Here is a 72,089-nt window from a genome sequence, read left to right on the forward strand (position 1 = left end):
AAAGGTAGCACTCAAGCAATTTACTTTGGAGTGGCGGAGAAATACCATGTAGTAGGCAGGTATGGTGGACACAAATGGCATAGTGGTTGGCTCAAGTATTTTGGATGCATGAGAAGTATTCCCTCTCGATACAAGGATTAGGCTAGCAAGGCTTATTTGAAACAAACTCAAGGATGAAGCGGTGCAGCAAAACTCACATAAAAGACATATTGTAAACATTATAAGACTCTACACTGTCTTCCTTGTTGTTCAAACTCAATACTAGAAATTATCTAGACCTTAGAGAGACCAAATATGCAAACCAAATTTTAGCATGCTCTATGTATTTCTTCATTAATAGGTGCAAAGTATATGATGCAAGAGCTTAAACATGAGCACAACAATTGCCAAGTATCACATTATCCAAGACATTATAGCAATTACTACATGTATCATTTTCCAATTCCAACCATATAACAATTTAATGAAGAAGAAACTTCGCCATGAATACTATGAGTAAAGCCTAAGGACATATTTGTCCATATGTAACAGCGGAGCGTGTCTCTCTCCCACACAATGAATGCTAGGATCCATTTTATTCAAACAAAACAAAAACAAACCGACGCTCCAAGCAAAGCACATAAGATGTGATGGAATAAAAATATAGTTTCAGGGGAGGAACCTGATAATGTTGTCGATGAAGAAGGGGATGCCTTGGGCATCCCCAACCTTAGACGCTTGAGTCTTCTTGATATATGCAGGGGTGAACCACCGGGGCATCCCCAAGCTTAGAGCTTTCACTCTCCTTGATCATGTTGTATCATCTCCCTCTCTTGATCCTTGAAAACTTCCTCCACACCAAACTCAAAACAACTCATTAGAGAGTTAGTGCACAATCAAAATATACATGTTCAGAGGTGACATAATCATTCTTAACACTTCTGGACATTGCACAAAGCTACTGAAAGTCAATGGAATCAAAAAATCCATCGAACATATCAAAACAGGCAATGCGAAATAAAATGCAGAATCTGTCAAAACAGAACAGTTCGTAAAGACGAATTTTATTGAGGCACCAGACTTGCTCAAATGAAAATGCTCGAATTGAATGAAAGTTGCGTACATATCTGAGGATCACTCACGTAAATTGGCATAATTTTCTGAGTTACCTACAGAGAATTTGGCCCAGATTCGTGACAGCAAAGAAATCTGTTTCTGCGCAGTAATCCAAATCTAGTATGAACCTTACTATCAACGACTTTACTTGGCACAACAATGCACAAAACTAAGATAAGGAGAGGTTTCTACAGTAGTAAACAACTTCCAAGACTCAAATATAAAACAAAGGTACTGTAGCAAAATAAACACATGGGTTATTTCCCAAGAAGTTCTTTCTTTATAGCCATTAAGATGGGCTCAGCAGTTTTAATGATGCACTCGCAAGAAATAGTATTTGAAGCAAAAGAGAGCATCAAGAGGCAAATTCAAAACACATTTAAGTCTAACATGCTTCCTATGAAAAGGAATCTTGTAAATAAACAAGTTCATGAAGAGCAAAGCAACAAGATCAGGAAGATAAAACAAGTGTAGCTTCAAAAATTTCAGCATATAGAGAGGCATTTTAGTAACATGAAAATTTCTACAACCATATTTTCCTCTCTCATAATAACTTTCAGTAGTATCATGAGCAAACTCAACAATATAACTATCACATAAAGCATTCTTATCATGAGTCTCATGCATAAAATTATTACTCTCCACATAAGCATAATCAATTTTAGTAGTTGTAGTGGGAGCAAATTCAACAAAGTGGCTATCATCATATATAGGAGGCATATTATAATCATAAAAGAAAATTTTCTCCTCAATGCTTGGGGGACTAAAAAGATCATGCTCATCAGAGCCAGCTTCCCCAAGCTTAGAATTTTCCATAGCATTAGCAACAATGGTGTTCAAAGCATTCATAGTAATAACATTCCCATTAGCATGCATATAAAGTTCCATGGGTTTTTTAATTCTCTCTTCAAACACATAATGTCCTAATTCATAATAAAGTTCATAAAGATCTCTCATATTTTTGTTGTTTTCCATTATGCTTAACTAGTGAAATAAAAACATGCATGATATTAAGTAAAGTAAAACAAGTAACTAAATTTTTTTGTGTGTTTTTAATATGGAAAACAAGATAGTAAATAAAGTAAAACTAGCAACTAATTTTTTTGTATTTTGATTTAGTGCAGCAAACAAAGTAGTAAATAAAGTAAAGCAAGACAAAAACAAAGTAAAGAGATTGCGATGTGGAGACTCCCCTTGCAGCATGTCTTGATCTCCCCGGCAACGGCGCCAGAAAAAGAGCTTGATACGCGTACAACATGCGTCCGTTGGGAACCCCAAGAGGAAGGTGTGATGCGTACAGCGGCAAGTTTCCCCTCAGTAAGAAACCAAGGTTTATCGAACCAGTAGGAGCTAAGAAACACGTTGAAGGTTGATGGCGGCGAGATGTAGTGCGGCGCAACACCAGGGATTCCGGCGCCAATGTGGAATCTGCACAACACAACCAAAATACTTTGCCCCAACGAAACAGTGAGGTTGTCAATCTCACCGGCTTGCTGTAACAAAGGATTAGATGTATAGTGTGGATGATGATTGTTTGCAGAGAACAGTAGAACAATTGCAGTAGATTGTATTCGATATAAAGAATAGGACCGGGGTCCACAGTTCACTAGAGGTGTCTCTCCCATAAGATAAATAGCATGTTGGGTGAACAAATTACAGTTGGGCAATTGACAAATAGAGAGGGCATGACCATGCACATACATGATATGATGAGTATTGTGAGATTTAATTGGGCATTACGACAAAGTACATAGACCGCTATCCAGCATGCATCTATGCCTAAAAAGTCCACCTTCAGGTTATCATCCGAACCCCTTCCAGTATTAAGTTGAAAACAACAGACAATTGCATTAAGTATGGTGTGTAATGTAATCAATAACTACATCCTCGGACATAGCATCAATGTTTTATCCCTAGTGGCAACAGTACATCCATAACCTTAGAGGTTTCTGTCACTCCCCCAGATTCACGGAGACATGAACCCACTATCGAGCATAAATACCCCCTCTTGGAGTTACTAGCAAAAACTTGGCCAGAGCCTCTACTAATAACGGAGAGCATGCAAGATCATAAACAACACATAGATATAAATTGATAATCAACATAACATAGTATTCTCTATTCATCGGATCCCAACAAACACAACATATAGCATTACAGATAGATGATCTTGATCATGTTCGGCAGCTCACAAGATCCGACAATGAAGCACATAAGGAGAAGACAACCATCTAGCTACTGCTATGGACCCATAGTCCAGGGGTAGACTACTCACTCATCACTCCGGAGGCGACCATGGTGGCGTAGAGTCCTCCGGGAGATGAATCCCCTCTCTGGCAGGGTGCCGGAGGCGATCTCCTGAATCCCCCGACATGGGATTGGCGGCGGCGGCGTGTCTGGAAGGTTTTCCGTATCGTGGCTCTCGGTACTGGGGGTTTCGCGACGAAGGCTATTTGTAGGCGGAAGGGCAGGTCAAGGGGCGTCACGAGGGGCCCACATGATAGGTCGGCGCGGCCAGGGCTTGGGCCGCGCCGCCCTATCATCTGGCCACCTCGTGGCCCCACTTCGTCAGCTCTCCGGTCTTCTGGAAGCTTCGTGTGAAAATAGGCCCCTGGGCGTTGATTTCGTCCAATTCCGAGAATATTTCCTTACTAGGATTTCTGAAACCAAAAACAGCAGAAAACAGAATCGGCTCTTCGGCATCTCGTTAATAGGTTAGTTCCAGAAAATGCATAAATATGACATAAAGTATGCATAAAACATGTAGATATCATCAATAATGTGGCATGGAACATAAGAAATTATCGATACGTCGGAGACGTATCAAATCCCCTCATCACTAAGAAAATCATTGAGTGTATAGTTCTTGAACTCGGAGCCGTTGTCACTTCTTATTGCCATAATGAGGAGGTTGTGTTGGCATTGCACCTCGGTAGCAAAGTCACTGAATATTTGTTGAGTCTTATCTTTCGTCTTGAGAAAGTAGACCCAAGTGTATCTTGAGTAGTCATCAACAATCACCAAGCAATGTTTCTTCGCACCAAGACTTGCATGAGTAACGGGACCAAAGAGATCCACATGAAGGAGCTCCAAGATCCTCTTGGAAGAGATGATAGTCTTGCTTGGATGCGGAGAGTCATGCATTTTGCCTTCAACACAAGCCCTACAAACACGATCTTTGGCAAAAGACACATTTTCTATTAGTCCCACAATTTTGTTCCCCTTGTGAAGACTTTGCAAAGTTCTCATGTTGACATGGGCTAGGCGGCGATGCCACAACCAACCCACATCCGCCTTTCCGAATAGGTACATCGCACTTGTCGTGGTGGTCCCCGAAAAGTCCACCACATACAAGTTGTGTTCGCGATACCCAACGAAAGCGACTTTTAGAGTCTTGCTCCTCAAGAGGACCACAATATATTTATCAATAAAGACGGCGAAACCCATCTTGCCAAGGGCGGAAACGGAAAGCAAATTGTAACCAAGGGTTTTGACAAGCATGACATCCACAAGAGTAATGTTGTGTGCAACCACAACCTTGCCAAAACCCAATACCTCGGATGTAGAATTATCGCCAAAGGAGACGGTGATATTATTTATGTTGGGCCTCAACTCCTTGACGAGGTTCTTGCTGCCGGTCATATGACTTGTACATCCACTATCAAGTACCCATTTTGAACCTCCGGCGGCATAGTCCTACATGAGATCAATTCTTGGATTTAGGTACCCATTTCTCAATGGGTCCTCTTTTGTTAGCAACAAGGGTCTTTGGAACCCAAATAGACCAAGCAACATAACCATCATATGGGCCAATATATTTAGCATAAACATCACCATAATAATCTTTAAATAGAACATAGTGAGGGTTATCAATTCCCGCACCATCATCATTAATGGTTTTGCCCTTTGGGGTTTCACCATTAGTGGTGGTTTTCTTTTTCTCATGTGCGGGCTTGGCCTTTTTCTCGTTTGCCTTTTTAGCCTTGGCATTATAACCAAGTCCCTCCTTCCCATTGTTTGACCTTTGCTTACTCAAAAGATCATCCAAGGAAAGTTTACTTTGGGGAGAGGAGGCCTTAGCAAGTTCATCCTTCAACCTAGCATTTTCCTCAATAATATTTGCATGATCACATGAAGGAGTAGAGGTACTAGGTATGTCATATGAAGCAAGCCTAATTTGAAGTTTCTCATAAGACTTGGAGAGGAGAGAGTATTCACTCTTCAAGGCTTTGTGAGCCTTGTCTAGTTCATCTAGATCCTTCACAAGTTTCTCATGATCAACACCAAATTTGGCCTTTTCCTTATAAGCACTTTAGTCTTAGCTCTAGCAAGATCTCTAACTTTAGTGAGCTTGTAAATTTTATCTTGAGGCTCTTCAAGATTCTCTAGCCTCTCTTCAAGAGACGCTATGGTTTCTTGACATTCCTCAAGAGCATTTTTAAGAGCATGTATTTCAAGAGAGTCTTCTCTCTCTATTTGACATCTTTTCTCAAGAGTATCATTTAGTTGAGCTATACGAACCATGAGATTTGAAACATGCTTTTTAGTGTTACCTTGTAGGTTAAGAATGAAATCATCAAACTCTAGCATTTCTTGTTTCACTTTTAGACTAGCAAGATCAACCCCTAGATCATTTGACATGTTAGGCGTAGAGGAGTTAGGAGATGATACCTCGGAAGATTTAGCCATGAAGCAACTTTCTTCCTCAACATGAATGACCTCATTGGGAGATTCACTTGGTGATGAAGAGTTAGTGGAGAGGGAGGCAAGGGCAACCAATCCATTTGAGGTTGTGTCTTCTTCTTCATCATCAACATCATCATCTCCGGAGGTATACTCTTCTTGAGTAGATAGCACAATAGATGTGTCCAAGGAGGACTGATACGTCTCCAACGTATCTATAATTTCTGATGTTCCATGCTTGTTTTATGACAATACCAACATGTTTTGTTCACACTTTATATCATTTTTATGCGTTTTCCGGAACTAACCTATTGACGAGATGCCGAAAGGCCAGTTGCTGTTTTCTGCTGTTTTTGGTTTCAGAAATCCTAGTAAGGAAATATTTTCGGAATCGGACGAAATCAACACCGAAGATCTTAGAAATACATGAAGTTTCCAGAACGCCCGGGAAGGACCAGAGGTGGGCCCCTGGGGCCCCAGGAGGGTGGCCGGCGCGGCCCAAGGGGGGGGGGGCGCCCCCTATCTCCTGGGCACCCCGTGGCCCCTCCGACTCCGACTCTCCGCCTATATATTCGTCCCTGACCTAAAAACATCGACCAGTTCGACGAAAACAGAGAAAACCATCCAGAGCCGCCGCCATCGCGAAAGTCCAATTCGGGGGACAGAACTCTCTGTTCCGGCACCCTGCCGGGACGGGGAATTGCCCCCGGAGCCATCTCCACCGCCGTCTCCTCCGCCATCTTCACCGCCATCGCTGCCTCCATGATGAGGAGGGAGTAATTCACCCCCGGGGCTGAGGGCTCCGCTGTAGCTATGTGGTTCATCTCTCTCTCTTTGTGATCAAGTTGAATATTATCTATGTGCTACTCTAGTGATGTTATTAAAGTAGTCTATTCCTCCTCCGCGGTGTAATGGTGACAGTGTGTGCACCGCGTAGTACTTGGTTTATGCTATGATTGTGATCTCTTGTAGATTGTGAAGTTAACTATTGCTATGTTAGTATTGATATGATCTATGCCTCCTTCATAGTATGATGGTGACAGTGTGCATGCTATGTTAGTTCTCGGTGTGATTGTGTTGATCTATCTTACACTCTAAGGTTATTTAAATATGAACATTGAATATTGTGGAGCTTGTTAACTCCGGCTTTGAGGGTTCGTGTAATCCTACACAGTTAGTGGTGTTCATCATCCAACAAGAGGGTGTAGAGTAGTCCTATTATGTGATCGTTATTGAGAGTGTCCACTAGTGAAAGCAGGATCCCTGGGCCTTGCTTCCAAGCATCGAATCTCCGTTTGTTTACTGTTTTGTTGAATGTTTACTCGCTGCCATATTTTACTCAGATTGCTATTATCACTCACACTCATCCATATTACTTGTATCTCACTATCTCTTCGCCGAACTAGTGCACCTATTGTATTAGGTGTGTTGGGGACACAAGAGACTTCTTGCTTTGTGGTTGCAGGGTTGTTTGAGAGGGATATCTTTGACCTCTTCCTCCCTGAGATCGATAAACCTTGGGTGATCCACTTAAGGGAAACTTGCTGCTGTTCTACAAACCTCTGCTCTTGGAGGCCCAACACTGTCTACAAGAATAAAGGCTCCCGTAGACATCAAGCACTTTTCTGGCGCCGTTGCCGGGGAGGAAAGGTAAACGGCACACACACAACGGACCCCGGCAACTAGCCACTTTTCTGGCGCCGTTGCCGGGGAGGAAAGGTAAAAGGCACTCATACTCCGGTTCCAGGTAACAGTACTCTTCTGGCGCCATTGTGTTTGTGCTCGAAGCTATTTCCTTTAGATCCTGCAATTGCATCTTTTTGTTTCTTGTTTAAACTAGTTTGGCATAATGGACAACAATGAGCTTCTTACTTTATTTCCTGATTTAAGACATGGATGGTTTGATCCGAAAATTAAAAAACCCATGGAACATATTAGTATGAACGCAACCACTGCTAATGCTATGAATAAGTCTAAGCTTGGGGAAGCTAGTTTCTGTGATCTTTTTGGCTTCCCATCTTTAGGGGAGAAAATTTGTTCTGATAATGCTTTATCTCCCATATGCGATAACTCTAATAATGCTTGTGATACTTTAAATCCACCAACTGCAAGTACTTCTTTCAAGATACCCATGAAAATTATTGAACGTGTTATGGATAACCGCTATGAAGGGGATGGAACTGTCCATCCTAAAGATCATTTACTGTTTTTGCATGAATTATGCGGGTTATTCAAGTGTGCAGGTATCTCTATGGATGAAGTGAGGAAAAAGCTATTCTCTGTTTATTTGTCACGGTAAAGCGGCGCATTGGTATAAATTGTTGGAGAATAGTCATTCTCTTGGTTGGGAGGAAATTGCATCTCTCTTTTATTCTAAATTTTATCCTCCTCATGAAGTGCATATTGATAGGAATTATATTTATAACTTTTATCCTCGTGATGGAGAGAGTATTTCTCAAGCGTGGGGGAGATTGAAATCACTAATGCTCAAATGTCCCATTCATGAGCTCCCCCGTAATGTTATTGTTAACAATTTTTATGCGAGGCTTTCAGGACAACACAAGGACTATCTGGATGCCTGTTCGGAGGGATCTTTCACAAGCAAGGAGGTTGAAGCTAGGTGGGATCTTCTTGATCGGATTGAGGAGAACGCTGAAGGATGGGAGAACAGTGAAGGTAAAGAGTCAGGTATAAATTATGATTATGAATGCATTGAAGCTTTTATGAATACTGATAAATTCTGAAATATGAGTGCTACTTATGGTCTTGACTCTCAAGTTGATGCAAATCTTTATAAAGCCTTTGCTTCTCATTTTGAATTGCCTAAAAAGAATTTTGATAAGTATCATGAACCTTTTAAAGAGGCTTGCATGAAGAATGAAATTGTTGTTAATGATTGCAATAAGCATGCTCAAACTCCTAAGAATGCTATTTCCTATAAGCATGTTAATTTTTGTGGAATGCATAGACCTTGTGGAATTAATCAAGTCAAAGATGAATATTGCATCCATCATATTAATGAAAAAACTAGAAAGTGGCTTAGGGCTCTAGATGATCTTGGTAAAAAAGTTTGTGCCCTCTATCCTTTTATTTGTGAAGTTTGCCATGAAGTGGGTCATTTTAATTTTCAATGCTCCTCCAATGATAATTTGAACCCAATGAGTGCTGCAAATTTGTATTGTGATGATGAAATTACTCCTAATCAGCATGATGAACTTACTTTATTTTTGGGGTGTGAAGAACTGTCGAGAAAAATCTCTTTGTTACATATGAGTGATCTTGATATTGATGATGTCCTGCATGGGTGTTTTTCTTATTGCATTGATAATAGCCATACAAATACTTACATACAAAATATTTTAGAATATGACACCTTGCCAAAATATGATAGGACCGCTGTGTGTTTTCAACTAATTAATGAAAAGGAGGGATCCTCCCAAGTTTCTTCTATTGTTTCTGAAAGTAAATCAGGTTATGCGGACAAGCCACCCTTCAAGCCTCTTCCTCCTAAAGAAGGGAACGAGGAGAAGGAAGAGAAGAAGAAGAAGAAGAAGAAGAAGAAGAAGAAGAGGAAGGAGAATAAAAAGAAAGAGGTAACGGCGTATCCCCGCGTGAATGAGATAACGCTAGGTAACCGTAAGTATGTTGCTCCTAATGATTATTGTGATAATGAATCTGAATACGATGATCTTCCTATGATCTCTACATACATTCGTGATCATGATTTGAATGAGCACACTACTTTTGATATTGCAAATCTCTGGGAAACTAATTCAGAAAATGATAATAATTGCCATAGTGTCAGTGCTATCCATGCTTCCTCCTATAATGATATAGAAAGCTCTAAGCTTGGGGAAGAGGTGTTTGAAAATCCTTTTGCTACTGATCATTATGTGTTTGATACATCTCCTTCTAATAACAATGATGGTATGGACACAGATAAACCAACTGTGAAAGATAACTATTCTATTTCTTATGATGACACTGTGCCTCCGACCTTTGATGATTATTATAAAGAATGCTATGATATAGGTTATAATTATCCTTATGAAACTTGTCATAGTCATGATTGGATTACCAAAAACAATTCTTTTAATATGCAACTTGTTTACCATGTTCAAATTCTTGATAATAATCTTGTTCCAATTACTATTAATGAGAATAACTCTTCTTATGCCAAAATTAATGATACTTCTATGCATATGAACCATGATAAGAATGTTTTAAGTGATGGGTATATTGTGGATTTCATCAATGATGCTACTGAAAGTCATTATGAGAAAGGGAAATATGGTTATATGCATCTTAATAATATTAAGTTTCCCCTCTTTATGTTGAGAATCTTGAAGTTACTCGTGTTTTATCCTCTTATGCTTGTCACTTTGTTCTTCATGAATTCATTTGTGTACAAGATTCCTCTGCATAGGAAGCATGTTAGGCTTAAATGTGTTTTGAATTTGCCTCTTGAAGCTCTCTTTTGCTTCGAATACTATTTCTTGCGAGTACATCATTAAAACTGCTGAGCCCATCTTAATGGCTATAAAGAAAGAACTTCTTGGGAGATAACCCATGTGTTATTTTGCTACAGCACTTTGTTTTATATTTGTATCTTGGAAGTTGTTTACTACTGTAGCAACCTCTCCTTATCTTAGTTTAGTGTTTTGTTGTGCCAAGTAAAGTCGTTGATAGTAAGGTTCATACTAGATTTGGATTACTGCGCAGAAACAGATTTCTTTGCTGTCACGAATCTGGGCCAAATTCTCTGTAGGTAACTCAGAAAATTATGCCAATTTACGTGAGTGATCCTCAGATATGTACGCAACTTTCATTCAATTCGAGCATTTTCATTTGAGCAAGTCTGGTGCCTCAATAAAATTCGTCTTTACGGACTGTTCTGTTTTGACAGATTCTGCCTTTTATTTCGCATTGCTTCTTTTGCTATGTGGGATGTATTTGTTCCATTAACTTCCAGTAGCTTTGGGCAATGTCCAGAAGTGTTAAGAATGATTGTGTCACCTCTGAACATGTGAGTTTTTGATTATGCACTAACCCTCTAATGAGTTGTTTTGAGTTTGGTGTGAAGGAAGTTTTCAAGGGTCAAGAGAGGAGGATGATACAATGTGATCAAGAAGAGTGAAAAGTCTAAGCTTGGGGATGCCCCGGTGGTCCATCCCTGCATATTTCAAGAAGACTCAAGCATCTAAGCTTGGGGATGCCCAAGGCATCCCCCTTCTTCATCGACAAATTATCAGGTTCCTTCTCTTGAAACTATATTTTTATTCGGTCACATCTTATGTACTTTACTTGGAGCGTCTGTATGTTTCTTGTTTTTGTTTTTGTTTGAATAAATACTTGTGTGGGAGAGAGACACGCTCCGCTGGTTCATATGAACACATGTGTTCTTAGCTTTTAATGTTCATGGCGAAGGTTGAAACTGCTTCGTTAATTGTTATATGGTTGGAAACAGAAAATGCTACATGTAGTAATTGGTATGATGTCTTGAATAACTTGATACTTGGCAATTGTTGTGCTCTTGTTTAAGCTCTTGCATCATATACTTTGCAATTATTAGTGAAGAAATACATAGAGCTTGTTAAAATTTGGTTTGCATGAGTGGTTTCTCTAGAGTCTAGATATTTTCTAGTGAGGTGTTTGAACAACAAGGAAGACGATGTATAGTCTTATAATGCTTGTAATATGTCTTTTATGTAAGTTTTGATGTACTAGTTTATGCTTGTGTTTGCTTCAAACAACCTTGCTAGCCTAAGCCTTGTATCGAGAGGGAATACTTCTCATGCATCCAAAATACTTGAGCCAACCACTATGCCATTTGTGTCCACCATACCTACCTACTACATGGTATTTCTCCGCCATTCCAAAGTAAATTGCTTGAAGTGCTACCTTTAAATTTCCATCCTCTACCTTTGCAATATATAGCTCATGGGACAAATAGCTTAAAAACTATTGTGGTATTGAATATGTACTTATGCACTTTATCTCTTATTAAGTTGCTTGTTGTGCGATAACCATGTTCCTGGGGACGCCATCAACTACTCTTTGTTGAATATCATGTGAGTTGCTATGCATGTCGGTCTTGTCTGAAGTAAGGGAGATTTACCACCTTTAATGGTTAGAGCATGCATGTTGTTAGAGAAGAACATTGGGCCGCTAACTAAAGCCATGAATCATGGTGGAAGTTTTAGTTTTGGACATATATCCTCAATCTCATATGAGAAAATTAATTGTTGCTACATGCTTATGCATTAAAGAGGAGTCCATTATCCATTGTCTATGTTGTCCCGGTATGGATGTCTAAGTTGAGAATAATCAATAGCGTGAAATCCAATGCGAGCTTTCTCCTTAGACCTTTGTACAGGCGGCATAGAGGTACCCCTTTGTGACACTTGGTTAAAACATGTGCATTGCGATAATCCCGGTAATCCAAGCTAATTAGGACAAGGTGCGGGCACTATTAGTACACTATGCATGAGGCTTGCAACTTGTAAGATATAATTTACATGATACATATGCTTTATTACTACCGTTGACAAAATTGTTTCTTGTTTTCAAAATAAAAGCTCTAGCACAAATATAGCAATCAATGCTTCCCTCTGCGAAGGGCCATTCTTTTACTTTTATGTTGAGTCAGTTTACCCATTTCTCTCTATCCTAGAAGCAAACACTTGTGTTAACTGTGCATTGATTCTTACATACTTGCTTATTGCACTTGTTATATTGCTTTGCATTGACAACTATCCATGAGATATACATGTTACAAGTTGAAAGCAACCGCTGAAACTTAATCTTCCATTGTGTTGCTTCAATACCTTTACTCAGAATTTATTGCTTTATGAGTAACTCTTATGCAAGACTTATTGATGCTTGTCTTGAAAGTATTATTCATGAAAAGACTTTGCTATATGATTCAACTGTTTACTCATTGCATTTACATTGTTTCGAATCGCTGCATTCATCTCATATGCTTTACAATAGTATGATTAAGATTATGTTGGTAGCATGTCACCTCAGAAATTATCTTTTATCGTTTACCTACTCGAGGACGAGTAGGAACTAAGCTTGGGGATGCTGATACGTCTCCAACGTATCTATAATTTCTGATGTTCCATGCTTGTTTTATGACAATACCAACATGTTTTGTTCACACTTTATATCATTTTTATGCGTTTTCCGGAACTAACCTATTGACGAGATGCCGAAAGGCCGATTCTTTGTTTTCTGCTGTTTTTGGTTTCAGAAATCCTAGTAAGGAAATATTTTCGGAATCGGACGAAATCAACACCGAAGATCTTAGAAATACACGAAGTTTCCAGAACACCCGGGAAGGACCAGAGGTGGGCCCCTGGGGCCCCAGGAGGGTGGCCGGCGCGGCCCAAGGGGGGGGGGGCGCCCCTATCTCCTGGGCACCCCGTGGCCCCTCCGACTCCGACTCTCCGCCTATATATTCGTCCCTGACCTAAAAACATCGACCAGTTCGATGAAAACAGAGAAAACCATCCAGAGCCGCCGCCATCGCGAAAGTCCAATTCGGGGGACAGAACTCTCTGTTCCGGCACCCTGCCGGGACGGGGAATTGCCCCCGGAGCCATCTCCACCGCCGTCTCCTCCGCCATCTTCACCGCCATCGCTGCCTCCATGATGAGGAGGGAGTAATTCACCCCCGGGGCTGAGGGCTCCGCTGTAGCTATGTGGTTCATCTCTCTCTCTTTGTGATCAAGTTGAATATTATCTATGTGCTACTCTAGTGATGTTATTAAAGTAGTCTATTCCTCCTCCGCGGTGTAATGGTGACAGTGTGTGCACCGCGTAGTACTTGGTTTATGCTATGATTGTGATCTCTTGTAGATTGTGAAGTTAACTATTGCTATGTTAGTATTGATATGATCTATGCCTCCTTCATAGTATGATGGTGACAGTGTGCATGCTATGTTAGTTCTCGGTGTGATTGTGTTGATCTATCTTACACTCTAAGGTTATTTAAATATGAACATTGAATATTGTGGAGCTTGTTAACTCCGGCTTTGAGGGTTCGTGTAATCCTACACAGTTAGTGGTGTTCATCATCCAACAAGAGGGTGTAGAGTAGTCCTATTATGTGATCGTTATTGAGAGTGTCCACTAGTGAAAGCAGGATCCCTGGGCCTTGCTTCCAAGCATCGAATCTCCGTTTGTTTACTGTTTTGTTGAAAGTTTACTCGCTGCCATATTTTACTCAGATTGCTATTATCACTCACACTCATCCATATTACTTGTATCTCACTATCTCTTCGCCTAACTAGTGCACCTATTGTATTAGGTGTGTTGGGGACACAAGAGACTTCTTGCTTTGTGGTTGCAGGGTTGTTTGAGAGGGATATCTTTGACCTCTTCCTCCCTGAGATCGATAAACCTTGGGTGATCCACTTAAGGGAAACTTGCTGCTGTTCTACAAACCTCTGCTCTTGGAGGCCCAACACTGTCTACAAGAATAAAGGCTCCCGTAGACATCAAGGACCTTGCCATGAAGCAATGTGCATTCTTGATTTGAGGATTCTCATTGGGTGAATCAAAGAGAGAAGAAGAGGGAATGTTGGTAGTGACAATGGCGGCCACTTCCTTTGAGCTTTCTTCTTCATCATCACTACAACTTTCAACTTCATCGGAAGAATATTCTTCTTTAGTCACTAGCACAATCCTTGAGGGCCTTTTGCCCTTCTTGCTCTTGTTGTAGAATTTCTTGTTGGGGGCCTTTGAATACTTTCCCTTTGAGTCTTTGCTCTTGTCCTTGGGGATGAGCCTTCCACCATGACTCTCCCTATTCTCATAGGGGCATTCGGCAATGAAATGGCGCTTGTCATCACAATTGTAGCAAGATCTTGTTCTTGGGCCCGAGCTTGTGAAACCCCTTGAGTTGTTTCTCTTGATATTCTCTTCCTTGGCCTTGGATGGGTCAACCCAAAAGGTGTTTGCATGGAATGCCATGTGGTCATGGTAGTGGTGTTCCAAGTCTTCCGGATAGGACATACTCCAAGATGCCCTATAAGATTCTTGAGGAATCACTTCTTCCACGGAGTTGACCGTCAAGGCAAGGTTGGACCCTTTTGACATCCCAAGAGCACGGTTGCGAGAATCATGAGAGTTTTGCTCAAGAACCTTGAGAGCTTGCATCTCGTGCACGGCTTGTTGAGAAGTGAGAGAGGGATAGCATTCTCTACCGACAAGAGTCTTGACATCAATGGGTTCAAACGACATCATGCAATCGATGTACTTATCATTGATCCAAGAGTCATTGATGTGGGTGGCACCAACATTCCGGAAAGCATCGGCAACGGTGAGAAGTCTTCTATACATGACTTCATGATCTTCATCCGGTAGCCTCATGAATCCTTCGGCTTTATTCCGAAGAGCATTATACTTGTTCCTTCTCATGCTCTCACTTCCAATGCAACTAGCGACCAAACCATCCCAAGCTTCCTTGGCGGTGGTGAAGTTCCGAACACGAGACAAATCCTTTGTCCCCACACTAGTTTGAATCATGTGCAAGGCAGCGTTGTTGAGTTGACTATCAACCGCTTCTCTTCTAGTCAACTTGTCGGGGTTGTAGGGCTTGAAGCCTTCCACGATGATTCTCCAAAGTTCATTGGAGGCACTGCGAACATGAGAGCTAAACTCAAATTGCCAAGTATCGAAATCATTAACGGAAAACTTAGGTGGGTCGCCCCGAATGTTTATATGAGGATGGGGAACCGGTATATCGGGAGATAGAAAAGGTGGAGCCACTCGATTGTAGCTCTCACCTCCACTAGTTCCCCTAGGAGATGCAATGGTAGATTTGATAGTGTTTAAGTTATAACCATCCACGGGTTTCGTAGAGGAGGGTAATACCGAAGAATCTCCCTCTTCTAACCCATCCGTGACATTTACCTCTTTGGTGGGAGCCATGGGAGGGGCCAGAGTCAAAAGCTCGGAAATCATTTTTCTCATGCTTTCCATTTGAGCTTCCATGGAGGACCTCAACGAATTGAAATCATCCATGGTGACCATCTTAGCGTCCCCTTCCATAGGTTCTTCGTCCGGCATACTCTTAGGCGGTTAAGCCCGAAATAAGAGCCGAGGCTCTGATACCAATTGAAAGGATCGTATGCCGCACCTAGAGGGGGGGGGGGGGTAAATAGGTGCTAACCAATTTTTAGTTCTTTTTCAATTTAGGCTTGACACAAAGGTAAATTCTCTAGATATGCAACTAAGTGAATTTACCTATATGACAAGGTAATCAACTAAGCAAGATATAGCTACGCAATATAAGAGATAGAATAGGATAGAGGTAACCGAGAGTGGAGCACGCGGAGACACGGAGATGATTCCCGTAGTTCCCTTCCTTTGCAAGAAGGTACGTCTACATTTGGAGGAGTGTGGTTGCTATGAAAGCTAAACCAACAACCACGAAGGCTTCACTCAGATCTCCTATGGGCAACGCCACGAAGGCCTAGCCCACTTCCACTAAGGGATTTCCTCGAGGCGGAAACCGGGCCTTTACAAGGTTCTTGGGGCACACATCCACAACTGAATTGGAGGCTCCCAAATCTGTAACAATACAACAATCAACAACAACACATCAACAACAATCAACTAGGGAACCAAAAAGGAACACTAGCAAGAGGGTCCTCAAACAAATGAGGGGGAAATGTAAATCGCTTCGGTGAGGATGTAGATCGGTGTCTTCTCCTTCGAATCTCCAAAGATCAAGAGCTTTGGTTGGGGGAGGAAGGAGATCTTGCAAATCTTGTGTTCTTGAGGTGGCTCTAATGGTGGTGAAGCTTGGCAGATTTTTGTGCAATGATTGAGCCAGGAGCAACGTAGAAGAAGGGGGGGGGGGGTATAAATATCCCCTTCCAATTTCTAGCCGTTGGAGCTTCCGGGGGGCCGGATAATCCGGCCTAAGTTAGGGCCGGATAATCCCCCCCCCCCCCCCCGGAAAATCCGGCTCCGGGGGAAATCCGGCCAAATATCCGGCCAAATGTCCGGCCCATGTCCAGAGCTGCTTTTCCTCAGGTCCTTAGCCGATTTTGAGGGGGCCGGATATTTTGGAAATATCCGGCCCACATTATCCGGCCCTGGGGCAAAACCGGGCAATTATCCGGCCCATGTCCAGGGTGTACTGAGCCACAAAACCTCAAGTCCTTAGTCGAAAATTGGGGGCCGGATATTCTGGAAATATCCGTCCTGGTGATCCTGTTACAGCTTCTTTTTGACACGACTAACCACATCCATCACACATATATATGTATCTATATAAACCCTGTACCACTTAAACAAACATTAGTGTATCACATACATTGACATCAAACACACAAAACATAATATGAGAGATGCTCTTTCAGCATTTGGCCACATTATATTGGTCATATGATGCATGCAAGAGGGGTTTCTTGGAAGGTTCCAGGCCTCTGATATGCATAGATGGATGTCACATTAAAACAAGGTACAAATGAAATTTGTTGACTGCAGTTGGCATTGATCCAAATGACTGCATCTATCCTATTGCAATGGGACTAGTAGAAGTTGAGTGCACTAGCTCATGGGAATGGTTCCTGACAACACTAAGGGATGATTTAGGGATTACAAACACTGGCCCTTTCACAATCATGAGTGACAGGCAAAAGGTATGTCACTACCATTCATCAACCCTTACATTACATACTTATTCAGACAATCTAGATGACTGAAAGAACAACAAACTAGAACTCATGGCATGCTTCTCCTATGATAAACTAGCAACTCCTTGTACTTGCCTTTACCAGTCAGTGCCTCTTTGATCTTCTTCATGCCCTTCTTCAACCAGCACAACATAACTCCAGCTTTAACCTTTTATTCAAGATTTGGTTACACACAGTAGGGCAGCACCTCTATGGGTCCTCCTTCCCTCAACTGATGCTTAAACTTTCTCATTTTGGGGGTAGGTTTAGGTCTGGCTTTTGGAAGTTAGAGGACCTATGTGTACACAGGGCACTCACCTAGCTGCAAGCTAGCAGCAGCTTCTTCCATCTTCCTGCGCCTAACAGCAACTTCTTCCCTCTCTTGCATGCTTCTCCTACGATAAACTAGCAAGTGCTTGTCTTCCCTAGCCATGGAAGCACTTCTAGACAGAGAGGCATCCCTGGAGCCAGTGCTCCTCCTCCAGGATAGATTGTCCATTTCTTGTTTGCATTTCTGGTTCAGTAGACATGCCATTTATAGGATGCATCATAATGGCAGTGAGCACACAAGCTCAACAGTTAGCACACAATGGACAATGCCATGAGTTTCTTTTGTTCATCTGTAATGTCAATCCAGAAAATGGAAAAGAATATTCTCCACATTGGGCATAATTAACTTTTCAGTCGACCTGCCATATTCACAAGAATATTCTCCTAATTTTGTGTCTATCTTACAGGGCCTCATCAATGCAGTGCAGAAAGTTTTCCCTGATTCATAACATAGGCACTGTGTGAGACCCATTTACCAGAATTTTCACAAGAAACACAAAGGCCAAACTCTGAAGAATGATCTATGGGCAGTAGCAAGGTCGATCTACAAATATTCCAACTTGGGAAAGAAATATGGAGAAAGTGAAAGTGGACAGTGAAGAAGCTTGGGCATGGGTGGAGGAATTGCAGCCAAATACATGGATTAAAGATTTTTTTCAATGATTTCCCAAAATGTGACATGCTTCTGAATTATCATTCTGAAGTTTTTAACAGCTACATTCTTGAGGCTAGAGAGTTTCCTGTACTATCAATGTTGGAAACCATTTTCAGCAAAATCATGCATAGAGATGTGGGAAATCAAAAAGAGGCAGATACATGGCCTGGTACTATTTGCCCCAAGATAAGGAATTTTTTTGATAAAATGACAGAATGAGCAAAGAATCTAGGAGCATCACATGCTGGAAATGGTGTGTATCATGTCACATCAAATGAATCTGAGAAAACCTACAATGTTGACATGGTCAGCAGGGAATGTGATTGTAGGAGATGACAACTTACAGGGATCCCTTGTCACCATGTCATTGCTTGTTGCAAAGCAGATAGGCTCCAAGTGGACAAGCTTGTGCATAGCTGTTATACCATAGACACATTCAAGAAAGCTTATGCATACAATTTGACTCCTCTTAGATCCAGGGTTCATTGGGAAAAGATGAATGCAGCAACTGTGCATCCTCCAATCTACACAAAAGTCATGGCAAGGCCCGAGAAGAACATAAGGAAAACTCCTGAGGAGAAGGAGCAAGATGGAGTCAAATTCATCACAAAAGCAGGTCTGTGTGTGGAAACTGCAACCATAATAAAAAAGTACATGCCAAGTGGATATTGGATAACCTAAATGGAGCTACCAATGTGAAAGATGAGGATGTGGATGATCCTTCTGTCATGCAGCACTTAGTGCCTATCACTCCTGACCCTAGAAATGATCCAATGCATCAAATGAGAACACTGGTACATCAAATGGGCCAAGAGGTAACTCCATGATCCATTACCAATGTTTCAATCAATGTTTCAATCAATGTTTCCCTATACCAATATTTCAATCAATATTTCCCTATACCAATATTTCAATCAATATTGCCCTATACCAATATTACAAGGCTGACCACTGCCTAACCAAGAGGTGGCTTAACTACAAAAGGCAGGGTAAGTGCAAGAGGAAGAGGGGGAGGAAGAGAAGCTGGAAGAGGCAGAGCTAATACACAAGCAGATAGAGGAAGAGGAGGAGGAAGAGAAGCTGGAAGAGGCAGAGCTAATGCACAGGCAGATAGAGGAAAAGAAAAAGGGAGCAAAAGAAAAGATCCAACTATGGAAGAGGGGGCGAGTTCATCACATCCACCAAAAGGAAGAGGGAGAGGAAAGAAATAGCTTCATCAATAGACAAATCCAGAGGTCACTGTGGAGGAACCAACTGCATCAAATACAAGAAGAAGAGGTTACAACACAGGTCTAGATCAACATATTATTTGCTTTTTGGTGATGACCAACCCAGAAATCGATTGCCTGATTTGAATGAGGCATTGCCAAATGACATTCCAGAAGAAATTCAAAATAGTTAGACTGCACCTCAGTGAGATTTGTAATGTAATAATTGAATGATGTTTCAGATGTTTTAGGACCAGATTTAAATTTGTGAACACTTGAATGCTATCGATGGTATTCAAATGACGTTTGCACCCTTCAATTTCTCAAATTCTATTACCACTGCCTGAATGCAATGCAATTACTGAAGAAATTCATATTAATTCCATAGTCATAGTTGGTTACAAGCATGGTTTTGATCTCAACAAGCATTGACCACCTACATTACCCCAATTCTACCTCCCACTGATTATAGCAACAAGGACGAAACTAACAGAGAACAAGCACAACATTACAAATTCCCTCCAATCCCTGCTTCTAAGCTCCTGCATATGTTTCTTCTGGAATTTCTTGTTCTCGGCCTTCCTGATCTCTAGCTCTAGCTCCACGGCCTTTAGCTTCATCAGCAGCAATGAATTCTCCTCTTGCAGTTGTTCAACTTGTGATCTTGGATTTTTCTTCATGCAAACACAAACCAACTCAGTCCTAGCTTAACTGAATTCCACTAAACAAAGCATATAAAACATGTAACACTCACCAGTGTAGAAGGAGAAGATGATCCTCGTGTTGTCGACGACTCCATTGCCTAACCATAGCCATTCTTCCAGAAGTACTCACCTATCATCATCGCCCATGGATCTCCCTCCTTCCAGATGCGCATGTCTTCCTCCTTCAATTTGCTGGGGTTGGTGGCGGGGGAGGCTGCCGCAGGCTATCGACCTGAGCCTCCATGACGCGAACCTGCTCCTCCAAGCTCACATTGGTTGGGATTGGCGGCCGCCAACCATTGGGCTCTGCCATGGCTGCCCTCTCCTCCTCTGATGCGAGGCAGGAGTACAACAACATGAAATTGTGGTAGAGCTTCTCGTACCGCCAACGCCTCTCCTCCGCAGCCCTCCTCTTTGTCTCCGCCCTCTCCTCCGCAGCACCATCTTCCTTCGCCGCCGCATGTCGCAACCGATGTCCACGAGCAGGAGCACGTGCTGGGGGCACGGGCCTGCCCCTCCACCGCAACCCCCCGCGATAGGCAAACCCTGGCGGCGGCAACCGGCCGGTGCTCTCCATGCTCCCCTCCCCTTGGTCCGCCATGCATCAACGCCGTGATTTCGCTGCAGCTAGGGTTGAGACGAAAGGAGAGGAGAGGGGAACGAGACGAGTGGAGAGGGGAATAAAGATTGTGGTCGCACGCGAAATCTCCAATTCAACAAGGACTTGTCTGCAAAAACGACTTGACCGTGGACTGACACGTGGCAGCTCCAGACACAAATTGTACCAGCGGTGCACGTCCAAAACAAGGTTTTATACCACCTAAACACGTTTTGAAAGAAGTTGTATGAAAACACACATAGGGAACAAGTTGTTACAAGTACCTCTTCTGAAAAATCGCGTTCATGCGTGGACCTTGTTTTCTGCGACATCACGCTTGAACATCGAGGGAACGCCGCACGCGTGAACGAGAAGCGAGAAGCATGTTCCTCCGTGCGTGCACATCCTAAAAAGAGAGCAGCAGCAGGAACACGAGAGGAGGAATGATGACGATCCCGCCCCTCCCTTCAATCCAACTCCAACTCTGCTGAAACCCCACCCTTTCTGCACCAAACAGCCGGCTAGATTTGGTCTTCCCCAGCTAAAAAAACTGCATCTTTCCTGGGCCAAAGACCCCGTCCCTGAGAATCTGAGCTGAGAGAAGCCCCTTCTTTGTTCTTTCGTCGCGCATTTCGCGTCTTTCGGATTGGTTTCCCCCGCATTCAGTCGATTCATTTGCTGCGATTTGCGTCGTGGATTCAAATCCCCTGTCTGTCACCCAGTCCTCCAATCCAAAGTGCAGAACACATCCTGAGCAGTAGCAGCTTGCTATCCACCAAGAACTCCACTACAAGAATCACCCAATCATTTCTCCAGGAAATCCCCAATTCGGTCCTACGCCGCACCAGATTACAGCTCAGAGTACCACGAGCTCGGGCTAGGTTTCCAGAGCAGAGTGGGGAAAAGGAGGAAGCAATGACGGAGGTGGCGCTCCGCCGGGGCCCGACCGACCTCGCTTCCCCCGCAAGCCGCGGCCCCTCCTCCTCCCCGCGCTATTTAGCCAATGCCGACAGCGACGTGCTCCAGAGAGGCAGCAGCGGAGGGCGCCATACAGGAGGATCTGCAGGAGGAGAGGTGCAAGGGTCGGAGGAGGAAGAGGAGCGGTGGTCGTTCTTGGCCCTGCTGCTCGAGCTGCTGCGCAAGTCGCTTCTCGGTTGCAAGGAGGAGGAGGAGGGCGACGGCGGCGGCGGCTGCGGGATGGAGATCGGGTGGCCGACGGAGGTGCAGCACGTGGCACACGTCACCTTCGATAGGTTCCATGGCTTCCTGGGGCTCCCCGTCGAGTTCGAGCCCGAGGTGCCCCGCCGCGCTCCCAGTGCCAGGTCTGTCCCCGGTCCTCTTCTTCAATCCAATGTTGTGACGCTGTTCTGGATTCAATGACATCTGAACATTCAGTTTACCATTTCGATATGAATTTGATTTTTTTTTTTCACAATGATCTGAATTTGAGTTTAATGTCTGTAGTTCTGCAGTACGATCAGTTTTGGCTTCAAATGGGCTAGTTAAACCAGTGCTGTAGTTTTTTTAACCAATAAATGGTTTCTTTTCAATCATGGATGATTTTTCTGTAGCTTCTTACTGAAATTAAAACACGCTGTATGCATTTAACGATGCCATATATTGAACTGTTACTTTTTTTTTTGCTTCCAAATGAGTCTGGTGTAGTCAGGAATTCACTATAGTCGCTGTGAATAGAAAACCACAAAATCTTGTTTAGTTATTACAAATTTGTGGTAAGAGAGTTCTAGATACTTTCTAGCTTAAGAATGGCCATTCTGTTTGGCAGCTTCCTTAGTTCCTGTTGTTGTGGTTGTATTCCATTTTCATCCCTACTCTCTTACTGTTCCCATCAATTCCAACACCTTATCCCAATAAATGTTCTTTGGTTATTTTTTAAATTATGTACTATGTGTTTTTGTTTCATATCCCAATCTTTTATACTCCCTCTGATCCATAATAAGTGTCGCTGATTTAGTAAATATGGATCGGAGGGAGTAGCAAAAGAATACTTACCTGAGGTCTAGTTTTGGTTGGCTCTGCTTCTGTTGGTACTAGCGCTCATGTTTGCTAAGCAAATTTACGACATCTTGACCTAGTGGCTTGAAATTGAATGTTTTTTACTTTGTTGTCCTATCCTATGTGACTTATTCTACTAGCAAGGAATGAGGAAAGTTCATAGGGGTGTATTGTTTAATGTTTTCGAGTGGAAGTTCCAGACGTGGGTTATTACTACTAGACATTCTAGAAAGAATAGAGAAAATGGTTCCATACCCAGTTTCTACTTTATAGAAAAACGGGACCCTAGCGTAATAGTATCTTTGATAGAAGATAAAGTGGCACAAACACCAATAGCAGCTCGTCCAACTGAATGGTTTCTGTTAGTTTATCAATAAACCTGAATCATATGGTCATGTTCATTCAGTCATAGGACTTTTTTTTGATTGTCCTAATTTCCTGAAATAGCCGGAAAATACTTTCACAGATAGCAAATCCGAATATATAGCGCCTAAATAATATTAAAATTATTGGCATGTTTACAGTGACGCTGCTGTTGTTATAAGCTGTTCCTGTAACCATCTAAAAGTTTATAATCTGGTTCTTGCATCCTTAATTTTGTGGGATGCTTATGTGCTTACTTTAGTTGTTGCTATACTTAAGCTGATTCGAACTTGAAATGCAGTGCAAGTGTCTTTGGAGTTTCAACAGAATCAATGCAATGTTCCTACGATTCCAGAGGAAACAGTGTTCCGACGATTCTCTTGATGATGCAAAGACGTCTTTATGAACAAGGTGGTCTTCGGGTATGGCTTTTTAGTGGTGAACCTGACTATTACTTTACTTTTTTAATGCGTTGTAGCTTTCTTCAGACAAATAATTGTCATTTTATTTGTAATGTTCAGGCAGAAGGTATTTTTCGTATAAATGCAGAAAATAGCCAGGAGGAGATTGTGAGAGACAGGTTAAATCGAGGAATTGTGCCGTATGGTATTGATGTCCATTGTTTAGCAGGTCTAATCAAAGTAAGCTTCTTTTTATCATTTAACTTATGTGATTCTGTTGACATAACTAGTTTCCTAAGCATATATACAGTACTGAGAGAGTTATTACTGGTTCTGATCATCTTCATTGGTGGAAATCTGTCGCATAATAGACTTCACCTTCAAATGGAACCCAATCTCTTATTTTGTCACAAGTTTATTTGTTTATTCTAAATGTACAAAAATTCAACAAGCTTATGTTGGGGAATCAAATCTTACTTTTGGAACCAGTTATGGGCTGCTGTCGACAAAGTTGACATTAACAGTTTATTCCCATGAGCCAGCAAACTTTACTTTGCTGGCCGACATATAACATATTTGATGACAAAAGGTGTGTCCTCATTCCATTTATTTCCCGATCGTTTCCAGGCGTGGTTTAGGGAACTGCCGAGTGGGGTGCTGGACCCTATTCCACCTGAACAGGTGATGCAATGCCAATCTGAAGAGGATTGTGCTCGGGTTGCCAAATGCCTTCCACTAACTGAAGCAGCCTTACTTGGCTGGGCTGTCAATTTGATGGCTGATGTTGTCCAAGAAGAACATATAAACAAGATGAATGCTCGTAACATCGCTATGGTTTTTGCACCAAATATGACTCAGGTAAAATATCATCCTAGCAGCAGACTAGCAATACATTTGATGTAATTTTCCTAAAAAAAAAAAAAATACATGTGATGTTAAAAAAAATACGTTTGATGTTAAAATCAACTGTTTGGTGGATCCTAACTGCTGCGCACAAATCATGCAGATGGCAGATCCTTTGACTGCACTGATGTATGCAGTGCAAGTGATGAATTTTCTCAAGATGCTGATACAAAAGACCCTCAAGGATAGAGAAGAGTCCAACCTGGAGGATGGGTCTTTGCCCCAAAAGGACTCACCTGATGAAAATGGGCATCATAACCACTGCCTACCTATCGATTCTCACCATCAGGAAGGATCAAGGCGTCCTTCTTTTTTCAGCGAGGAGCCTCTTCTGAACAGCCCTGGGCACGGCACTGAAGATAAGCCTAATGGGACTAATCCTGCCGGAGGAGACTCTCCACCTTCTGGCCAGACAGGCAACGTCCTGACAAACACGGAGGGCTCCTCTAGTTGGTCCCAACCTCTTCCTGCTGCTCCATTCACCGCTGATGCTTCCTGTGATACAACTGTGAATTCACTTCAAGGCAAGGGGAGCCGCAGCTTGAACAGTAGGAGGACTAGAAAGGGCAAGGGGCAGTCTGGGACACCCGCCATTTCTCCAGCTGATAAAAAAACACGAGGGGCGAGCATCGTGAGCAGGTTAAACTCCACGGTTGAACGGATCGAAGCGTGGAGATGAATGAGATGAGCTGACGCTGTCATTTCTCTGGTGTAATAGATTACTGACACGATGTGTTCCTGCATATAGGAACGATCGAGAATTGGTGTTCCCGCTGTTCTGCATTTTTGATGTGGTTATTATTTCCTGTCAGATCACAATCTTTGTATTTTTTGTTTGTTCCCCCGCCTACACTAACTTCTGTATCTTGCTTATTGATACTTCTCATTGTTGAGTAAATTAAACTGAGGCTGCTGTTTTACATAAATTTCTTCAAAGTGCTAAATGCTCATTGCATCTTTCACCTTATTATGGTGGCTATCTTCTCTTGTTGTGTTATTGGAATGGTAAGCGCTGACCCATTATGTTCTTTCCATAAAGAATCTGAGCGCTATTGCTGATATCATTCTTCTTTCTGATTTCAGAAGTACTTTGCCCATATAAAATTAAACAAGTTCATTCAGGTATTTATTCCATGTTAAAGTAACAGTTTTCTTCCATAAAACAGAAATAGGTTTGTCTTCATCTTCTTCTTTTTTCGGTTGCACTCACTTTATCCTTCTAGTTTGTTGGATGACCTCGATGCAAAGAAGCAGAACAAAATAATTGCCTGCATCTGAACTGCCTGAACTGAACTGTCACTCACTATGATCCATGTCTCTCGCTGTGACTATCAGAATCAGACAGCTTTATTCTATTCTGCCCTGTTTTCCTTCACTCTTTTCGTTATTCTCAATATGACAAGTGCACCACTGGTGGTACCATTGTCGATCGAGGACGAGCCGGTTCTCGCACCACCGGCCTGCAATCGGAAATTGCCGAGATATCCCTGGTTGAAATTTTCCCACCGCTACACACACCGAGAGTAGAAGCAGCTGGTTCCAGGATAGAGATTTTATGGGCCCAAAAAGACAGATTCATAGATATGTATCTCACTATCAATCTTGTGAGCTGCAGTATTACAGCACCGTATTCTTATTTTACCTGCAGATTTGCTATCAGTCGGCAGTGTTTGATCAATCCACTTGCGTAGAAAGAAGGAAATATTCCAATTCCTCAGCCACAGAAAATGTCTCTTTTTAGTTTTTTGAAAATTGAGAAGAAATGCCTCGTATTTCTTGGCCTCACCTTTTCTCTCACTATATATGTGTGGCCTCCTCCTCACAAGTAAGAAGAGCACAGGAAGATAGAAATCCCTTCTGCAAACCAATCATTCAAGAACTTGTCTGAATTGACAGCCTGTGCAGGTTTTCACTCAGGTGAGCGAAGTGATCATGTCACTGCATGGTCACTTGATCATTTAGCTCTACTGTGTTCATCTGCAAATTCATGCTTACGAATCTCTTAAGTGCAACTGTGTAACTTCGTTTAATTAGCTTCTTCTTTGCAGTGCACGACTTCGTCAAAAGGGGGATACACATGGCGGCTGACGGCGGGCTGAGGCGGCTGTTCGAGAAGCCGCTGCCGGAGAACCCGACGCTGCTGGAGGCGCTGTCGGCGTGGAACCGCGTCCACCCCAAGAGGCTCGTAGACCCGGCCTCCTTCACCGAGATCTTCGGTGAGCTCCACTTCCAAGAGAAGCAGCAACATCAGCCGGACCACGTTGCCCGGGCAGGCCTGTTGCCGCCGCCGCCGCGTCCCCCACCACCTCCTCCTCCTCGCGCCGCCGCAGCTTCCTCGTCGTGGATCGACGTCGCTAGCGAGAAGAGCAAGGATGACTTGTCGCTGGACGCGCTGCTCAGGCCGCCGAAGCCCACGCCGACGGTGAAGAGGAGCGCGAGCTTCTCCTTGAAGAAGAGCCCCTCCGCGTCGTCCCTGCTGCTCTGCACCGAGGGGCTCGGCTCCGAGAGCACCTTCGACGTGCTCAGGGACGACGAGGACGACGTGCTAGCCGCCGCGCTCCGCCGCCAAGAGGAGACACGCGACGACGACGCCAGCGCGGCGAAGGAGGAGGAGAAGGAGAACCAGCGGCCACCGCCGTCGTTCCCGCCGCCGATACGGTCGATCAGCCGCCGCGGCGGGAAGCCGAGCGTGTGCTTCCGGTCGTTCCGCGCGGAGGGGCGGTTCGTGCTGGTGCAGGTGGTCATACCCGGGAAGGAGCTGCTGCAGGCGTCGCGCGAGGGCGGCCGGCTCAGGCTGCAGTTTGCTAGCGCCGCCGCACACGCGTAGACGAAGACAACACGATCGAGATCATCGTCGTCCAGTATGCATCCATCGTCTTGGGGTTGGGATCAGGATTCTGGAGTGCATGGTTTTGTAACGTGACTGAATTAATCGTGCGAGAGTACCAATCATTAATCGAACATATATTTATCGTGCTGTCATATTTCCATACACATATCCGGGTATAATTCGAGAGTATCAATGAATTCAGAATCTTTTTTTTTTTTTTTTGAGATGATGAATTGAGAATCTTTATACATGATGGCTCGTTGGATGGCGCCATTCCTGTGAAAGTTAAAAGAAGCATGGCCAAAGGCCTTATGCAAGGTACCCTGCTTTGCTATGAAAAAATAGAAATATTAGCGTCTGGCTAGGGCTCAGCTGATTAATAATTAAGCTAATTTTCAGTCTGTTTTGTTTCGTTGGTTTTGCCGTCTCATCCTAGGTTTTTAAACTCGGCCTTTTCTTGTTACTTGTGTGGCCTTGTTGAGTTGTCGCCGTGCTTTCATTTGCCTTGAAACAACTAATTGTTACAGGCTTCGTCCCTACACTCTTTTGTGGCTTTTGGCTTTTGTATTACAAGTTATGATATCCACAACCTTTGATGATTCGACGCCGAAGACAATGGATGCCCCATCCGCGACGCTCCCCTCGGGACTCCCAACCGCATCATGTTCGGTTGCGCCTTCACAAGCGGCTACTGGCACGCTCTCGGCGCCCGCGATGGTGTCGAGCCGGGGCGCCTCCTTCCGCTCCACTGAACACGGCCTCGACCCTATGCCTCCTCTGCCTCTGGCGTCTATGGAAGCACAAAACCTTCATTGTCTTCAATTGGCTCGTTCCCTCGCTCTCCCTGTTCCGTAAGAACTGCAGAGATGACGCCATTCTGGCGTGCACGCCTACCTATGGATCACCGCGCCGACGTTGATCTCTGGATCACCTACCTTGTCCTCGAGTGACCGTGATTGATCAGTTGTGGTTACTCCCCTCGAGCTCACCCCCTTGCGTTGGGTGTTGTCCCTCCCAAAACCCCATGTACCCCTGCTGAAAAAAACAAGATTTCACCTGATCGATAGATGAAATGAAAATTCAAGCGGGTCTCCTCGGTGAACACTAAAAAAAACCTTTGACGATTCCTCTTTATAAAAAAGAAAAATGTTTTACCGTGTATATCGTATGGTAGAAAATCAAGAACGAAAATTGTTATATTCTGATCTAAATTCACTAAGACGGCTAACGATGGAGTGAAGCAAAGCCCGTCGCTGGTATGGATCATTATCACCGCCTATTTATACCTCTTGTAAGCCTCCAGCTAGGGTTTATCGCTTCAGAAGATAAGTCACGATGTTGGTAAACACTTCCCGATATAGTGAGTTTTGCTTGCAGGTACCCGTGGTCCCCCCTTTGTATTGGGGAGGGATCTTCCAAATCTTCTTTCACCCGTTGTGATTTCCTTTTCGTTCTTCATTATTTCCTATCGCTTTTATAACGAAAATACGAAGATAAACCATATAATTGCAGTACAAGTGGTCCAAGACATTATCTTAGCTGTAGTACATGTTTAACTGAAGCAAACACACTGAGTTGTCAAAATAGCATGCAAAAAGTAGCCAATAAATATCCTACCATTGCAACTTCCACTCAGTCGCAACAACTTTTCATGCTGGAGCCTTGTCAAAGCGTATGAAATATGCTAAACAGTTAATTGCAACAAATTATACAAACTACATATTTTTTTAGTTGCAACAATAATTGCAAGTGGCCGAACAATGCTTAGTTGCAAGTAGTCTGCAGCTAAAGCAAAACGACTTAGTTGGAATCAATATGCTTGCAGCCGAGGGAAAAAACTTGGTTGAAGCACAGTGCAACTGAGAAATTGCGATTAAAAATAACTCTGCAAGTGTCTTGTAACTAAGAAAGATAAATAATCAGTTGCAACTACGTTGCAATTGGTTCAAACCTAGTAAAATACAACTCACTTCCAACCGAATCAGGGGTCACAAAACTACCCAGTTGCAACTGCCCTTGTAACTGCAACACAAAATACTAGTCACTTTCGATTAACTTTCAACTGACCGAAACCACACAATTTCAAGTGGCTTGCACCTAGCCTAGGAACTTCCCTCGCAACTTCAACACAAAAAATTAATCACTTGATGACATGTAACTAACCCTAAACCACTCATTTGCAAAGTGACCTGCAGTTGACCCATAACAACCTAATTGGAAAATGGCTTGCAACTCAGAGGTTACGAACCTACTTAGTTGCAACTACACTTGCAACAACGGCTCAAAAAACTACTCACATGTGACTTACTTGCAAATGACCCAGACCCACACAATCAAGTGGCTCGCAACTGACCTGGAACAACTCAATTGCAAAATGGTTGCAACCGAGGGTCCCAAACCCTACTTAGTTGCAACTGATCTCGTAACTGCAACTAAAAAAACTACTTACTTGTAACTGACTTGCAACTGATCCGGAACCACTAAATTGCTAAGTGTATTGCAAGTGAGGGTCACGAAAACCTACTCAATTACAAATGCGCTTGCAACTACAACTCGAAAATTACTCACTTGAGACTAACTTGCAACTAACCCGAAACCACTTAATTTGAAGTGGCTAGCAACTGAACCGAATCCACTCAATTGTAAAATGTCTTGCAATTGTAATCAAAATAAGTGGCTGATAGCGACAAATTACACGTGTACGCCAAAGTTTTAGACTCCAAGTGTAGAGTGATGCAACAAGCATAATTTTCCGCACAAGGTTTACTCAAGGGTGTACATCGAACTCTCGGGGAAAAGTGGTCATATATCCTTATCCTCTTGTAGCAACCTGCAAATGCAAAAAAAAGTTGTGTGTCTTGATGGTGCTCCGATGATGGCGCCTGTTGGCAGTTGTTGTGGAAGCGGTTGAGAAACCCCAAGAGGAAGGTGTGATGAGCACAGTAGCAAGTTTTCCCTCAGTACGAAACCCAAGTTTAATCGACCAGTAGGAAAAAGGTGTGACTTCTGAAGGTGTTGCTGGCTGACTAGTGGTAGGGCGCACTACCGGCGTCAGCAACAACGTGAAACCTGCACACAACACAACCAAAGTAATTTGTCCCAACTTGGAGTGAGGTTGTCACACTAGTAGGAAAATCCTTGTAGGTGAGATCTTATTTTTGTGGCACACTGACCGAATATGCGCCACATAAAGTTCTTTTGTGACGCACCTGGCGTGCGCCACAAAAATAGCTTATTTTTGTGGCGCAGCAATAATACATGCGCCACAGAAACAAGATGGGGCCCAGACCCTGCTACCCCTAATCATAGATTCCACTATTTCTGTGGCGCACAGGATGGGGTGCGCCACAGAAATAACTGGTTCAGTGGCGCACTTGTTATGGTGCGCCACATAAATAATGGAACTTATATCATGCCCCGTACCCCCTCCCCATCCGTACACCTCTCCCTACCGCGCGCCCGTACACATCTCCCCTCTCCGATCCCTACCGCCGCGCGCCGCCATGGTGAGCGCTGGCGTCGCCGTCGCCGCCGCCTTCCTCCGCGAGGGCCACATGCCGCCACGCTCCTCCCATCCCTACCACCTGCAGCACAAGCTGCTGCTACGGCGAGGAGGGGCCACCGCATCAAGGTGGAGGAGGGGCCGGCGTCGCGTCAAGGTGGAGGAGCCGCCGCGTCCTCCTCCTCCTCCACCCCTGCCGTCATCGTCAACCTCCTCCTCCACCCCTGCCGTCGTCATCAACCTCCTCCTCCACCCCTGTCGTCGGTGAACTCTCTCCCTCCCCTCCCCTCCCTCTTCCTCTCCCGCGCGAGCACAAAGTGCTCGACGAAATGCTCGTGTGCTGCTCTGGTTGTGCTGCTATTGCTGTTGCTGTGCTACTGGCTGTTGTTGCTGTTGATGTGCTACTGGGTGCAATCTATCTATTTATCCTAGCTGGCTGTCATTGTTGCTGCAACTAGATGCATGCTCTTGCAGCTTCTCACCATTCCCGGTGAACTACTGTTGCTATTGCTTGTGTGTGCATGCTCTAAATGGTCAAATGATCATCATGTGCTAGTGATTTACTTACTGGCTCATTGCTCATGCCTTTTACTTAATGTCCTATGCTATTGCTATGTCTCTGTAGCTTCTCACCATGTATTGGTGACCGCTCATGCTTGTAAAAGCATGCTGGGGGGTTTTGGTGATGTGCCTGATGCTTCCATAGCATCCTGGTATGATTGTTGTTGCCTAATTCAATTATCTGAAAAGGTTTTCTTTATTGATGTTAGATAATTGGATGAACTGCTTATGCAGTAATGATTCCTTTGATGTGTTATTGAAGCTTGGATGGAAGCCAACTAGTGTTGGGTACCCTAGCTTTGTTTTGAACTCAACTGAGTAATGATAAATTTATATTTCTTCTTGGCTTGGATGAACTTATGGTTGATCTAACCTCAGCAGTGGTTCACTGGTGTGATTGCTTGTGTTGTGATGTGACCTCATTAGCTCTTGCTACTGCCACTGGTTGCATCTCATAGTTGGATAATTGGTTCGTTTTGGTGAAAATAGAGATATTCACAGTAGGTAATCATGTAAATGAATGCCACTGTGGTATCCTTTGAAGAAAATGGAAAGTTTCTGATGGTTTAAAAGACTAGGTGATGCTAGGTTATTAAGTTGGTTGTCAAGGTTGGTTTTATATGGTTAACTTGGATAGGCTGTGTGTTCTTGCTTACTTATGTATATCCATCGCTACTGGATTTACTAGCTCAGGCTTGGCCTCTCTCTTGCCAGCATCACTTGGTTACTACCAAAGTGATGAGTAATCCCTTATGGTACCCCAGCTTTGTTTTGAACTCAACTGAGTAATGATAAATTTATATTTCTTGTTGGCTTTGATGAAAATAGAGATATCCACAGTAGGGGATCATGTAAATGAATGCCACTGTGGTATCCTTTGAAGAAAATGGACTATTTCTGATGGTTTTAAAAGGCTAGGTGGTGCTAGGTGATTCAGTTGGCTACCAAGACTTGTCTCATCTGGTTAGCTGGGATATGCTATGTGTTCTTGCTTGTTTAGGCATATCTATCACTTCTTTAGATTTCTTGGTTCTTGCTTGGCCTCTCCTTTGCCAGCATCACTTGGTCTATACCAAGTGATGAATAATCCCTATGGAGCATCTGCTCCATGCTAAATGGTTCTCTTATAAATGATTTGGTCTTTAATTTTATTTGTACTTGCCGAAGATTAGAATGTTTGGTCACCTATACACTCCGGGAAGGCGCTAGTGAGCCTGGTGCGATGCCAGATGTATCAATCTCTTGTGCATCCTACCTGGCCTCACTAACGCCTTCCCGGAATGTTAATATTTGTTTCGACCAACAAAGTATGAGGCATTCCATTTAGTTCATACTAGCTACTTCTTAATTACATTGGCATTTCTTCCACATTTTAGTGTCGATGATTAAATTGTATGGTCACTTGTACACTCTGGGTGGGGCCAGTGAGCCTCGTGCGATGGCACAAATATCAATCTCTTGTGCATCCTACCTGGCCTCGCTGACCCCATCCCTGAATGTTAATATTTGTTTCGACCAACAAAGTATGAGGCATATGATATCTAGTTGAGATACCACTTGGCTCTTTCTTCCATTTTAGTGCCGATGATTAGAATGTTTGGTCACCTATACGCCGCAATATACTTTGTAGACGGGCCCCCTTTTCCCGGCGCCGTTCCGTGAACGAGTCCTTGACGAGACAACAACGCCAACCTGCCTCTCCGGCGCAGAACCATGCCAGTCCCAGCCGCCTCCCTTGTGGTCGCGTCTCCTGCGCCCTGCGCTCTTCTCCATGGCCGGACCACGATTGGACTCACCGGGGGAATAATGATAATCGCCATCACCACTATCGTCAGACTCCACATGTGCAGAGTACTTTGCAGAAGATGCCACTTTTCTTCCCTCGCCGTCCAGTGAACGATTCCTTGATGCAAAGACTGTGCCGGCCTGCCCAGCATCATGCCGGCCCCTGTTGCCGCGCTTCAGGTCGTGTCTCCCGTGCCCTGCACTCTTCGCCTTCTTTCCCGGTGAACCAATAGACTGATCGTTGGAATAAGGAAACCGATGACGGCCGATTGCGATCAGTCTATTGGTTCACCGGGCAAGAAGGCGAAGAGTGCAGAGCGCGGGAGACACGGCCTGAAGCGCGGCAACAGGGGCCGGCATGATGCTGGGCAGGCCGGCACGGTCTTTGCATCAAGGACTCGTTCACTGGACGGCGAGGGAAGAAAAGTGGCATCTGTTGCAAAGTACTCTGCACCTGTGGAGTCTGACGATAGTGGTGATGGCGATTATCATTATTACCCCGGTGAGTCCAATCATGGTCTAACCATGGAGAAGAGCGCAGGAGACGCAGCCACAAGGGAGGCGGCTGGGACTGCCGTGGTTCTGCGCCGGAGAGGCTGGTCGGCGTTGTTGTCTCGTCAAGGACCCGTTCAAAGAACGGTGGCCGGGAAAGGGGGGCCCTTCTGCAAAGGATACTACGGCGTATACTGCAACTATGGTTTCTGACCATAGTATTTGTGTTGACCAACAATGTATGAGGTATTTGTTCCATTTTGTCTTGTGCATCGGACTTGTTGGTCTCACTTTCTTCCATTTTAATCATAGTAGGAACCGGATGAAGACCCCGATGCAAGCGAGCCTGGTGGGTAGAGAGGAGGGAGCAAAGGAGGAACCGAATGAAGACCACTTTGTATCTCGAAATTGTGAAATTTGTATGAATTAAGAGTTGTATGTAAAACATTTGACACTTGCCACTATATATGTATCTCGATCGGGCTGTAAGTAATGTGATGATGATGTCTACATTATATCTGTGCAATGTACATGCTATTTATATTATATCTGCATATTTCTGTATGTTGCTGTATATAACCTGTATATTGCTGTCTATAAACTGCATGTGTATAGCAGGCATCACAAAATCGTGTATAATACAAGCAAATTCTGTGGCGCACTGAAAATCAATTCTGTGGCGCACGCTTTTCTGTGGCACACCTAAGCACCCGTGCGCCATAGAAACCTTAATTCTGTGGCGCATGGGCCGGTGCGCCACATAAACCTTATTTTTGTGGCGAAGTTTCTGTGGCGCACCTCCCATGCGCCACAGAATCCATTTTTGGTACGCCACTGATGAGGCTTTTCCTACTAGTGTCAATCTCACCGGTTTGCTGAACACAAAGGATTAGACATATCGAGTGGAAAGAGATGTTTGCAGAAAGTAAACAAAACATGACTGCAGTAGAATTTATCAGTAAAGGAAATAGGACCGGGGTCCACAGTTCACTAGAGGTGTCTCTCCATCAAGATAAATGGCATGTTGGGTGAACAATTTACATCTGGGCAATTGATAGAATATCGACCAAGACATGACAAGATGATTATTATGAGATTTGATATGGGCATTACAACATAATACATAGACCGTAATCCAACCGCGTCTATGAATAATAATCCACCTTCAGGTTATCGTCCGAACCCCTTTCAGTATTAAGTTGCAAGCAAACTATCGCATTAAGCAATGTGTGTAAAATAAACAATAGAATTACCCTCGGATAAAACATTGTTGTTTTCTCCCTAGTAGCAACAACACATCTACAATCTTAGAAGTTAAATGTCACTCTCCCAGAAATCTAGAGGCATGAACCTACTATCGAGCATAAATACCCCCTCTTGGAGTCACAAGTGTCCACTTGGCCGGAGTTTCTACTAGCAACGAAGAGCATGCAAGATCACAAATAACATATGACATGAATATATAATCAATCTCAACATAGTATACAATATTCATCGGATCCCAGCAAACCAAACATATAGGATTACATAAAGATGATCTTGATCATGTAGGGAAGCTCACAAGATCTATACATGAAGCACAAAGTGGAGAAGACAACCATCTAGCTACTGCTATGGACCCATAGTACAGGGATGAACTACTCACCCATTACTTCGGAGGCGGGCATGGCGATTTAGATGCCTCCGACGATAATTTCCCCCTCCGACAGAGTGCCGGGAAGAGCTTCAGAACCCCCCGAGATGGGTTCTGCGATGGCGACCGTGACGAAACTTTTCGTGGATGGAGGCTCGGGTATCCAGGGTTTTCCCGAGAAGATGTATAAATAGGCGGAGGATTTAGGTCGGTGCGGTGCCTGGTGGGCCCAGACCCCCTTGGCGCGGGCCAGGCCTAGGCCGCACCATGGGGTTGTTTGGCCGCCCTGTGGCGCCTCTTCGACCCCCCTCTGGACTTCGTCTTCGTTTCGGTACAATATTGACTTCGAATTTTGTTTCGTCCAATTCCAAGAATATTTCCTGTACAACTTTTCTGAAATACAAAACAACAGAAAACATGGAACTGGCACTGTGGCATCTTGTTAATAGGTTAGTGCCGGAAATCATGTAAAAGTGCAACGAAGTGTAAGCAAAACATGTATGAACTGGTGTAAAACAAGCAGGGAGCATCAAAAATTATAGATACGTTTGAGACGTATCAAACATCCCCAAGATTAACCCCTGCTTTTTCTCGAGTATGTGATAACAAAGATAATTTTTGAGGTGACATGAAGCCAACACAATCTTGATCAAGCATGTAAAGAATTGTGAGCTGGGATCTGTACTCTAACATAGGCATGATAGATATAATCCAATAGTACTTACCAACTATGTTATAACATGAAGAGTAACTCAAACAAAGGATCATGAATAATAGTGCATTGAAAGCAACGGTGTGTTTATGATCATAGAGTAAACATAACAAAGTGGTACTCAACATGTCCTTATGGAATAGCAAAACATAAATGCAAGGACACCTTCAAAGTTCAGAGGGTGACTAGATACAAGTAATTTGAGAGCAAGCAATAGCACAATCATGAATCAATCAATAATAATTTTGGGACTATGCACATTGCACTAAGAATGAAAACTATGCTCTCTTAATTGATGCATAAAGTAGAAGATCAAGACTCAACATAATAGTAAAAGAGAGACTCTTTGCAGAGTAAGCAAGATAAACAAGTTTTATAAACCTTCCAATAAGTATGGTACTTATTAGCTTTGAGCTCTCACTGCCCCTATCATAAGTATCTTGAATGGTTAAAGTTAATGTGAGTCAAATATGAGTCATATGCTTGCAAATCACAAGTTGAAAATCTCATGCCCCTTGAATACGAGTACCTAAATGGCTAAACCTCATGCTACTCAACTTAGGTCCCAAATAAGTTCTTGTCATTGTATGTATACATGTATCATTGAGAATCATCAACGGGGTACCTCTTGCCCGATGATATGGAGATACTCTTGTGGAGCAATCCCATGCCAAAATGACAAGACAAACAGACAGTGAGCATCTCAGCATTTTTTTTTATTTACTATGGGTATAGCTTTTTATTGCAAATGCTTCATAGAATGCTCACTATGGCTTAGCTGTAAATTTCCACCATGAATGATGCATGGCTTAGATTAGCGGCACAGGTGTTTCCCTAACCCATATAGAAACTTCATGGACTTATAAAGCATGGTTCTACTAACTCCCAACTCGCAATTTGCAAACATATAAACTTTATAAGATAGGCACAATGATCAAATTTATTAAGTACAAGAAAGTAAATGTGCCATCAAGTTCGTGAGAGCTTTACTGACTAATTTTCTCATGCCAAAATTTAATTTGGAAGATAAAAAACATGATGAATTACTTGGAATAGCAATAATGCTACTAGGTAGATATGGTGGACACAGTTGGCAAACTTTGTTTTATGGTGGTTGGATGCACGAGTAGAGTTCATACTCAGCACAAACGAAGGCTAGCAAAAGACTGGGAGCAACCAACTAAGAGAGCAATAATGGCCATAATCATGCATAGCGACAAAACATTATCAATCAAAGCATAAAGTAATATTACAAGTCAAAATCTAAATGATCATAGAGGCTTTAGTTGACTGGTTATAGTCAAAACATGGTGTAAGCATACACCAAGTCAATCCAATAAAGCATCATAGGAGAATACCACAATATTATGCTTTTATGATAGAAACAACACATGATTCTTTCAATCTCACATTATGCACTCTCAGCCATTTGAGACAAGTCATGATACAACAATAAATACTGACCATATGACAAGAATAACATCCAACATGACATGCCAAAGTCTATGCCACAGTCTAGACAAGCTTCCTTTTGCATCAGTCGTGAAAATATTTTACTCGTATCCAACACCAATCAACTTATTTGAAATAACTCTCGGAGATGAAATTTATTATGGACCAGAGAGCTAATCATACATAAATAAATAATACTAACATGCTCTGAACAAAATTCAAGTGAAATAACAAGAGCTAAACGCAGTACCAAAAAACTAGAACACTCGCAGAACAATAACAGCGAAAACTAGAGCGTTCTATGCAATTAAAAAGGAGCGGGTCTTTCTCCAAAAAAAGGTGTCGGGATTCAAAATATGCTACATCAAAAAAACAAAACAAAAAACAAAAATAAATACGCTCCAAGAACAACACATAGCGTATGAATTAATAAAAATATAGCGCATAAAGAGATGACCTGTTGCTTTGTTGATGAAGAGGGGATGCCTTGGGCATCCCCAAGCTTTAACGCTTGTACCTCTTGAATATGTCTTGGGGTGCATGGGCATCCCCAAACTTAAGCTTTTGTCCATTCTTCATCTCATCACATCATTCTTCTCTCACTACACTTGAAAATTTCATTCACACAAAATTTCACACAATTCTTCATTAGCAGATTAGTACAATTAAAATAAATAAATCCACTTGGGTTCAGTACTAACATATATCAAATCTATTAAAGCATAAGCTACTGTAGCAACCTTTTAAAAAGCTCTTTGATCAAAAGAACTCAAAAAGAAAGAGATTTAAGAGGCAAATGCAAATAGTGCAGAAATCTGTCAAAACAGAACATCAGGTAAAGATCGACATTTTTTAAAATCGTATGTTGCTTATCTCGAAAAGTGGTCAACTAATGACAGTTAGATAATAACCTGGGGCATATCCATAAAAAAATGACAGTTCAAAATTCTGCTCTGGCTTTTTGTATGAATTTTATGGTAACATCACAAAATCTGTTTTCAGGTCAACAACTTCTCCAAATCTTACTTTCTTCCTATTAGAGGCTATTCTTGGCACAAAAACAAAATAAAAGTAACAAGGAGAGGTTATTACAGAAGTAATAACTTCCAAAACTCAACGAAAGAAAAATTACTGCAAATAAAACATGGGTTATCTTCCAAGAGTGTTTTTCTTTAACGCCTTTCAGCTAGGCTCAGAAAAAATGCGAGCATCAAGTATTATCAAGTGAAGAAGCATTAACATCATAATTTGTTCTAATAATAGAGTCATAAGATGACTTCTTTTTTTCCGAGGGAAGTGTTCTATACCTTTCTTGAGTGGAAATTGATATCTAATAATCCCATCTCTCATATCAATAGCAGCACCAACTGTTCGAAGAAACGGTCTTCCCAAAATAATTAGACAAGAAGCATTGCATTTAATATCCAAAACAACAAAATCAACGGGGACCAGGTTATTGTTAACCATAATAAGAACATTATCAACTTTCCCCAAAGGTTTTTTTGCAGCAATATCAACAAGATGAACATCCAAATAACATTTTTTTCCAACAGTTGCAATTCAAGCATATCATAGATTTTTCTAGGCATAACGGAAATACTTGCACCAAGATCACATAAAGTATTGCAATAAAAACCATCTATTTTCATCTTAATGATGGGCTCCCAGCCATCTTCTAACTTTTTAGGAATAGAGGCTTCGCGTTTTAATTTCTCCTCTCTCATTTGCATAAGAGCATTTGTAATGTGCTTTGTAAAAGCCATATTTATAGCACTAGCATTAGGATTTCTAGAAAGATTTTTTAAGAACTTAATTACTTCAGAGAGATTGCAATCATCAAAATCAAATTCATTTTTATGAAAGGTAAAATTACTCTTGTCTCCCATACTCCGAAAAATTTCAGCACACTTATCAGGAGGAATTTCAGTGGTTCTTGGTAATTTTGTAGAAGGAGCGGGGACTTTTCCTACACCATTTACTTTATTATTAATAGTAGGAGAGTGCCTAGCATTTGAAACTTCATTACTATTGGTGGTGGTGATGGTATAAACTTTAGTCAAATTATTATTTCTAGCAATTTCATCTTCTTTTTCCCACCTAGCATGCAATTCTACCAACATCCTAACATTTTCATCAATTCTAAATTGAATGACATTCAAAGTTTTAGTTTCTTCAACATCATGAGGAAACACTTTTAATTTAAGAAAATCAACATCATGAGCAAGGCTATCAACTTTAGAAGCAAGAATATCAATTTTGCCAAGCTTTTCCTCAACAGTCTTATTGAAAGCAGTTTGTTTACTAATATATTCCTTTAGCATGACTTCAAGATCAGAGGGTGCACTTTTATTATTCCTATAGGAATTACCATAAGAATTTCCATAAGCATTACCATTATTAGAAGGATATGTCCTATAATTGTTGGTACCAAAATTATTCCTATAAGCATTGTTGTTGAAATTGTTGTTTTTAATAAGTTCACATCATCATGCTCCTCTTGAGCAACCAAAGAAGCTAATGGAATATTACTTGGATCAACATGTCATTTACCGTTAACAAGCATAGACATAATAGTATCAATCTTATCACTCAAGGAGGAGGATTCTTCGATAGAATTTACCTTCTTCCCTTGTGGAGCTCTCTCGGTGTGCCATTCAGAATAATCTATCATCATATCATCAAGTAGTTTTGTTGCAGCCCCCAAAGTAATGGACATAAAGGTACCTCCAGCAGCTGAATCCAGGAGATTTCTTGAAGAAAAGTTTAGTCCTGCGTAAAAAGTGTGGATGATCATCGAAGTAGTCAGTCCATGAGTGGGATAATTCTTTACTAAAGATTTCATTCTTTCCCAGGATTGAGCAACATGTTCATTATCAAATTGTCTAAATTTCATTATGTTGCTTCTCAAAGATATAATCTTAGTAGGAGGATAATATTTTCCAATAAAAGCATCTTTGCATTTAACCCAAAAATCAATACTATTTCTAGGCAAAGATAGCAACCAATCTTTAGCTCTACCTCTCAAAGAGAAAGGAAACAATTTGTAACATCCCAACCTTGTTTATCTAAATAAATGAGTGTTCATGTGCATCTCATGCATGTAGTTTGAGTTTGAACAAAATTTGCATCTCCATTTTCAATTATGCAAATCCCTCTAATTCAATCTTATTCAAAATCTCTCAAGTTTTCAAAATGGACAACATGGCATTGTTCATCAAACCAGTCCATGCGTGTTTATTACTTCCCTGGAAAATTTGAGTTTCAAACTTCATTCAAAAACAGATTTGAAAATTGGTTTTGAAAAGAGAAACAAAAATTAGAAAAAGAAAAGGGAAAAAAATATGGGGAGAACCCCTCCTCTCTTCTCTCCCTGGGCTCAGCCCACTCTCTTCTCTCTTTTTCCCTCTCTGGCCGCGGCCCAAGTTGGCCCAGCCGCACCCCTCACCAGCCCAATGTTTTTCCCCGAGGGGGTTTTCGCAAAAACGCCTTTCTTCCCCGCGCCTCCAAGCAGGAGGTGGCCGCACCGCGTCCGCCCGATGGCGCCGGCGGCCCCGATCGTCCCCGCCGCCCCCCGGCGGCTATAAAGCCCCGCCGGCCGCCGCACCTAACCCTAGCTTCCCCTATTTCTCTTCCCCGCTCTCCCGTGACCCCCCAAACCCTAACCCTACCGCTTGCAGGGACGGCCGGCCACCGTCGATTCTGGGGCCGGCGAGCATCCCCGGCCACCGTCGACCACGCCATCTTGCTCGCGGTGAGCTGCCGCTCCTCCCTAGCCCCTCGCTTTCCCCTCTCCCTCTCTGTATCGCTGCCGCCACGCAGACCCGCCCCCGGCCGCCGCTCGACCTCGCCGTCGGCGGCCGTGCTCGGCGACCAATCGTGGGCGCCGCCTCCATTAGGTCGCCCGCGTCGCCAGGAGCGTTTCCCCCACCCGCGCGCCTGCGATTGTGGCCCGAGTCGCCGGATTGCAACCTCAACCGAGCTCCCAGGGAGCAATGGCGCTGCTGACGTCAGCATGACGTCAGCGTGACGTCATTAATAGCCTTTTCTATTTTCTGTATTTAATTTCTGTATTTTTTAAATAGGAAATATTATGACAGGTGGACCCCATCTGTCAGGATTTTAATAATTTAGGAAATGTTTAGAAAAAAATAAAGTTATGACAAGTGGGTCCAAATTATTAAACTTTTATTATTTTTATTTAATTTTCAGAAATTGTTTTAAAATGAATTAAACTTTGGAAATTCATAAGTAATTCATTTTAAATCAGAAAAATATGAAATTATTTATCAAAATGATCAGAAAAACATTTCCTAATTGTTTATCCATGTTTCATACATCTTTGAACCAATTAAATATGAGCCTTAGTAGAAACCCTAATTTGACCCCTCTCATATGTCGGGGTTCGATGCCGAACCCCTCTAAATTCTGTCGATGCACCTAGGGTTAACCGAATCCCTTTAATATGACATGTCATCATATTGTATGTGCATTGCATTGTACCTTGTCTTGATTGTGCTCTTCCTTTCCGGTGTTTGGTTCTTCATCGATAGGGACCGAACGCGAACCTGAGATCAATGCCACCGAAGAGCAGCACCAGAACCACGAGGGACAAGGCAAGCCCTAACCTGGTTCATATATGGTTTCGAAATGCTTTACTTCTGGTTCTTACATATTGCATCCGCTTCAAATATTTTTTATCGGCAGTTGTAGATATCCTATGTGTGCATAATTCCATCCTTGTAGCCCAGAGTTACTGATCCACCGCTCCCAGCAAAACTAGGTCTGAGCTTGTTCGCATCGCTAGAGCCGTATATGTGTTATGCTTAGCCATGCTTAGCTATTAAAGTCTGATCCATCCGGTTGATGAATCAGAGCTACGAATGAACCTAGTTTGACAGGTGATACGTCTCCGACGTATCGATAATTTCTTATGTTCCATGCCACATTATTGATGTTATCTACATGTTTTATGCACACTTTATGTCATATTCGTGCATTTTCTGGAACTAACCTATTAACAAGATGCCGAAGTGCCAGTTCCTGTTTTCTGCTGTTTTTGGTTTCAGAAATCCTAGTAACGAAATATTCTCGGAATCGGACGAAATCAACGCCCAAGTTCCTATTTTCACCGGAAGCATCCAGAACACCCGGGAAGGACCAGAGGGGGGGCACTGGGCCCCCAGACCATAGGCCGGCGCGGCCCAGGCCCTGGCCGCGCCGCCCTATGGTGTCATCGCCCCTTCGACCCTCCTGCGCCGCCTCTTCGCCTATATAAAGCCCCTGGATCGAAAACCCTGATACGATTGGCGAAAACCACAGAAACCTTCCAGAGCCGCCGCCATCGCGACGCCAAGATCTGGGGGACAGGAGTCTCTGTTCCGGCACGCTGCCGGAGCGGGGAAGTGCCCCCGGAAGGCTCCTCCATCGACACCGCTGCCATCTCCACCGCCATCTTCATCACCGCTGCTGCTCCCATGAGGAGGGAGTAGTTCTCCATCGAGGCTCGGGGTTGTACCGGTAGCTATGTGGTTCATCTCTCTCCCATGTACCTCAATACAATGATCTCATGAGCTGCTTTACATGATTGAGATTCATATGAGTTTTGTATCACTACTATCTATGTGCTACTCTAGCAATGTTATTAAAGTAGTTTTATTCCTCCTGCACGTGTGTAAAGGTGACAGTGTGTGCACCGTGTTAGTACTTGGTTTATGCTATGATCATGATCTCTTGTAGATTGCGAAGTTAACTATTGCTATGATAATATTGATGTGATCTATTCCTCCTACATATGCATGAAGGTGACACTGTGCATGCTATGTTAGTACTTGGTTTAGTCTGTTGATCTATCTTACACTAAAGGTTACTAAAATATGAGCATTATTGTGGAGCTTGTTAACTCCGGCATTGAGGGTTCGTGTAATCCTACGCAATGTGTTCATCATCCAACAAAAGTGTAGAGTATGCATTTATCTATTCTGTTATGTGATCAATGTTGAGAGTGTCCACTAGTGAAAGTCTAATCCCTAGGCCTTGTTCCTAAATACTGCTATCGCTGCTTGTTTCTTGTTTCTTGTGTTACTACTGCTGCAATACTATCACCATCAACTACACGCCAGCAAGCTATTTTCTGGCACCGTTGCTACTGCTCATATATATTCATACCACCTGTATTTCACTATCTCTTCGCCGAACTAGTGCACCTATTAGGTGTGTTGGGGACACAAGAGACTTCTTGCTTTGTGGTTGCAGGGTTGCATGAGAGGGATATCTTTGACCTCTTCCTCCCTGAGTTCGATAAACCTTGGGTGATCCACTTAAGGGAAAACTTGCTGCTGTTCTACAAACCTCTGCTCTTGGAGGCCCAACACTGTCTACAGGAAAAGGAGGGGGAAGTAGACATCAAGCTATTTTCTGGCGCCGTTGCCGGGGAGGAAAGGTAAAAGGTACTCACACTCCGGACCTCGGCTACTAAGCTATTTCCCGGCGCCGTAAGTACTCGAAGCTATTTCCTTTAGATCCTGCAATTGCATCTTTTTGTTTCTTGTTTACACTAGTTTGGCATAATGGACAAGAATGAGCTTCTATTTCTGTTTCCTGATTTAAAAGATGGATTGTTTGATGCGAAAATTAAAAAACCTATGGAATCTTATTTGCATGCTGGTAGTAATATTAGTATGAACGCTTTGAACACCATTGTTGATAATAATATAGAAAGTTCTAAGCTTGGGGAAGCTGGTTTTCATGATCTTTTTAGTCCCCCAAGCATTGAGGAGAAAATTTTCTTTGATGATACTTTGCCTCCTATTTATGATGATTATAATGATAGTGGTCTTTTGGTACCACCTACTATGGAGAGTAAATTTTGTTGTGATTATACTATGCCTCCTACACTTGATGAGAATAATAATGATAGCTACTTTGTTGAATTTGCTCCTACTACAATTAATAAGAATAACTATGCTTATGTTGGGAGTAGTAATAATTTTATGCATGAGACTCATGATAAGAATGCTTTATGTGATAGTTATATTGTTGAGTTTGCTCATGATGCTACTGGACATTATTATGAGAGAGGAAAATATGGTTGTAGAAATTTTCATGTTACTAAAATGCCTCTCTATGTGCTGAAATTTTTGAAGCTACACTTGTTTTATCTTTCTATGCTTGTTGCATTATGCTTCTTGAACTTGTTTATTTACAAGATTCCTATGCATAGGAAGCATGTTAGACTTAAATGTGTTTTGAATTTGCCTCTTGATGCCCTCTTTTGCTTCAACTACTATTTCTTGCGAGTGCATCATTAAAACTGCTGAGCCCATCTTAATGGCTATAAAGAAAGAACTTCTTGGGAGATAACCCATGTATTATTTTGCTACAGTACTTTGTTTTATATTTGTGTCTTGGAAGTTGTTTACTACTGTAGCAACCTCTCCTTATCTTAGTTTTGTGTTTTGTTGTGCCAAGTGAAGCCTCTAATCGAAGGTTGATACTAGATTTGGATTTCTGCGCAGAAACAGATTTCTATCTGTCACGAATCTGGGTTGTTTTCTCTGTAGAAAAATCAGAAAAATATGCCAATTTACGTGCGTGTTCCTCAGATATGTACGCAACTTTCATTAGTTTTGAGTTTTCTGATTTGAGCAACGGAAGTATTTATTAGAAATTCTTCTTTACGGACTGTTCTGTTTTGACAGATTCTGCCTTTTATTTCGCATTGCTTCTTTTGCTATGTGGGATGGATTTCTTTGTTCCATTAAACTCCAGTAGCTTTGGGAAATGTCCAGAAGTGTTAAGAATGATTGTGTCACCTCTGAACATGTGATTTTTTGATTATGTACTAACCCCTTTAATGAAGTTTATGAGAAGTTTGGTGTGAAGGAAGTTTTCAAGGGTCAAGAGAGGAGGATGATATACTATGATCAAGAAGAGTGAAAGCTCTAAGCTTGGGGATGCCCCGGTGGTTCACCCCTGCATATTCTAAGAAGACTCAAGCGTCTAAGCTTGGGGATGCCCAAGGCATCCCCTTCTTCATCGACAACTTATCAGGTTCCTCCCTTGAAACTATATTTTTATTCGGTCACATCTTATGTACTTTACTTGGAGCGTCTGTGTGCTTTTGTTTTTGTTTGTGTTTGCATAAATTGGATTACATCATGCTTGTGTGGGAGAGAGACACGCTCCGCTGTTGCATATGAACACATGTGTTCTTAGCTTTTAGTATTCATGGCGAAGTTTCTTCTTCGTTAAATTGTTATATGGTTGGAATTGGAAAATAATACATGTAGTAATTGCTATAATGTCTTGGGTAATGTGATACTTGGCAATTGTTGTGCTCATGTTTAAGCTCTTGCATCATATACTTTGCACCCATTAATGAAGAAATGCATAGAGCTTGCTAAAATTTGGTTTGCATAATTAGTCTCTCTAAGGTCTAGATAATTTCTAGTATTGAGTTTGAACAACAAGGAAGACGGTGTAGAGTCTTATAATGTTTTCAATATGTCTTTTATGTGAGTTTTGCTGTACTAGTTCATCCTTGTGTTTGTTTCAAATAAGCCTTGCTAGCCTAAACCTTGTATCGAGAGGGAATACTTCTCATGCATCCAAATCCTTGAGCCAAACAACACTATGCCATTTGTGTCCACCATACCTACCTACTACATGGTATTTTCCGCCATTCCAAAGTAAATTGCTTGAGTGGTACCTTTAAAATTCCATCATTCACCTTTGCAATATATAGCTCATGGGACAAATAGCTTAAAAACTATTGTGGTATTGAATATGTAATTATGCACTTTATCTCCTATTAAGTTGCTTGTTGTGCGATAACCATGTTTACTGGGGACGCCATCAACTTTTCATTGTTGAATTTCATGTGAGTTGCTATGCATGTCCGTCTTGTCTGAAGTAAGAGAGATCTACCACCTTATGGTTAAGCATGCATATTGTTAGAGAAGAACATTGGGCCGCTAACTAAAGCCATGATCCATGGTGGAAGTTTCAGTTTTGGACATATATCCTCAATCTCAAATGAGAAAATTATTAATTGTTGTTACATGCTTATGCATAAAAGAGGAGTCCATTATCTGTTGTCTATGTTGTCCCGGTATGGATGTCTAAGTTGAAGAATAATCAATAGCGAGAAATCCAATGCGAGCTTTCTCCTTAGACCTTTGTACAGGCGGCATAGAGGTACCCCTTTGTGACACTTGGTCAAAACATGTGCATTGTGATGATCCGGTAGTCCAAGCTAATTAGGACAAGGTGCGGGCACTATTAGTACACTATGCATGAGGCTTGCAACTTGTAAGATATAATTTACATGATACATATGCTTTATTACTACCGTTGACAAAATTGTTTCATGTTTTCAAAATCAAAGCTCTAGCACAAATATAGCAATCGATGCTTTTCCTCTATGGAGGACCATTCTTTTACTTTCAATGTTGAGTCAGTTCACCTATTTCTCTCCACCTCAAGAAGCAAACACTTGTGTGAACTGTGCATTGATTCCTACATACTTGCATATTGCATTTGTTATATTACTCTATGTTGACAATTATCCATGAGATATACATGTTACAAGTTGAAAGCAACCGCTGAAACTTAATCTTCTATTGTGTTGCTTCAATACCTTTACTTTGAATTATTGCTTTATGAGTTAACTCTTATGCAAGACTTATTGATGCTTGTCTTGAAGTGCTATTCATGAAAAGTCTTTGCTTTATGATTCACTTGTTTACTCATGTCATATACATTGTTTTGATCGCTGCATTCACTACATATGCTTTACAAATAGTATGATCAAGGTTATGATGGCATGTCACTCCGAGAAATTATACGTGTTATCGTTTTACCGCTCGGGACGAGCAGAACTAAGCTTGGGGATGCTGATACGTCTCCGACGTATCGATAATTTCTTATGTTCCATGCCACATTATTGATGTTATCTACATGTTTTATGCACACTTTATGTCATATTCGTGCATTTTCTGGAACTAACCTATTAACAAGATGCCGAAGTGCCGGTTCTGTTTCTGCTGTTTTTGGTTTCAGAAATCCTAGTAACGAAATATTCTCGGAATCGGACGAAATCAACGCCCAAGTTCCTATTTTCACCGGAAGCATCCGAACACCCGGGAAGGACCAGAGGGGGGCACTTGGGCCCCCAGGACCATAGGCCGGCGCGGCCCGTGCCCTGGCCGCGCCGCCCTATGGTGTCATCGCCCTTCGACCCTCCCTGCGCCGCCTCTTCGCCTATATAAAGCCCCTGGATCGAAAACCACGATACGATTGGCGAAAACCACGAAACCTTCCCGAGCCGCCGCCATCGCGACGCCAAGATCTGGGGACAGAGTCTCTGTTCGACACGCTGCCGGAGCGGGGAAGTGCCCCCGGAAGGCTCCTCCATCGACACCGCTGCCATCTCCACCGCCATCTTCATCACCGCTGCTGCTCCCATGAGGAGGGAGTAGTTCTCCATCGAGGCTCGGGGCTGTACCGGTAGCTATGTGGTTCATCTCTCTCCCATGTACCTCAATACAATGATCTCATGAGCTGCTTTACATGATTGAGATTCATATGAGTTTTGTATCACTACTATCTATGTGCTACTCTAGCAATGTTATTAAAGTAGTTTTATTCCTCCTGCACGTGTGTAAAGGTGACAGTGTGTGCACCGTGTTAGTACTTGGTTTATGCTATGATCATGATCTCTTGTAGATTGCGAAGTTAACTATTGCTATGATAATATTGATGTGATCTATTCCTCCAACATATGCATGAAGGTGACAGTGTGCATGCTATGTTAGTACTTGGTTTAGTCTGTTGATCTATCTTACACTAAAGGTTACTAAAATATGAGCATTATTGTGGAGCTTGTTAACTCCGGCATTGAGGGTTCGTGTAATCCTACGCAATGTGTTCATCATCCAACAAAAGTGTAGAGTATGCATTTATCTATTCTGTTATGTGATCAATGTTGAGAGTGTCCACTAGTGAAAGTCTAATCCCTAGGCCTTGTTCCTAAATACTGCTATCGCTGCTTGTTTCTTGTTTCTTTGTGTGTTACTACTGCTGCAATACTATCACCATCAACTACACGCCGACAAGCTATTTTACGCACCGTTGCTACTGCTCATATATATTCATACCACCTGTATTTCACTATCTCTTCGCCGAACTAGTGCACCTATTAGGTGTGTTGGGGACACAAGAGACTTCTTGCTTTGTGGTTGCAGGGTTGCATGAGAGGGATATCTTTGACCTCTTCCTCCCTGAGTTCGATAAACCTTGGGTGATCCACTTAAGGGAAAACTTGCTGCTGTTCTACAAACCTCTGCTCTTGGAGGCCCAACACTGTCTACAGGAAAAGGAGGGGGAAGTAGACATCAACAGGATGACGTGGTAAGATCAGTGATGATGTTAATAAACATGCTAAAGGCTTGGATGGGCCGCCACATGGGGATGTGGTGATTTGACTCGTTCTCGCCGATACTAGGACCTGAGTTCTTGCCTCTGGAACCAAGACTGAGCGTACAGCCACACGGGGCCCATGGGAACCCCTTGGCCCGAACTTACCTAGCTTACCCATGAGTCAATTAGTTTGCGAGTTCCATTTGCCATACGCATGGGGGAAAGGTGGAAAAGGTTTTCAAAGTGCATCATACAGGGCGTAGCTAGGGTGAAGGATGCTGGAGGCATTGAACTGGATCCCCTGCACACAATGACCGGGACCGCCTCGGAGAATGGCTACCTACGATGACGGAGCTCCCCAGTTAGTTTGACTCATGGAATAGGCGAAGTAAGGGAAAGGTTTTGGTCGACCACCCTCTGCCAGCACACCAAGGAAGTGTGTTAATCTATAGTGGCACTAAGAGTCGGTCGGCGCGTGTGGGTAAAGTTGTACACCCCTGCAGGGTAAATCTTTTCGAAAAGCCGTGTCCACGGTTAAGGACGACTTGGGAAAGGACGTGATGATCATAGACAACTTGAACCTGATCGTAAAACTTGATATCTATGTATGAATAAGGATCCCTTCTCAGGGTGTCGAGGGGTGATCCTAGGTGATAGGTTCAGGTGATGATGAAGATTCGGTGGATTCAACATGATGATCTTGAAGCTAGAGTTGATATCGCTCGCTTACCCCTTTTTGAAAATGGTCTGAATAGACGAGCTTCTGCTCCCTCCTGTTTACAAAGGAAAACTGGCTTTCCGCAAAATAAGCTCCACATAAAGCCTCGCATACCCGCTTTGCTAACAGGTTGTACTAAGTCTTGCTGAGTCCCTGTACTCAGCCTTGCATGCTTTGTTTCAGAGGAAATTCCTCCAGCTGATGGTGGCTTCTACCTCGACGTCGACGAGTAGATCGGAGTTCCTCAGGCGGCAGCCTGAGACTTATGGGCTGGGACGTCGCCTTATGTTATGGCCTCTTAGGCCCTTTCCAGTCTTGTTATCTAGATAACATAATTTGCTTTCCGTTGCTTGTTGAATTGTGGTCAGTGACCTCTACGTGTAATAAATTTGGATCTTAACTCTGCTAAGAGTTGTAATATATTTGCTTTGAGTCGTAGAGTCACTGTTGTGTTACCGATTCTCACCCTGTAGGCCCTAGAGATCTAGGTTAGGCTTATGCCAGATGTGATATCTGGGTTTGTCTAGCCCTGACCTCCGGGGGTCCCCACAGGTTTTGGTATCAGAGCAGGACTGCCTATAGGAAACCCTTTCGACTGGTCGATGTTGAGTCTAGTAGTTGTGAAAACTATTTGAAAGCTAAAAGTATTTGCAAAAGCATCTGAATAGGATTCTTTTTACTCCTTATCTGGTGTCATTCTAATGCTGAGTCATCTTACCTTGTTTTGATTGAAAAAGGTTTTACCTCTACCCTGTTATTTCCAAACTTATAGGATCTACGGGTTTGGGTTGTTTTGTCTAAAAAGTACTCCGTACTTGGTTGCTTAGCTCAGTGTTCCTAAAGTTACCTCAGTTAATCTGAATCTTGTTCCTTCTATTCAGTGAATGTTATCATTCCGTTGAAATCCTTTCCAAGAAATCCGTTTCTCATGATCTTTTTACTTTGTGGGTTCCACATAATTCTGTTCTAGGCTTCAAGGTTTTATTCTTACCTTGGATGCCTCCTTTCCTTTTTAATTTTCTTGAATAATACTTCTGAAGCTAGGTATGGCTTCTTGAAAGTTACCTTGTGATTACTACCTCGCAGTGTCCTCCGTGTCACTGAGATAGTAGTTACCCCTTTATTTGTGTTTCCCTTGGACTTGAACCGAAGGTCCCGGATTGTGCTGGGTTCACTTAATGTGAATCTAAGTACATGATGCTGGCCTTTAACCCAAGATCCATTCCGTTGATCCCTCCTCTTGTCGTGCTCGTCTGACCCATGTCTCTGTTGATGAGGCTGAAGAGGATCCAAGCGTCCTAATGGGTACGCTCTATATAAACTCAATCCTAGCTACAGTTCTGTTTGATTCTGGAGCATCGCATACATTCATATCTCAAGAGTTTGCACAAAAGCATGATATACCCTTCGAGACAATGGCCTCCCCTCTAGAGATCACAACTCCTGGTTCTCATTGGCAAACTATCTGGATTACACCTGAGGTTATAATCAGTATAGGGCCAGTGTGGTTCCCCACCTCTCTCATTGCCCTCAAGTCAACTGACATTGATGTCATCTTGGGCATGGATTGGCTAGTAAAGCATAAGGCTGTCATTGATTGCGCAGCTAGGTCTGTTGTATTGACCAATCTTTCTGGCAAAAGTGTTCTGTACTGGGCTCCATCCGCAATACCTCCGTCGGCAAGGTTTACCCCTGAAGCCGAGTTGTATGCCATTGAAGCCCTACCTAAACCAGAAATCTCCGATGTCTGGGTGGTACGTGACTTTCCAGATGTCTTTCCTGAAGAGTTACCTGGCATGCCACCTGATCGAAGTGTGGACTTTGTCATTGAGTTAGTTCCCGGAACTGCCCCTGTTTCCCGGAGACCATATCGTATGCCTCCGGAAGAGTTGGTTGAACTGAAGAAGCAGTTAGAGGAGTTAGAAGAGAAGAACTTCATACAACCCAGTACTTCTTCCTGGGGTTGCCCTGCCCTCTTTGTCAAGAAGAGAGATACCAACATTCCGCGGCTGGTTGTTGATTACCGTCCGCTCAATGCAGTGACAATCAAGAACAAATACCCTCTTCCTATAATCAATGATCTTTTTGATCAGTTGTCCGGTGCCACAGTCTTCTCAAAGATGGATTTGAGATCAGGTTACCATCAAATCAAAATCCGCAAGGAGGACATTCCTAAGACAGCGTTCACAACTCGTTATGGTCTTTACGAGTACACTGTCATGTCCTTTGGCCTCACAAATGCTCCTGCCACTTTTATGCGGCTTATGAACTCTGTTTTCATGGAGTATCTTGACAAGTTCATCGTGGTCTACATCGACGATATTCTGATCTACTCCAAAACCGAAGATGAACATGATGAACATCTCCGTTTGGTGTTAACCAAACTTCGTGAACACCGTCTCTACGCCAAATTCTCCAAATGTGAGTTCTGGTTAAAAGAGCTCATATTCCTTGGACATGTTATCTCCGAAAATGGTGTTGCAGTCATTCCAGATAAAGTTCAAGCCGTTCTTGACTGGAAGACACCTAAGTCAGCTAAGGAGATTCGGAGTTTTCTCGGTCTGGCGGGTTATTACCGTCGATTCATTGAAAATTTCTCCAAGATTGCCAAGCCAATGACCGATCTTCTCAAGAAAGACAAGAAGTTCGAATGGTCCGAAAAGGCTGAAGAGAGTTTCCAGGTTTTGAAAACCAAGCTGACTACTGCTCCTGTGCTCGTCCTTCCAGACACAAGCAAAGACTTCGTTGTCTATTGCGATGCCTCTCTCCAAGGGCTCGGATGTGTGTTGATGCAAGATGGCCATGTGGTGGCCTATGCCTCTCGACAGTTGAAACCACATGAGCTTAATTATCCTACTCATGATCTCGAGCTTGCAGCTGTGATCCATGCTCTGAAGCAATGGCGACCTTACCTTTATGGTAATCGTTGCGAGTTGTACTCAGATCATCAAAGTCTGAAGTATCTTTTCACCCAGCCGGATCTGAATATCAGACAGAGAAGATGGCTAGAAGTCATAAAAGATTATGACTTGGGTCTCAACTATAAACCCGGCAAAGCCAATGTCGTTGCTGATGCGCTAAGTCGGAAGTCCTATTGCAACAATCTTATGGTTAAGCAAGCGCAACCTTCTCTCTATGAGGAACTTGCAAAACTCAACCTTGAGATTGTTCCTAGTGGATTCCTTGCTAATCTAGAGGTGAAGCCCTCCCTTGAAGACCAGATCAATAAGGCTCAGAAGCAAGATTCTGGCATTACCGAGATCAAGAAGAACATTACTAGCGGAGTTGCTAAATGTTTCTCCATTGATGATCAAGGTACCGTTTATTTCGGTAAGCATCTAGTCGTGCCGGATAAATCGGATCTTAAGGAGTTAATCCTTAAAGAAGCTCATGAATCACCACTCTCCATCCATCCTGGTAGTACCAAGATGTATCGGGATCTTCGCCAAAGATTCTGGTGGTCCGGGATGAAGCAAGAGATCGCTAAGTTTGTTGCTGAATGCGACGTTTGTCGTCGCGTAAAAGCTGAACATCAAAGACCTGTTGGCACTCTCCAACCTCTATCAATTCCAGAGTGGAAATGGGATGAAATTGGCATGGATTTCATTACCGGTCTCCCCAAGACCAAAAATGGAAGAGATGCTATATGGGTAGTCATTGACCGTCTATCCAAGGTTGCTCACTTCCTTCCTATCCGAGAAGACATAAAAGCTAGTCAACTAGCAGATCTATATATCTCACGGATAGTCACTCTTCATGGTGTTCCTAAGAAGATCGTCTCTGATCGTGGAAGTCTTTTCACCTCAAAGTTCTGGTCTAGCTTTCAACAAGCTATGGGAACTCGTCTTTCCTTTAGCACCGCCTATCATCCTCAAACCGGTGGTCAAACCGAAAGAGTGAATCAAATTCTTGAAGACATGCTCAGGGCCTGTGTTATATCCTTCGGTAAAGATTGGGAAAAGTGCCTTCCATTTGCCGAGTTCACCTATAACAACAGCTTCCAATCCAGCCTGGGCATGGCACCTTTTGAAGCTTTGTACTGCAGAAGGTGTAGAACTCCTTTGAACTGGTCCGAAACGGGAGAAAGAAAGTTCTTTGGACCAGATATGATCAATGAAGCAGAAGATCAAGTTCGCATCATTCGCGAGCGTCTGAAAACTGCTCAGTCACGTCAAAAGAGCTATTATGATCGCCATCATCAAGAAGTGAAGTATGAAATTGGTGATCAAGCTTATCTTCGAGTCACTCCTCTCAAGGGTGTCCGTCGCTTCGGTATCAAAGGCAAACTAGCACCTCGCTATGTTGGTCCTTTCCGCGTCCTTGCCAAGCGTGGTAATGTTTCCTACAAGTTGGAGTTACCTTCCAATTTTCCTGAAGTTCATGATGTCTTCCATGTATCCCAACTCAAGCGTTGCTTCAAAGATCCTATTCATGGTGTTGATCACGAGACTCTTGACCTTCAAGAGGATCTAACTTATCGAGAACATCCTGTTCGTATCCTTGATGAAGCCGAGCGTAAAACTCGACGTCAGAGCATCAAGTTCCTGAAAGTACAGTGGTCTAATCATTCTGAGAAAGAAGCAACCTGGGAACGAGAAGATCGTTTACGATCTGAGTACCCTTCCTTCTTTTCTAAAATCTAGGAATCTCGAGGACGAGATTCTTGTAAGGGGGGTAGAGTTGTAACATCCCAACCTTTTTTATCTAAATAAATGAGTGTTCATGTGCATCTCATGCATGTAGTTTGAGTTTGAACAAAATTTGCATCTCCATTTTCAATTATGCAAATCCCTCTAATTCAATCTTATTCAAAATCTCTCAAGTTTTCAAAATGGACAACATGGCATTGTTCATCAAACCAGTCCATGCGTGTTTATTACTTCCCTGGAAAATTTGAGTTTCAAACTTCATTCAAAAACAGATTTGAAAATTGGTTTTGAAAAGAGAAACAAAAATTAGAAAAAGAAAAGGGAAAAAAATATGGGGAGAACCCCTCCTCTCTTCTCTCCCTGGGCTCAGCCCACTCTCTTCTCTCTTTTTCCCTCTCTGGCCGCGGCCCAAGTTGGCCCAGCCGCACCCCTCACCAGCCCAATGTTTTTCCCCGAGGGGGTTTTCGCAAAAACGCCTTTCTTCCCCGCGCCTCCAAGCAGGAGGTGGCCGCACCGCGTCCGCCCGATGGCGCCGGCGGCCCCGATCGTCCCCGCCGCCCCCCGGCGGCTATAAAGCCCCGCCGGCCGCCGCCCCTAACCCTAGCTTCCCCTATTTCTCTTCCCCGCTCTCCCGTGACCCCCCAAACCCTAACCCTACCGCTTGCAGGGACGGCCGGCCACCGTCGATTCCGGCGCCGGCGAGCATCCCCGGCCACCGTCGACCACGCCATCTTGCTCGCGGTGAGCTGCCGCTCCTCCCTAGCCCCTCGCTTTCCCCTCTCCCTCTCTGTATCGCTGCCGCCACGCAGACCCGCCCCCGGCCGCCGCTCGACCTCGCCATCGGCCGTGCTCCGGCGGCCAATCGTGGGCGGCGCCGCCTCCATTAGGTCGCCCGCGTCGCCAGGAGAGTTTCCCCCACCCGCGCGCCTGCGATTGTGGCCCGAGTCGCCGGATTGCAACCTCAACCGAGCTCCCAGGGAGCAATGGCGCCGCTGACGTCAGCATGACGTCAGCGTGACGTCATTAATAGCCTTTTCTATTTTCTGTATTTAATTTCTGTATTTTTTAAATAGGAAATATTATGACAGGTCGACCCCATCTGTCAGGATTTTAATAATTTAGGAAATGTTTAGAAAAAAATAAAGTTATGACAAGTGGGTCCAAATTATTAAACTTTTATTATTTTTATTTAATTTTCAGAAATTGTTTTAAAATGAATTAAACTTTGGAAATTCATAAGTAATTCATTTTAAATCAGAAAAATATGAAATTATATATCAAAATGATCAGAAAAACATTTCCTAATTGTTTATCCATGTTTCATACATCTTTGAACCAATTAAATATGAGCCTTAGTAGAAACCCTAATTTGACCCCTCTCATATGTCGGGGTTCGATGCCGAACCCCTCTAAATTCTGTCGATGCACCTAGGGTTAACCGAATCCCTTTAATATGACATGTCATCATATTGTATGTGCATTGCATTGTACCTTGTATTGATTGTGCTCTTCCTTTCCGGTGTTTGGTTCTTCATCGATAGGGACCGAACGCGAACCTGAGATCAACGCCACCGAAGAGCAGCACCAGAACCACGAGGGACAAGGCAAGCCCTAACCTGGTTCATATATGGTTTCGAAATGCTTTACTTCTGGTTCTTACATATTGCATCCGCTTCAAATATGTTTTATCGGCAGTTGTAGATATCCTATGTGTGCATAATTCCATCCTTGTAGCCCGAGTTCTTGATCCACCGCTCCCAGCAAAACTAGGTCTGAGCTTGTTCGCATCGCTAGAGCCGTATATGTGTTATGCTTAGCCATGCTTAGCTATTAAAGTCTGATCCATCCGGTTGATGAATCAGAGCTATGAATGAACCTAGTTTGACAGGATGACGTGCTAAGATCAGTGATGATGTTAATAAACATGCTAAAGGCTTGGATGGGCCGCCACATGGGGATGTGGTGATTTGACTCGTTCTCGCCGATACTAGGACCTGAGTTCTTGCCTCTGGAACCAAGACTGAGCGTACAGCCACACGGGGCCCATGGGAACCCCTTGGCCCGAACTTACCTAGCTTACCCATGAGTCAATTAGTTTGCGAGTTCCATTTGCCATACGCATGGGGGAAAGGTGGAAAAGGTTTTCAAAGTGCATCATACAGGGCGTGGCTAGGGTGAAGGATGCTGGAGGCATTGAACTGGATCCCCTGCACACAATGACCGGGACCGCCTCGGAGAATGGCTACCTACGATGACGGAGCTCCCCAGTTAGTTTGACTCATGGAATAGGCGAAGTAAGGGAAAGGTTTTGGTCGACCACCCTCTGCCAGCACACCAAGGAAGTGTGTTAATCTATAGTGGCACTAAGAGTCGGTCGGCGCGTGTGGGTAAAGTTGTACACCCCTGCAGGGTAAATCTTTTCGAAAAGCCGTGTCCACGGTTAAGGACGACTTGGGAAAGGACGTGATGATCATAGACAACTTGAACCTGATCGTAAAACTTGATATCTATGTATGAATAAGGATCCCTTCTCAGGGTGTCGAGGGGTGATCCTAGGTGATAGGTTCAGGTGATGATGAAGATTCGGTGGATTCAACATGATGATCTTGAAGCTAGAGTTGATATCGCTCGCTTACCCCTTTTTGAAAATGGTCTGAATAGACGAGCTTCTGCTCCCTCCTGTTTACAAAGGTAAACTGGCTTTCCGCAAAATAAGCTCCACATAAAGCCTCGCATACCGGCTTTGCTAACAGGTTGTACTAAGTCTTGCTGAGTCCCTGTACTCAGCCTTGCATGCTTTGTTTCAGAGGAAATTCCTCCAGCTGATGGTGGCTTCTACCTCGACGTCGACGAGTAGATCGGAGTTCCTCAGGCGGCAGCCTGAGACTTATGGGCTGGGACGTCGCCTTATGTTATGGCCTCTTAGGCCCTTTGCAGTCTTGTTATCTAGATAACATAATTTGCTTTCCGTTGCTTGTTGAATTGTGGTCAGTGACCTCTACGTGTAATAAATTTGGATCTTAACTCTGCTAAGAGTTGTAATATATTTGCTTTGAGTCGTAGAGTCACTGTTGTGTTACCGATTCTCACCCTGTAGGCCCTAGAGATCTAGGTTAGGCTTATGCCAGATGTGATATCTGGGTTTGTCTAGCCCTGACCTCCGGGGGTCCCCACACAATTTCAGTTTTGTAATGTCACCATCTATATTCTTATATTTTTGCATCTCACAAAGTTCAACAAAGTTATTAGGGTGAGAAGCGGCATCTTCAGTACTGACACCAGAAAATTGCTCTTTCATAACAAGATTTAATAAAGCATGTTTAATTTCATAGAAGGCTGCTTCAGGAGCAGGTGGAGCAATAGGTGTACAAATAAAATCATTGTTGTTGGTGCTAGTAAAGTCACCGAACTTAGTATTTTCAGCGGAACCCATTTTAGCAAAATTAAAACTAAGCAACAGAAATAACAGCTATAATAGAAACTAATTTTTTTGTGTTTTTGATATAAAGACAACTATAAAATGAACTAATTTTTTGTGTTTTTGATATAATAAAGCAAATAAAACAAAAATAAAGTAAACTAAGCAAACTATAACAAAGTAAAAAGATTGGAGATGAGAGACTCCCCTTGCAGAAATCCTCTTTCTCCCCGGCAACGGCGCCAGAAAATCTTGACGGTGCTCCGGTGATGGCGCCACACTATCTTGTTGGCAGTTGTTGTGGTAGCGGTTGGGAAACCCCAAGAGGAAGGTGTGATCAGCACAGCAACAAGTTTTCCCTCAGTACGAAACCAAGGTTTAATCGACCAATAGGAGAAAGGCGCGACTTCTGAAGGTGTTGCTGGCTGACTAGTGGCAGGGCGCACTACCGACGTCAGCAACAACATGGAACCTGCACACAACACAACCAAAGTACTTTGCCCCGACTTACAGTGAGGTTGTTAATATCACCGGTTTGCTGAACACAAATGATTAGACGTATCGAGTGGAAAAAGATGTTTGCAGAAAGTAAACAGAACATGATTGCAGTAGAATTTATCAATAAAGGAAATAGGACCGGGGTCCTGATACGTCTCCAACGTATCTATAATTTCCGATGTTCCATGCTTGTTTTATGACAATACCAACATGTTTTGTTCACACTTTATATCATTTTTATGCGTTTTCCGGAACTAACCTATTGACGAGATGCCGAGAGGCCGATTCTTTGTTCTGCTGTTTTTGGTTCCAGAAAGGCTGTTCGGGCAATATTCTCGGAATTGGACGAAATCAACGCCAAACCTCCTATTTTTCCCGGAAGGCTCCAGAACACCGAAGGAGAGTCGGAGGAGTGCCGGGGGGGCCCCACACCCTAGGGTGGCGCGGCCCAAGGGGGGGGCGCGCCCCCCTATGGTCTGGTCAGCCCAGGCCCCCTCCGACTCCGATTCTTCGCCTATTTAAGTCGTCGTGACCTAAAACCTTGACACCAATTGACGAAACTCCAGAAAGACTCCAGGGGCGCCGCCGCCATCGCGAAACTCCAATTCGGGGGACAGAACTCTCTGTTCCGGCACCCTGCCGGACGGGGAATTGCCCCCGGAGCCATCTCCACCGCCGTCTTCACCGCCATCTTCACCGCCATCGCTGCCCCCATGATGAGGAGGGAGTAATTCACCCCTGAGGCTGAGGGCTTCGCTGTAGCTATGTGGTTCATCTCTCTCCCATGTACCTCAATACAATAATCTCATGAGCTGCTTTACATGATTGAGATTCATATGAGTTTGTATCACAATTTATCTATGTGCTACTCTAGCAAAGTTATTAAAGTAGTTCTATTCCTCCTACACGTGTGTAAAGGTGACAGTGTGTGCACCGTGTTAGTACTTGGTTTATGCTATGATCATGATCTCTTGTAGATTGCGAAGTTAACTATTGCTATGATAATATTGATGTGATCTATTCCTCCTACATATGCATGAAGGTGACAGTGTGCATGCTATGCTAGTACTTGGTTTAGTCTATTGATCTATCTTACACTAAAGGTTACTAAAATATGAGCATTATTGTGGAGCTTGTTAACTCCGGCATTGAGGGTTCGTGTAATCCTACGCAATGTGTTCATCATCCAACAAAAGTGTAGAGTATGCATTTATCTGTTCTGTTATGTGATCAATGTTGAGAGTGTCCACTAGTGAAAGTGTAATCCCTAGGCCTTGTTCCTAAATACTGCTATCACTGCTTGTTTACTGTTTTACTGCGTTACTACTGCTGCAATACTACCACCATCAACTACACGCCAGCAAGCTATTTTCTGGCACCGTTGCTACTGCTCATATATATTCATACCACCTGTATTTCACTATCTCTTCGCCGAACTAGTGCACCTATTAGGTGTGTTGGGGACACAAGAGACTTCTTGCTTTGTGGTTGCAGGGTTGCATCAGAGGGATATCTTTGACCTCTTCCTCCCTGAGTTCGATAAACCTTGGGTGATCCACTTAAGGGAAAACTTGTTGCTGTTCTACAAACCTCTGCTCTTGGAGGCCCAACACTGTCTACAGGAAAGGAGGGGGAACGTAGACATCAAGCACTTTTCTGGCGCCGTTGCCGGGGAGGAAAGGTAAAAGGCACTCATACTCCGGTTCCAGGTAAAGTACTTTTCTGGCGCCATTGTGTTTGTGCTCGAAGCTATTTCCTTTAGATCCTGCAATTGCAACTTTTTGTTTCTTGTTTACACTAGTTAGGCATAATGGAAAACAACAAAAAAATTAGTGAGCTTTTTAATCTTTTTCCTGATTTAGAATTGTTTGATGCGAAAATTAAAAAACCTATGGAACCTTATTTGCATGCTAGTAGCGATGTTATTAGTATGAATGCAATTACTGCTAATGCTATGAAGAAGTCTAAGCTTGGGGAAGCTAGTTTTTGTGGTCTTTTTAGCTTCCCATCTTTAGGGGAGAAAATTTGTTCTGATAATGCTTTATCTCCCATATGCGATAACTCTAATAATGCTTCTGATATTTTAAATCCACCTGCTGAAAGTATTCTGTATAAAATACCCATGAAAATTATTGAACGTGTTATGGACAACCACTATAAAGGGGATGGAACTGTCCATCCTAGAGATCATTTACTGTTTTTGCACGAATTATGTGGGTTATTCAAGTGTGCAGGTATCTCTATGGATGAAGTGAGGAAGAAGCTATTCTCTGTTTCGCTGTCTGGTAAAGCAGCGCATTGGTATAAATTGTTGGAGAATAGGCATTCTCTTGGTTGGGAGGAAATTGCATCTCTCTTTTATTCTAAATTTTATCCTCCGCATGAAGTGCATATTGATAGGAATTATATTTATAACTTTTATCCTCGTGATGAAGAGAGTATTTCTCAAGCGTGGGGGAGATTGAAATCTCTAATGCTCAAATGTCCCATTCATGAGCTCCCCCGTAATGTTATTGTTAACAATTTTTATGCGAGACTTTCAGGACAACACAAGGACTATCTGGATGCCTGTTCGGAGGGATCTTTCACAAGCAAGGAGATTGAAGCTAGGTGGGATCTTCTTGATCGGATTGAGGACAACGCTGAAGGATGGGAGAACGACAAAGGTAAAGAGTCAGGTATAAATTATGATTATGAATGCATTGAAGCTTTTATGGATACCGATAAATTTCGAAATATGAGTGCTACTTATGGTCTTGACTCTCAAGTTGCTGCAAATCTTTATAAAGCCTTTGCTTCTCATTTTGAATTACCTAAAAATAATTTTGATAAGTATCATGAACCTTTTAAAGAGGCTTGCATGAAGAATGAAATTGTTGTTAATTATTGCAATAAGCATGCTCAAACTCCTAAGAATGCTATTTCCTATAAGCATGTTAATTTTTGTGGAATACATAGACCTTGTGGAATTAATCAATTCAAAGATGAATATTGTATCCATCATGCTAATGAAAAAACTAGAAAGTGGTTTAGGGCTCTAGATGATCTTGGTAAAAAAGTTTGTGCCCTCTATCCTTTTATTTGTGAAGTTTGCCATGAAGTGGGTCATTTTAATTTTCAATGCTCCTCCAGTGATATATTGAACCCAATGAGTGCTGCAAATTTGTATTGTGATGATGAAATTACTCCTAATCAGCATGATGAACTTACTTTATTTTTGGGGTGTGAAGAACTGTCGAGAAAAATCTCTTTGTTACATATGAGTGATCTTGATATTGATGATGTCCTGCATGGGTGTTTTTCTTATTGCATTGATAATAGCTATACAAATACTTACATACAAAATATTTTAGAAGATGACACCTTGCCAAAATATGATAGGACTGCTGTGTGTTTTCAACTAATTAATGAAAAGGAGGGATTCTCCCAAGTTTCTTCTATTGTTTCTGAAAGTAAATCAGGTTATGCGGACAAGCCACCCTTCAAGCCTCTTCCCCCTAAAGAAGGGAATGAGGAGAAGGAAGAGAAGAAGAAGAAGGGAACGAAGAAGAAGAAGAAGAAGAAGGGGAATAAAAAGAAAGAGGTAACATCATATCCCCGGGTATATGAGATAACAATAGGTAACCGTAAGTATGTTGCTCCTAATGATTATTGTGATAATGAATCTGAATATGATGATCTTCCTATGCCCTTTACATACATTAGCAATCATGATTTGAATGAGCACACTGTCAACACCCGGATTTTTAAGTCCGAATGCCTATTATGTCATACATCGCAATCCCAGGAATATTGTTGTTGCGAGGCATAATAGTTAAGTATCACAGTCATCATTCATTACAACCCATAAGTCTTACAAATTGGAATCACATGATCCATATTACACGAATAGTTGATCTATTGATCAACGAACAAACACAAGTTCATAGTTCAACATAGCGGAAGCGTAAGATACAAGGACTCTCTAGTCCACAGGCCAACGCTTGACGTCGGAAGGCGCTTAGTTGTCGTAGGCGTCCTGCTGGTCACCTCCTTGTTCATCTTCATACTCTGGCCATTTGAATAGCCAGGGACAAAGCCGTGAGTACGTTGAGTACTCGCAAACTAATTCAAGAAAAAGTGCTAGACATTCTAGTAGGGTTTGCTAAGCTCTAGTTTATTTGCATAAAGCTAGTTTTGGTTCACAAAGTTTTGAGAAAAACTTATTCAAGTGCTAACTAACCCAAGGGGGAACATTAGTGTCATTCCCACCATTCAAGTGGTGATTTCAATTCAATTCACCACAAGTCAATTCACCATCACCTTTCAACATCATTTTCAAAGATATGACATCGGAAACTGTATGGCCTTTCCAACCGTCCGTAACCGTGGACGCGGCTATTCGAATAGGTTTACACTCTGCAGAGGTTGCACACTTGTGCCACAACATTTGATTTCATCCGTCGGGATTTCCCCGAATAATCGTAACACAGTACGCGGATCATCAACCATAACCTTTCACTTACGAATCCTAGTATGAGCACCTCTCCCCATGAGCTTGGCCTCCCAGTGAAGACCAACTGTCAACCTGGGAACTGCACAGGGCTTGGGCCGGACATTCACCTCCTTTCGCATCATATCGTATCGTTTCTTTTGTGGTAGAGGCAGCTTTCGGCATAACCCCGATGACGCTTGTTTAGAGGGAACCCATACTAAGACGCATAAACTTCCAGTTAAGCCCTACCCATAATCAGGTATTGTGGGGGTACTTGAGAATTGGAAAGGTATCGCATTCAAACCCACATCATGTTTTATCAAAAATCACCATCTTCTCTTGGTCATATTCACCTTCAAAACTCATTCAATGGAATGCATCTTCATTCCAAAGTTTAAAAATCCTTTCAAAATCACAAAGTTCCCATCTAGAGTAGTTAAGGTTAGTTCATTAGCACTAGCTCTAATTCATGAGAGGTGCTACCTTGCTTTGCTTGGAAAAGGCTAACTCACTACTCTAAAAACCAACTTGTGTTTTGACCAAAGTTAACTATAAAAGGAAATCATTTGGAAAACAAGTAAAAACTTGGGATGGGTTCACATAAGAAAAGGTAAGACATGGTGCCTTGCCCCAAGGGGCTTTGCACTTGGCAAGAATAAAAGCTTGCATAGTAATTTAGCTTGCCTTGGTAGTTCTCAAACTGTTCCTCTTCCTCCTCCTGGTAGCAACCTTCTCCTTCGGCGTACTCTCCGGTGCTACCGTCTAAATTTGAATACGAGTATAATTACTCACTAATTCCAGGGCTATTCCACCCATCACAAATAAACACACAAACTACTCTATGCACACACATAAATAAACTAGGGTGCATGGGTTGTGGGATTTAAATAGGATTTGTATTCTATATGTAAATGATAGTTTCCATAGGGTTCTTGAGAAATAATTTCCTCTCATTGAAATCTTCTTAAGATTTAATTTCTCCAACAATCATGGATGAACTCATCTTGACCTAGATCAAATGTTCATCATCATCATCATTTGGGAGAATGATTTAAATGAGGTGGAACACCTCATGCCATTTAAATAACACTATATTTGATTTAAATCTCAAGAAATTCATATAAGAGAGTTTGGAACCAGGGGTCCAAACATCCCATGAATTCATGTGAGACAAGTTTAAATGAAGTGTAAGACTTCACACAATTTAACTTTAATAGTTTTGGATAATATCAACTAGTTAAACTAGTCAAAATATCCATTCATTAAACCATGGCATGATCATGCAAAGTGACCACACCATTTTATTGCATAAACAATTAGTGTAAGTCAAAAGTGAGCTATTAGAGTTGGAAGTAACTTAATATCTATTTTGGTTGATTTTTAAGAATTATTTGAATAGGGAAAAGTCCCTGGCTTGTTATTTTTGTCACATTAATTCTACAAAGAATTTGACCCTGAGGCCAGTGGCATTGGATAGAGAATTTCAGTGGCTTTCCAACAATATCAAATTCACTAAATTTGGTTTAGCCAATTGGAAACTATTTAATTTCAAAGTTTGGGCAGTATTGAAAATGTTTGGAAAATGTTTAAAACGAATTTGAATTAAACAGGCCGGCGGGAAAAGCTAACGGGCTGAAATGGTTTAAACAGGCCCAAGGCCAGCCCACCACGCGTCTGTGCCCGCGTGGGCTGCCTGACAGGGGGTCCCGCATGTCAGCGGCGTTTAAACGCCGAAGCGGTACGGGGCGACGTGGAGCGTAGGATTAGAGAGGGATCTAACGGCTGAGGTGCATCGTCTCGCCGGCGAGAGAGAGGTTCGCCGGCGGCTCGGGTAGGGGGTGGGAGAGCTAACCAGGGCTCCCGCGGTGGCTGGCAGTGTGCGTGATGTCGATGTGGACGACGGCGAAGCTCCTGGCACCGGCGGTGTCTCCTGGATCGGCTCCAATCGACGGCGGCGAGGTGCGGTACTGGCGGGCTCCGGGCTTCAAATTGGAGCAACTCCGGCAAGAATCGAGCGAGTGGTTGGGTGGAGGAGAAGCAGTGGAGGGTGGTGAACGTGGTGGTGTGCTCAGCTTCGTCCAGGGAACGCGGTATTTATAGATGGCCAAGGGTGCGGCTTGGCCGTGAAGAAGTCGACCATGGCGCGGCTTTTCCGGCAAGCGATCGAGCTAGGCGAGGTGGTGGCAGTGTTCTACGGCTCCTGGCGATGCTATTGGCGGCGACAGCGGGGTCGGGCGGTGGCTAAATTGGTCGCATTGCTTCCGTGTCCGTCGCGTCCGCGGCGGACCAGGGTTCTCTTCTCCGGCGACGGCGGTGGCGGGTCGTGGTCGAGGGCGTGTCTGGGAGGGTTGCGGTGTCACGGTGATGCTCAACGTGTTGCAAGCGGGGCCAGGGCGTGCTCGAGGTCGTGGCGCGGCGCGTGTCCAGTGTATGCCCGCGGCGTGCACACGCGCGACGCGAGCGGCGTCCAGGGCGCCATGGACGCGTGCTGGTCTGGCCTGTGCTGTGTTCCTCCTCGACAACGGCCGATGCTAGGCGATCCAGTAGAGTGAGGTGGAGTGCAGGGACATGGTGGCCAGGGTCGGCGATGAAGGAGAGAGGAGGTGGTGCGGCATGGCCGGCATGTGGCCGGCATGGCCATGCCATGCTTGTTCTCTCTCCCTCCCTAGGGTTTCTATGTTGAGGTTAGTGAGAGAGGGGACCAGGGGACCATTTGGGGTTGGTTAGAGTAGGTTAGTTTGAGTAGATCACTATTTGCTATAGTGTAGGAATAGTGTTCAATTTTGGAAAATACAAAAATATCCAAAATGGAAATAATTCAAATGGTGAACCTTTTTGAAAAGTGAGTGTTGAGATAAGTTGTAATTGACCAGAGATGAATGGAGGTGGTGGTGGAAAAATTAGATTTCAAATTTTGGCCAAAATGGCTAAGTGGAGATTGTTGATCTTAATATAAAGTTGCAACTTTGGGTGAGCATAGCTAGTGATCAAAGATGAATTTGGCAGGGTGGTCTTCATCAAAGTTGTTCACCTTGATGTTGACTTTGAAATGGTGCAAGGAGTTAGCAAAGAATGGTTTGGGAAAATTGAATTGCAGGGGCTCAAAGTGGTGATCAGACTGAAATTGGCAGATTTGGTCATCATCACATGTGAGTGGGAAAAGTGTTGGAAATTCATTTGAATGGTGAACCCTTGATTCCAAAAGTTGTAATAAGTGTTTCACAACATTATTCAACTACTGGTGAAGACCAAATAGGTCTAGGGTTAAAATTTTGAAAAATGCCATAGGGCATATGTGAGGGTTTTTAGGGTTTTTCAATTATGGGAATTTCTTCCACTTTGATTTATTTGGTTGGTGATCTTCACATGATCACTCTAGGGTTTTAGAGCATCACAAATACAAGTAATAACAATCATCATGGCATATCACTCAAATGCACAAGTCCTATGCATGGTACTATATGCAAAAGAAAAGTTTTTGTTGGTTTGAAAATTTGTTTTTCTGGAATTCTCTAACTTTCTTTTTCATTGAAATTTGGGGTGTTACAAACCCTTCCCCCTTACAAAAGATCTCGTCCCGAGATCAAAAAGAAAGTTAGGTACTAAAGAGATCTGGGTACTCCTTCTTCATGAAGTCTTCGCGTTCCCAGGTGGCTTCATCCTTGGTATGATTGCTCCATTGGATCTTTAGAAACTTGATGCTTCGGGTGCGGGTGGTTCTGTATGCTTCTTCGAGGATGCGAATCGGCACTTCGCGGTAAGTCAGATCCTTGTTGATATCCACCGATCGGTGATCGATGTTCTTGAACACTTCGGTCTTCTCAGGGACTTCAAGACATTTCCGGAGAAGTGAGATGTGAAAAACGTCGTGCACAGCCGACATTTCTTCAGGCAACTCCAGTTGATAAGATACTTCACCTCGGCGGCTGAGGACTTGGAAAGGTCCCACGTAGCGATGTGCAAGCTTTCCTTTCAGCTGAAACCTTTGCATCCCTTTCAAGGGGGATACTTTGAGATAGACAAAATCTCCGATCTCAAAGGTCATCTCCCGACGTCTCTTGTCGGCGTAGCTCCTCTGTCTGGATTGCGCAGTCTTGAGGTACTCACGGATCTGGTGAACCTTCTCTTCGGCTTCACGAAGAACGTCTGGGCCGAAAACTTGACTCTCTCCGACTTCTGACCAGTTCAGGGGGGTACGGCACTTCCTTCCGTACAAGGCTTCAAAGGGGGCCATCTCGTAGGCTGGCTTGATAACTATTGTTGTATGAGAATTCTGCGTAAGGTAGGCGGTCTTCCCACTTGGATCCGTATTCCGGTACGCATGCCCTAAGCATGTCTTCCGATGCTCTGGTTTACTCTCTCGATCTGTCCGTCGGTCCGAGGATGATAGGCGGTGCTGAAATTTAGGCGAGTGCCTAGTCCTTCATGCACTTTCTGCCAGAACCTTGAGGTGAACTGTGATCCTCTATCTGACACTATCGATTTGGGGGTTCCATGCAAAGCGACTATTCTGGAGATGTAGAGTTCAGCTAACTTGGGGCCTTGATAGGTAGTTTTGACGGCGATGAAATGGGCGACTTTGGTCAATCTATCGACCACTACCCATATGGAATCATTGCCTTTGCTGGATTTGGGCAGTCCGGTGATAAAGTCCATTCCTACGGAGTCCCATTTCCATTCTGGAATCTGAAGGGGTTGCAACGATCCGGCGGGTCTCGGTGTTCTGCCTTAACTCGTTGGCAGATGTCACACTTAGCGATATAGCTACCGATCTCTCTCTTCATTCCGTGCCACCAAAATTGTTCTTTCAGGTCCTGGTACATCTTGGTACCTCCGGGGTGGATTGAGTAAAGGGTGTCATGGGCTTCTTGCAGGATGACTTGTTTCAGTCGTAGTCCGATGGTACGCAGAGGCGTTCTTTGTACCAAAGCACTCCGGCCGTCAATGGTGAATCCGGGCTTTTCCTGCGGCTATCTGTTTCTTGATTCCATCAATGCTAGCGTTGTCCTTACGGGCTTCCTTGATCCGACCAATCAAGGTGGGTTGCGGTTCGATGCTTTGGCTAGGAATCCTTCACTTACAAGTTCAAGTCTGAACTGTTCAAACTCTTGGTGCAAACTAGGCTGTTCGGTTGCGAGCATGGAGTTCAACGGCACGGCAGTCGACTCAAAGCATCCGCTACCACATTGGCCTTGCCGGGGTGGTAGTGAATCTCCATGTCGTAATCCTTGATCAATTCGATCCATCGGCGTTGTCTCATGTTTAACTCCTTCGGGTGAAAATGTATTTGAGGCTTTTGTGGTCGGAGTAAATCTCGCATCGATTACCCATGAGGTAATGACGCCAAACTTTCAAGGCTAAGACCACGGCTGCAAGCTCGAGGTCGTGGGTTGGGTAGTTCTGCTCATGTTGCTTGAGTTGTCTAGAAAGGTAGGATACAACCTTTCCTTCTTGCATAAGCACGCATCCAAGTCCGATCTTGGAGGCGTCGCAATATACGTCAAAGGGCTTTGCGATATCTGGCATGATCAGGATTGGGGCTGTTGTCGGTCTACTCTTGAGCTGTTGAAAGCTCTCTTCACACTTGTCGGTCCACTCAAACTTTCTGTCCTTTTTCAGCGGTTGGGTCATTGGTCGAGCGATGCTCGAAAAACCTTCTACAAATCTGCGGTAATATCCGGCTAATCCAAGAAAAGCACGGACCTCAGTTTGTGTGGTCGGAGCTTTCCATTCCATAACAGTTTTGATCTTGGCGGGATCTACGGCAATTCCTCCTGCCCAGACAAGATGTGTCCCAGAATCCAACTTCTTCCAGCCAAAACTCACACTTGCTAAACTTGGCGTACAACCGGTGGTCTTTGTCTCGGGGTTTCTAGACCAAACTCCAGATGCGGGTCAAGTACTTCTTCCGACTTGGAGTAGACCAAAATGTCGTCGATGAAAACAACGACAAATTTGTCCAAGAAGTTCATGAAGATCTTATTCATGAGATTCATGAAATAAGCGGGAGCATTGGTCAGTCCAAATGACATGACGTTGTACTCATACAACCCATATCTGGTGGTAAAGGCAGTTTTTGGAATATCGGTGGCTCGGATTTTCGGTTGGTGGTATCCAGTTCTAAGATCAATTTTCGAGAAAACTCGGGATCCGGTGAGTTGGTCGAACAAGTCTTCGATCTTGGGTAAGGGGTATTTGTTTTTGATGGTGACATCGTTAAGCTTACGATAGTCGGTGCATAAACGATTTGCACCATCCTTCTTGTCGACAAACAAGACGGGGATCTCCAGGGGATGCACTTGGTCTGATCAAACCTTTGGCTAACATGTCATCTATTTGCTTCTTCAGCTCCACAAGCTCGGCTGCGTTCATGCTGTAGGCTCTCGGGCGATGGGTCCAGTTCCGAGGATTAACTCGATGATAAACTCGATATCCCGGTCCGGGGCATACCGGGTAGATCATCCGGAAACACATCGGGGTAGCGACAAACGACCCTGATTTGATCCGAAGTAGGCTTGGATACACTTTGGTTGCGGGTAAATTTTACGGGTAGTTTTTCGTAGACGTGCTCAACTACGATTCCGGTGCTGCTAGTCATGGTTATGGCTTTCTTGGCGCGATCTATCAATCCATTGTGTTTGGACATCCAGTCCATTCCTAGGACAACTTCCAAACCTTTGGTTCCAAGTATGATGAGATTTGCAAAGAAATCAACATCATGGATTTTGATTGGCACATTTTTACAAAATTTTCTGGCTTTGGTGGTTGATCCGGGATTTGAACTATCATAACATGCTTCAAAGCGAGGGGTTGAATTTTACTTGTTGATGCAAAATCTTCGGTGACAAAGGAATGCGATGCTCCGGAATCAAACAACACTCTAGCAGGGGTGTGGTTGACGAAAACATACCCAGTACCACATGCAGGGCTTCACAGGCTTCTTCGGCGTTCATGTGGTCGAGGCGGCCGTTGCGGTTGTTGGGGTTGTTGGGGGCGAACTTCTTGCCGGTGGAGACACGGCGTTGCTGCTGAGCAGGAGCAGCGGTGTTGCCGGCGAGCTTGGCAAGACGCTTGGGACACTCGTTGGAGTAGTGCCCCACTACACCACACTCATAACAAGTGATAGTGCTCTTGTCCTGCTTGTTCGCAACGGGAATGGCATTGCTCCCGGTTACGGGGTTGGTGTTGGTGTTGGTGTTGTTGGTGTTCGGGGCTCGAGGTGGAGCGCGGTTGTAGTTGTTGTTGTTGTAGTTGGGGTTGTAGCCTCCTGGCTTGGAGTTTCCTCCACTTCGGTTACGATAACCGGGCGAGAGTTACGCATCGGGGGTTTGTTATGTCTCGGATTGAAACCTCCGCTTGAGCTAGGCGAAACTTTTGGGGGTGGCTTGATCCACTGATTTGCCATGCGGCGCTTGCGGTTCTCATTGGCTTGGTTCAACTTGCCCTCCATCTGGATGGCGGAGTCAACAAGGGCTTCGAGGTCGGCGAAGGGGATGTTGACGAGGACAGTCTGCATCTCATCATGCAGCCCGTTCAGGAATCTCTCCTTCCTCTTTTCAACGGTGTCCGTCTCATCAGGCATACCTTGACAAGGTGAGAAACTTGTCGCGGTACTCAACCACCGTCATGCGACCCTGTTTCAGTTCACGGAACTCATCCCTCATCTTCTTGATAAGACCCGGGGTACATGGTACTTGCTGAACTTGAGTTTGAAATCCTCCCAAGTCATGAATTGACCTCCGTTCATGGCACGGGTACTTGTCCACCAAGCGCGAGCTGGTCCAGCGAGGTAGTGAGTGGCGAACAACACCTTCTCGTTGGCTTCCACTCCAGCTACTTCCAGATTGTTCTCCATAGTCTGGAGCCAATCGTCGGCGTCGAGGGGCTCCTCGGTCTTGCTAAACACCGGAGGGTTGGTGTTCTGGAAGTTCTTGAGCTTGGATCCGGGGTGGTCATGATTTCCATGGCCTTGGGCGATGTTCTGCAAGGCGATGATGTTGGCTTGGCGCTCGGCTCTCTCGGTTTCCCGGTCTGCACGCGGGGTTTGCAGAAGCTGCATCATCGCGTCGTTGGTGCGATTCGGAGGGGCCATCTCGAAGGTATAGAAGATCATGAGATAAGAGGGAACATTCTATGGTTCATTTAAGTTTGAAAAACATTTGAAAACTTGTAATCTTTTCATGACAAACATAACATTCATTCATTCATGCAACACATAGTACAAACTACACACATACTCCAATGGTTTTAAGAACCATTCTCATGCTACGATACAAAGGACGGGATACAACTCACACCTACTATAAGTGAAACTAGTGCAACTACTCCTCATCGTCGATATCAATCGGGACGTAGTCATCCTGTCCGGCCTCCAGGAACTCGTAGTCCTCCTCCTCGGTGTTCTCGTCCTCCTCAAAGTCATCGTCATCGCTCAGAAAGGCGTCTCCTCCCTGAATATCGATGCCTTCATCGTCCTCCTCCATGTGACGAATCTGATCCTCCTGGGCCGTGACAGTGGCCTCAAGTGACGCGATCCGGTCGCGAAGGCGGCGAATCGTAGCGTCCTTCTTGGCACGCTGCTGGCGAAGGTTCCTGCGGTCGTTGTTGAGTAGCTTGATCGCCTCACCCTGCTCGATGATGTGAGCATGGGTCTGGTTCGCGTAAGCGCGAGAGGCGTCGAGGTCCCTCTGAGTCTGGTAGAGCATGAAGTCCAAGTGATCCACATGGTGCCTCAACTGGGGGTGGAGTGGCACATCCATGGGTCTTCCGTCAGAGTTACGCCGTGCGAGATGCGCAAAGCGTTCCTCACGAAGGGCTTCGGTATTCTGTCCGCACAGACGAGCAAGTGCTTCCTGAAGAGCACGTGCAAGCCCGTCGAGCCAGTTGCTTTCCCTGAAAGAGAAAAGGATCCTCTCCGAGGTGGGAGGCTCCAGCTTGCCCCTCAAGTCGGCAGTGATAATCCACTGCAGTTCCCCTCCCGGCTGGTCGTCCACCTGAATCCCGTGAAACTCGGGGTGTGGGCGGCCAAGGTGATCCGACAGGGAGTCGAGGTCATGCTCGAAGATCAAGCTTCCTCCGTTTCCAAGCTGGTAGAACTTGGTGTTGAGGGGTTCATTCGGCTCCATCTGAAAGAGAATTGGATGAGTAAGTTAGAGAGTGCAAAGTGTGGCAAAGTTTTAAGTTGATTTAAATAAGATAGACATGATCAAATTTTGGCAAAGTCTCGAAGGCAAGAGTGTAGTAAATTTTCACAAATAAGTCCTTTCATTTGATTTCAAAGTTAAATTTTTCAGAACGC

At 43.5% G+C, this 72,089-nt stretch overlaps 2 protein-coding genes across 3 annotated transcripts; both read left to right on the top strand.

Annotated features, from left to right (window-relative positions):
• The first annotated feature begins 21,304 nt into the window (after positions 1-21,304).
• On the top strand, positions 21,305-25,616 carry LOC127299793 (rho GTPase-activating protein 4). The gene is made up of 5 exons (XM_051329842.2): positions 21,305-22,288; positions 23,647-23,767; positions 23,867-23,986; positions 24,374-24,604; positions 24,753-25,616. Exons 1-5 carry the CDS (start codon positions 21,882-21,884, stop codon positions 25,326-25,328), a joined length of 1,455 nt encoding a protein of 484 aa, XP_051185802.1. The 5' UTR covers positions 21,305-21,881; the 3' UTR covers positions 25,329-25,616.
• An 802-nt stretch (positions 25,617-26,418) lies between these two features.
• Positions 26,419-27,626, top strand: LOC127299794 (uncharacterized). Of its 2 annotated transcripts, none has more exons than XM_051329843.1 (2): positions 26,419-26,566; positions 26,698-27,626. In XM_051329843.1, exon 2 carries the CDS (start codon positions 26,727-26,729, stop codon positions 27,474-27,476), a length of 750 nt encoding a protein of 249 aa, XP_051185803.1. In that variant the 5' UTR covers positions 26,419-26,566; positions 26,698-26,726; the 3' UTR covers positions 27,477-27,626. The 2 variants fall into 2 exon arrangements, with proteins under 2 accessions (XP_051185803.1, XP_051185804.1); XM_051329844.1 differs by having other exon boundaries at positions 26,461-26,566; positions 26,684-27,626.
• The last annotated feature ends 44,463 nt before the right edge of the window (positions 27,627-72,089 follow it).

This window comes from Lolium perenne, chromosome 5, assembly GCF_019359855.2.
Source record: "Lolium perenne isolate Kyuss_39 chromosome 5, Kyuss_2.0, whole genome shotgun sequence".
Taxonomy (NCBI): Eukaryota; Viridiplantae; Streptophyta; class Magnoliopsida; order Poales; family Poaceae; genus Lolium; species Lolium perenne.

Bases quoted from the DNA above. Each gene is read 5' to 3' on its own strand.
- LOC127299793 (XM_051329842.2), top strand. From the start codon at position 21,882: ATGACGGAGGTGGCGCTCCGCCGGGGCCCGACCGACCTCGCTTCCCCC. The intron at 23,768-23,866 runs GTATGGCTTTTT...TGTAATGTTCAG, and splicing joins ATGAACAAGGTGGTCTTCGG to GCAGAAGGTATTTTTCGTAT. The intron at 23,987-24,373 runs GTAAGCTTCTTT...GATCGTTTCCAG, and splicing joins GTTTAGCAGGTCTAATCAAA to GCGTGGTTTAGGGAACTGCC.
- LOC127299794 (XM_051329843.1), top strand. From the start codon at position 26,727: ATGGCGGCTGACGGCGGGCTGAGGCGGCTGTTCGAGAAGCCGCTGCCG.